The sequence below is a fragment of the Lagopus leucura genome, unplaced genomic scaffold, assembly GCF_019238085.1.
Source record: "Lagopus leucura isolate 7727_CA_CO unplaced genomic scaffold, USGS_WTPT01 Super-Scaffold_73, whole genome shotgun sequence".
Lineage (NCBI taxonomy): Eukaryota > Metazoa > Chordata > Aves > Galliformes > Phasianidae > Lagopus > Lagopus leucura.
The window spans coordinates 61,401,858-61,473,051 of NW_024962252.1; the positions used below are offsets into that span (position 1 = coordinate 61,401,858).

Sequence of the window (71,194 nt, forward strand, 5' to 3'; positions counted from 1 at the left end):
TGTACAGTGAAGATTTTTGTGTTAAAAAAAGCATCACTTTGATTTGTTTTAAATTTAAAACTTGTTTTCTTTACATAAGAAAAAAAAATAAATTGAAGAACTGTGCCTTCTGTTTTGTACAGAAGCATGAGGGGAGCCCCCTGTTGTTTGTACTGGCTTTCCCATGTTTAAGTTGAGTCTTGTAACATTTCTATCTCCTGTCATAGTGTGGGTTACAACTTCTTGACATCAGGTGTTGTTATTTCAGTGGCTATTATTCTGCACTGTCATCCCTGAGCTGGGAAGTAGTTCTTTTTTCTTGTAAACTGTTGTGACTTTTGGCTTTGAGGTGCTTTGGTGATACCTAGTTGGGTGTGTAACAAACTAAGTCTGTATAATCACACTGGACAGATACACAAATGAAGGGAAAGTCAAAAAGAAGGAATGTACATGGCAGTTGGTTACAAAGCAAACTGCATTTCTGTCTAAACTCTACTGATGTTCCAGCTGCAGTATCCAGCATGAATGCTTCCAAAGGAAGAGGACTCAGTGTTGGAAACACCACGGATGATGGATTGAGAAGGGAACAGGAGAAAAAATGGAGATGTATAGCAAGAGGTCCTCATAAAAATGTAACAAATGCCATTAATTCACTTCCTTTAACTCAGATAAAAATGTCTTTGCAATCCCCTGGTGTCTGTAAGGACCATCTAGCTAATCACACTACATGAAGTTCCAATGAACTACCACTTTTTGCCATTAAAACATACCGTGTGTCCTTTTAATGGTGGTTTTTTTTTTTTTGTGGTTTTTTTTGTTTGTTTGTTTGCTTGTTTTGTTTTTTACATTATTAGTTTGCATCTCCTGATCTTCCTTTACAAGAATGTCTCGCCTCTTGGTAAGATTATAGGTGTTTGCAATATTTTTAATATTACTTCAAATGTGTTGTCTCTATATTGCAGGAATTCAAGCATGACAAAGGGCTCCATAGTTCGTTCCTTCTGTGAGTGTAAAGTTGGCATGCCTAGTCCAGAGCAGGCAATGACATGATGCTTATTTTTTTTTTCTTCTGATAGATATTAAAGCAACAGATTACAGGACTGCAGGAGGAGTTCAGGAGAAATGAGTCCTGCTGGCATGCTGCCTATGGCAAGCTAAGAGACCAGGTTGAGATGCTGACTAGGCAGAACATGGAGCTTCGTGATGAGCTCAGAGGTTCAGAACAGAAGAGGCTGAAAGCAGAAAGAAAAACAGGAACTGTGAATCTCACTGACAGAAAATCAGAGACACCGGTACTGTAAGACTTTGTGTTTAATGCTGCCTGAATAATTTAGGCTTACTTTTTCTTTTTCCTGAATACTATCACTCCATTCCTGCCCTGCTCAGACTGAAGGGGAGAAATATCAGGTCTACAATAAGCCATGTTTAAATATATTCCTTGAGTGGTCCTCTTCCATTTAACATTAGTTATCCAAGAGATGAGTAGCTCTACAAGGGGCTTTAACCAACCTGTCTCTGACAGTTACACAGGGGCAGATGGTGTCTGTCTCCCTCCATTAACTAGGGAGTCAGTCCAGGTAACAGATTTGCACTGGCCTAATTAAGCTAATTAAAGTCTCCTGAAATTAACTCTGGTCTTTATGTATGTCATTGACCTTTTTAATAAAACAGCTCTTTAGCCAGATGCAGGCTGTTTTCTGGCAATTAATATGGTGAGACCTTTAACTAAACCTCATTTCAGTTCTTGTTTAGTACAGTAAAATTTCAGGGAAGAAAACAGTGGCCTCCCTTACAAAAGCACAGATTGAACCCCTGAATAGGAGTTACACTGGGATGGAGCAGGAGAGACTATCAGGTTGGAAAATGTAACTGATTAGTGTAGATATGTCTGATGAACTCCTGAAATCAAAAAGGTTTAATCATAGTTGAACAGGTTCTATTGTTCTTTGTTATTAATATCCAATTTGTTTAATTTACTTGCAGGGTTACTTGTTACTTTACTATGTGATTGTGTACCTTCATTAAAGGGAGATAAATGAAGGGAGAATTCCATTACTCCCTTCTTACACAGGAGACATCAAGTTCAGGTGAAATTAAATGATTCAGACCAGAAATCAAAAGACAGAGATCTGGTGTGAGTGGGTCATTTCATCTTTCTATGTATTCAAGGGAGAAAAATATGTGCCTTTAAAGAGGAATTCATTTCATTATATGTGAACTGAGGTGACTGGAACAGATAATTATCTTCCAGATGGAGCAGTCTGGTGAGATGAATTTTATTTATCCACAGAGAGCCTACCCCTAGGAGAAAAACAAATCAAGCCTTTTATTCCTAGGTATTTCTCTAATGTGCAGATATAATTTCTAGTAATGCCTCTCTAAAATAAGTTAGATACACCAATTAACCAGTCCCTTGCTTCCCGGAGTGAAGAAGTTTTGGTCTCTCTTTTTATTTGATTTCAATGTATTTCAATGTAATTAATGAGATTTTTCATCTAATACTGATATTTCCCATTTGAAAATGTCTTTTCATGTTATATTTCAGTTTGTTTTTTAATTTTCCCAAACATACACATTAGTATAATTCATTCTTTTATAAACTATGAAGTTCAGGAAGAAGAAATTAGTCACATGCAGGATGATTAAAAAATGTGAAAAAAGCAAAAGTAACAAGAAGCCAATTGGCTTCTATTGCAGGTGATGTTATTTCTGTTTCTCTGGAACATGCGATGCTGTGGAATTTCTGCTCAAACCTGTGAAAATTTTTGTTGTGTGATAATACAGTTTGTTGTATGATGCTGATAAAGATATTAGGATGCTATGGGCAAGGATTGTCATAGCTGATGCTGCTGAGTCTCAGTCCCTAGGAGAACAAGGTGTGGAATTTCGTTCATTGTGTTTATATATGTAGGTTTTAAATATCAATCCTGAGCTATGCTAGTCCTGATGTTTTCATAGCGAGAGACTAACACCCTGTGTCGGCATTTCTTCATGAAGATAAACCTGAAGTTACCTACTGCTGAAGTGTTGCATGGTAGTGGCTATCACTGTGCTTAGATTACTTCATTTTTGTTACAAACAGAAAACCTCATGGCTTAGAGAATTGCTTGATTCTTCTAGCTGTGACTTGAACTAATTATGTATGTATAACATATTCTTTGTTAGGTTGCAGAAGCTATCCTGCGAGAGACAGCACCTTCGTCCACCCAGGAGAGATCATGGAGAGAGAAGCACAAGAGCTGTATCACCTCTCATGTGGGGCCAAAGGCAGCTTTGCAGAAACACTGCTGCAGAGATATTAATAGCAAAGTATGGGTTCCTACTGCCTTTTGCTTGATTAATGGTAAAATCACTTAGTTTTTTTTACAAGCTGTGGCAAGTTAACTCTGTATGTCAAGTGAAAGTCTTTTTTCTCTCTTATATCTCAGACAGCTCTTCCACAGCCAGTTTACGTTGTCAAACAAATCTCATCATTTAGAATATATAGATACCTAAATATTTCACTGCTATGCTTTTTTTTCTTTTTTCATTGTTTTGCTTTTTTTCTTGCTTTGTATTTCTTGTTCCCTATTGTGAGTATGCTGCTTATTACAACCCTCCTTATTCTTTTTGTTAGTGTTTAGCTGAAATCTATGCTTTGTTCAAATGTAGTCTCTCTGGAAATACTTGTATCTATTGGAAATTAATCTTGTTGCAAGTGCTCTTGCCAAATAAGGTAAAACCAGAAATCTTTATTTTATACAGGGACTCCTTGTGATTTATTGAGTTTGTTTTTCCCCTGTGGCATGCAGCCAAGCACAAAAACAAACAAACAAACAAAAAAAAAAAAAAAAACAAAAAACCAAAACCCCCAAAAAACAACAAAAAAACAGGACTTCAGCAACACTTCTGAGAAGGGGGATGTCAGACTTCTGAGCTTATTGTTATCTGGGCTTTCATCATCCAGACAGTGTTGGATCCAATCCAACTGGAATCCGGCACAAGCGTGAGCTAGACTGGTGGGCATACTGCCCAGATGTCCTGGGTGAACTCTAAAATGTCAGACACAAACACGTGTTCTTTATCTGATCTCATGGCAGAGGAAGGGCGTGTAGTGAACAGAGTGGATGCTGATGATTTGAATCTAGAACTGAAGGGTTGGGGAAAAGGAACGTAAAACAGAAGCACAAAATCAGTGTTGTAGTGATTGATGTGAACATGGTGACTCACTTGTACTTCTTTGAGCTGTTTTATTACTAGATGAAAGCTTCAAACGATTTTGTGACTCTGGACATCTCTAAATTTTGGATGTAAAGCAAAATCTCATGCTGTTTTTCTGTCCAGAATTAAGATACTGTGCATGGGAGAAATCAAAGTGAAGGGATCATCTTGTGTAACAGAAGCAGAAATACATGTCACAGAGACATGTGGTAAGCTTTTTAAGATATTTCACATAAAGCCAGCTAGGAATGGTGATTTTCCTCAGCTGTAACCAAGGAGGCATAACAATAGCTAATATACGATTTATTTCTGTCAAAGCTAATAGACTTTGAGGATATGTACAAAAATGACTGGGGAGCAAATTGAGTAATGACTGGTACAGGTTAAAGAATCAGGAGGACATGACTTTATGGAAAAAAAAAAAAAAGATATTGAGAGATATGCCACTTGCTCTACATCTATGAAAAAGGTGTATTCTGCTGGCCTATCATTCTTTTATTAATGATGAATCCTATTTTACTGTAATGTGGTCTAGTTAGTGAAGAAATGGCCGCTTCAAGCTGTGAGACAAGATAAGCATCTATTTTAACTTCGTATTATTAAAGATTCTTTCAGAATGTGTCATGTGCCCCAAATAGTTAATAATTTGTATTATCTCCAAACAAGCTGATTTCTGAATGCATTAGAAATTGGGAAGAAACAAGTTGCCAGTTTCCTGCCAGACATGCAGTTACAGATAAATTTTACTTACTAAGAAAGATATCATTCATTTATACAAGGGAGAGTTCTACAGGAAGGCATACTGATACAGCTTTTAAAAAGTTACTGTTGGAAAAGTTTCAACCAAGGTCTAAAGTGTATACTTCCTCTCTTACTACATGGACTTTGCTGTGTAATTTTGCAGTGGATTTTGCTGAGCTCTAAACATGTTATTTCCTTGTCCATGAATATTCTTCCTAAGAACTGACTAATTATGAAGCAGGGAATTATGACTTATGAAAATATGTAGACAGTATTTTGTAGCATTTGAATTTTCACTGCTTTATTCATGAAGATTTGTTGTTTTTTCCCGTTTTTTGATCTGTTAGTATGGGAAAGTAAGCCATAAAAGACCCTAAAAGTAGGGTCTGTAGGACTGAAAGAAACCTCAGGAGACCACCTGGTTCCTCCTTTAGCCAACAGCAGGGTCACTGTCACTGATGGTGGTTTAATCTCTCACCAGCTCCCACAAGATCCAAAATGAGCTGGCATCTTCTGCTACCTACTGGTGACCTATGTGTTCCCAACGAAGAGAAGTAAAACTATTTGTTCGGATAACTTGCTGGCTTTTCTTATGAAAGTGTTTGAATTGAGGGAATCTTTATCAAGAAATTAATCATTCATTATCATCTCAAATACTGAGTGATTGGATCTCTTGAAATGTTTAGACCTAAATTGCAGCAGCTGCTTGGTCTAGGGCGTTTGCTATGATTTATGAAATGATCTTAGAATGACATACATTTTTATGATAACGGGCCACTTAGTAAGCCTATAATGATTTCCCTGACATTTTTTCTTTAAAAATGGCTATGTAAGTGTATAAGTTAAAAATTGTAATCTATGCTATATATTAAAAAAAAAAAAAAAAAAAAAAAGGAAACCAGAAGTTTTTATAGTGACACATGTAGCAACCTAACAGTGCTCTATTTGGTGGCACCCTCAACAGAATTGATTTTTGTTTAGATATGTAGTCAATATATCCTACCATATTCATGGAAATATATCTTCTTTCTCTCTGGCTTAATCTCTCTCCTTCGCTTCTGCAGTCCAGCACATTCTATTTCATGAGGTTGTTAGAGCCTTAAGTTAGAAAGTTCGGTGCCTCCTCTCATCCCATTTTAGGTCTCATACAGATCTTTGCCCCCTGGCTAAGACAGCATGCATTGCATCAGGATATGCTGATTTCTGAACGTCCTTTTCAAATAATGCGTTTTGATGATGAAGATTTTTTCTAAAATAGGCTTCTTATGGCAGCCCTATGTATAAATATTTGCCACACAGTATTTTCTATTTGCAAGTCTTATATAGTTAGTTCTTTAAAGGCTTGACTTTCGATGGTCTCTATATAATATACTCAGCAAAACAAAACAAAAACCTGCCACAAATCAGTGTCTGGCTGAAGCTGATGATAGCTTGCATCTGTGACCCTCTTGGCTCTTCTGATGATGGTGAGTTCAAAACTAACTGGGCAGAATAAATAGTTCATTTTTGCCTGACTGCACTTGCTGAACCAGCCCCTTCCCATTCTGTGGTTCCTGGTGCTGTACAGGGAAGGAGCTGGAAACATGTATCTGGAGACAGAGAGGAAGTACAGTAATTTGGGTTGAGACTGGCTTGAGTTGTTGTGAAACTGAACCCCTGTTGCGTTTTTGGTGGTTTGGTTTGTTTTTTTTTTTGAGTTCTGCTCAGTCATTTAGTAGTTTCAGTCTTAATATTTTTAGCAATATAACGATGGCTTAGGAGCACTTTCCTTCTCTCAGTCTGCAATTTCTGATTTGTGTCACTTCATCAAAAATAATTTCAAAGGTCTTTACTACTAAATCATTTTTCTTGAACCGAGGTCCAGTATTTTGTCACTGCATACTCATCTACAGTTAAAATGTATAGTTAAAATCTTGTGTTCAAGAAATAGTTAGACGTTGTATTAAAGGGCATGGTTTATGGGGAAATACTGGTGGATGGTTGGACTGGATGATCTTGGAGGTCTTTTCTAAACTCGGTGATTCTATGATTCTATGAAAATGACTGTATTTGGATAATTTTGGCATATTCGCAGAATTTGCCTTCCAAAAAAAAAAAAAAATCTGAATTTAAAATGAAAATCATATTCCTTTAGCACTGATTTTTATTCATTTCTGCATCTTTTAGCATACTTGTCTGAAAGAGCTAATCAATAGCCTATCTCTTGCTCAAAGCTGTTTTGTGCTGAGGAAAAGATTTGGCTTTTGAAAATTCTACCATCTTCTGGTGTTCAGATAATTTTTCTTCACTGACTCTGTTTTGTATTGTAAGCATGACCATTAAATTTTAATGTGATTTATTAATATAAAGATGATGATATCATCACCTATGACAAAAATCCCTTAAACCATGAGTTCAATACAGAAAATTTTATAGTCATTATGGAAAATTGACCCTAGTGACTGCCTTTGGAGAAGGAATTGGTTGGTCTTGTATGTTTGCAATTTGTTAGTGCTCCATTCCTTGAGCAAGAAACCATGGGCTTGGGCAAATGAAGCTGATGGCACATGTGTTTTTCCATGGACTGCCTACTCTTGCGCTCCCAAGCCGTCATTGTCCAGTGGATGAGACACTTCAAATGTAAAAAAAGGTGGACATCTGGCAAAACAAACAAACAAAAAAACTCCCACTCAACGTACTTTTCTGGATCAGCTCAGTTGTGGTTTCCCAGGGAGGAATACTTCGCTTATGGTTGGAAAGGTGGCTAGACTGAAGGATAAGAGCCTAAGAGCAGCAACAGCTGCTTTGCACTGTGTACTGTGAATTACCCTTCTCCTTGTTCCACAGAGGACTTGGGGAAGTGGACTGAGTCCAAAGAGGGAATAACATGTAAAATATGCATATATACATCCATACAAAGATATACATCTTCCAAAAGTTTTAAAAATTTAATGAGCCACCTGCTGTAGATTTTAATGCTATGTTTATATCAACTTCATGCAAATGTATTTAAATCTTTTAGGCAATAAAAAGTTCCATACAAAAGGCTGATCCATTGAGACTGGTAACAAAGGAACATCAAGAAAAGAAACCATTTCACTGCTCCCTTGGCAGAAGCACAACACCAACTGGCAGGACAACACCTCACCAGGGAAGAGTGACACCTTTTGAATCAGAAGAAGTAAGACAATGGAGAGGTCTATTTAAACTACTTCTATTTTTTTTTTCTTGACAGTATTGTTCAGAATTTAGATTGGGATCATGTTTCTCACAGAGTTGTTGCTTGGTTTTCTTGCCTTGATACTGTACTGTTTTGTTTTTTGTTTTTTTTTTTTTTGCCAGAAATCTTCTTAGGGACTGCTCATACATTGAAATATTTCACAGAATCACAGAACCATAGGGGCTGAAATGGACCTCTGGAGATCACCTAGTCCAACACCTGCTAAAGCAGGTTCCCTAGGGCAGGCTGCATGGGAAGGTGTTCAGGTTCATTCTGAATATCAGCCTCTCTGGGCATCCTGTTCCAGTGCTTTGTCACTCTTCAAGTAAAAAATTTTTGCCCTCAGAAGAAGTTCATGACTGTGATATGCCATGTCTCATTGCCTTGGCAACCCAATGAGGATCAAGAGAAAGAGCCACAGCTAAAATACAGCTCTTGAGAGAAGGAGAGACAGAGCCCTATCTGGGGCTTCTTCCAGCTCTTTCTCTATAGTCTCTTTCTTCAAAACAGTCTTAATTAAGATTAAACACTTGCACTGTGTCAGTGTATAGGTCTTGTGCACAGACATTCCCAGGAAGGGGGAGCACACTCCATCCATATCACTGATTTCTCCCACGTTACAGCAAGGCACAACTGTATGTCACAACTTCTCCATGTTGCTTCAGGTTGTACAACAACCCTCACCTACTGGGAGAAGAACAGATGAGAGGAAGTCACCTGGAGCTGGCTCACATCTGAGTGTTTCTAAGGGCCATAAGTTATCTTCTTATGACAAAGGTAAGATTTATGGGAATTTTCTGCCTTAGAGTCATCTGAATGATTGATCTCCAACCCTTGGTTAACAGGAAATATGTTGTCACTAAAACTCTCCTACGATTCTCAGAAGTACAAAACTTGCATTTGACAAGAAAAGGAAGATAGAATGTGCTGAATTTATTGCTGTGGAAGCCCAGAAGGTGGAACATGGTGGTGGTCTGCAGTTCTCTTTGGTCCAGGATAAAGCTCCTTCAGAAATGAGCAAGCCAGTGTTGCAAGCAAGCATCTGAGAGCTAGCATCTTTAAAAATGATCTTCTGCACTAAGTGAAGAAACATGACTGTATCCTCTTTTATTTTGCTTTTTCTTACAGGCACACCTTCACCCATTTCAATTATCTCAGAAGACACGTTCCTCTCAAATAAGCACAGCAATAACACGTGCAACTTTGCGCTCTGCAGTTACAGGGAGGAAACACAGGTATTTCACTAAGAAAATCTATGAAATAATTCACTGGTCTATGACTTCAGTTTTCACATACAGCATGCTAGCTCCCATTTGGCTAGCAACAGCACTCTCTTGGATTTATCTCTTATGATGTGTACACTCTCTAAAACAATATTTTAATGGCTTAGAAGTAACAAAGTACATTTCTTTACCAACATATTCCTGCATTGGACATTAATAGATCTATGTTGCGAGTTAGTATTTTAATTTTGATTCAGGAAGAAGAGATTCCTAATCTTAAAAAGACAGAAAGAATGTTAAAACCTCAGAATAAAGTGGCTTTTGCAACGACCCAAAGGAGAAGTGGCATAACTGCATATGAGAACAAAGTACTTACAAGCAGTTCTCCTACTCTTCTGGATGCTGAAGCAAAGGTTGGAGCAATTTATGGTTCTGGGCCTTATATGATGAGTCTTCTTTTCATCTTTTTCATCTTCATCTTTTCCATGGGTGAATTGAAGTGAAACACACTAAGAAAACCTTCCATTCCCACTTCCTTCCTGCCCACTATAAAACTCAGAACTTTTAATCTGAGACTGATACTGAGTTATAATCTCCCGAAAGGATGCAACTTCTTTTTCCTTAATGAAATTGCAAATGTTTTGATCCGGGGCCAGGAGGGAGGGGGAATATTGTATCTGGAAGATTTGTGCCTTTCTCCAGAACAAAGATGAATTATGCATGATTTTTTTTTTTTTGGCTAGTGTTCAGGTTCCACTGCTTGCTTCAGAGCCCCCCAGTACATGGACTTTCCATCTGTTACTGGGCATTCCTTGCGTGCTCTTGAAGCAGCACTACTCTAAAAGTATGCTCAGTCCTTTGAACATAGCTTGACATATAAAGGCAAACAGCAGTTACCTCAAACTGTGTTGGCCTGTGTGTATGAAATCCATATTAGTAAGAAGAATGAGAACTGAAGGATGTTCTGTTTAGAGGGAAGAGAGATCACTGTGGAAAACACTTTGCAAATGCTATGCAGTGGACAGAGGCTTGGGGATCAATCTATCAACTTCAAGCACAGTGTTGGCAGCTTTTCACTGGAGCACATCATTGCCCTGTGGGAAGCAGTACTCCCAGTTCCTTTGGATCCCACAGGCTGACATGTACTACCACTGTAATGAGAATTAGATAGTAATTGCTCTGGATGCCAAGTGCCAGTCACCAGTTAACTTAAGGCTCCTTTATGCTACCAGACAGTGCAAAGACAAGCTGTAACAGTAAATTGAATGCATAGCTACATAGTCAGCATTACCTACAGCTAAGAGCAATGTGGTTTGTTTTGAAAGGTGGATCTTGCTAGCATAGGTGCCTTTCTTTGCAAATCAGCAATCCTGCATTCATTCAGAGATAATCCTGTTCTTTGCAGTTCTTTTTTTTCTCTCCATTTCCTATAGTACAGTTTCACCACAATGCATTCCCTGATATTGCTTTGATAGCTGACATTAATTGGAACTAATGCACAGCAATTGCAGTTACGACTAAAACATCAAAACTCACTATGAATTCAGGACAATACCAAAAAGAAGTGCAACTTTCCTCTTTCTGTGTAAAAGTAAACATTTTTTTTAAGAGTTGATTAAAATTTGTGAAAATATTTTTACAGCCTTTCTGTCTGTATAATTCTGACTGTGATATTTTCATAGGTACAGCCTCCAAAATCAATATTATCTAGAAGGTCAATGTTACATCAAGAAAGAAGGAAAAATGAGGATGTGGTGCAGGAAAAAATAGAGCATCGTGATGGAAAGGTGAGATAAATCAGGGTACTTGAGATCACCAACAGGGCTGCAACAGATAGGAATTGTCACTTCAAGTAGTCATAGAGAATTATCTCTCAAAGAGTCCTTAATGAAGAGCTTAAGTGTAAAGTTCATGTTATGAGTAGCAGGAAATTATATATAGCTGATGGGATGGAAATTTCAGTGGAAATCTTATCTCCTACTGCTCTGACTGAGAGTAATCTATGCCCAATCACAGTTGTCAATTCTTGATAAGCCTTAGGATATGCAAAGTTCAGACAGTAAAGTAAAACACAGGTTCCTGTGTTTATTCAGTTCAGAACTTCTCCTGTTAGTACTTCTCCTGTTAACACGTGTTGATTAATGATACTTTCCAATAAGCACATGTGGAAAAGGCCTTTGCAATATAACATTGTTCAGGGGAAGCTGGTTTGATGTACCTATTTTATTATTTATTATATTATTTTATAGCCAACATTATATTATTTTATAGCTACTGCTGAGATAGACTGTGTGAAAATTTCTACCAGTCATGTTTCCTTCTCATAGAAATAGAAAATACACGATTCATTGTTTTGATCCTTGATAGAAAAATAATTGTGAAAATATCCTCTTTACCACTGTATTTGATTCATAAAACTTAGTGTTGGAAAAGGCTTGCTCAATATGAGAGTGGCCAAAAGGTTGATTGAGTCATTTCTTCTTATTTAAACTAACTGGAACTTTTCCTAACAAGGCCTTTTGTAGTAAGTATCTATAACAATACTAAAACTAAAATCTTGCACTCAGTATTCATTCATTCCCTTTCCCTGAGGATATTTATTGCTTCTTGTCTTGCTGGGATGTGTGCTTTTTTTTTTTTTTTGTAGAGAGCCTGTGACAACACTGGAAATACAAGGAAGAACTATAGTGCACCATATGGTTGTCTTCTTTTTCTGGACTTTGCTAAATGAATTAAATTATGGGATTTATTTATGCTGAACAGAACTAGCTCCCATAGTCATTCTGGAAAACTCATTAACTAGAGGCTGTATTAGGAAAGAAGTCTTCTTAGACCAACATATTGTTTGTAGAACAACACACTGATAATATTATTGCCACCTGTTAAGAAGTCTTGATCAATTTTGTAAGGAATCTCTGCATACAGCCACATTTAACTCTGTAGTATTGACTGTCCATTCAGGCTTATGGTACTTGGAAAAAATGGTTGTTAACGTGTCAGCTGTCTCTGTTAATATATCATTTTGATTTGCATAATCCAGTACAACCTACACAGAATGAGTACCTGCATATATGAAAATAGTACAAACCATTACTAACTGAAGTCGGCCAGTGAACAGCCTGTATTTCTTCATTATTGCCCCAGGGCAATCTGTCTTGTCTTCCTTAACAGAAGAGAAGGTGGTGTGGTGGGAATTTGAGTCAGGTGCTTGAAAAGGGATGATTTTGCTAAAAGATAATGTGAGACTTTTTTTCTCTCTTATGCAAAAATGAGGTAAAAAAAAAAAAAAAAAAAAAAAAGCACATGTGCTGCTGAGGCAGCTTTGAAATGCAAAAGTATTGAGTGAGTACACTGAGTTACTTCAAGTTCCAATTTCATTGGAAGGCAGTGTAGTGTAACTCGCATCCTTTGACTTCAGCAACATTAGGTGCTCTATGTTTTCGAAGGTTGAAGAGGTGCTTACTGACGGTCGTCGAATCATCACTTTCTGCAATGGTACTAAAAAAGAGATCAGTGCTGATAAAAGGATGACAACAATTAGCTTTTTCAATGGAGATGTAAAGAAGATCATGCCAGATCAGAGAGTGGTATGTCGCATTTGTTTTCTTTAAGTAAAATTGTATGGCTAAGTGATCTGTCAAACAAGTTTCTACCATTCATCTTTGTAGCAGAAATGCTAAGTCACAGCTTGAAGCAGTGATTGAGCACCTGGTGGGAAAGTAGGGCCAACCCAGGGCAGCTCAGGTGTATGCAATGTACCTGAGTGACTGGAAGAGGTGGAGCTAAGATCCAGCCCTTCCCAGATCTCATTTAAAGGTTTTCAGTAGAGGCAAGGGTGTCTTGCTGGAGATCCCTGCCTACCTGAGATCTTCTGAAGGTAAGCAGATTTTTTCCTTTGTTTTGATGTCTACAGCTGCTGCTTTTGAGCACACCCTCACTTGCTGTATGTAACCTAGAACTTTGCTACTACACTGGCATTGCTGCACTTTCCATGGTGTTACAGCATTAATGTTACATTACAGTGTATCTTTAAATAGCATTTCTGGGATAAATTGATGAGGAAGGGTGTTGGCTTCCACAGCCCTGATTAGGGAGGACAAGAATGGAAAGAAGTGAAGGTAACAGTTGAAGAAGGGGCAAGCAGGGATTGAGCTAAGCAGATCAAAGGAAACCGGAAGAAGGCAAAATGTAGGGGAAGCCATCTGAAGAAAGGACTACTTTTCATATATTTTAGAGTGGGTTGCACAGGAGATTGTTCTTCTTGGCATTAGGTAAATATGTTTAATAAGAACATGAGCTGAAGTGGGGATGAGTAAGATCTCGGCAAGAATGTGAACGCTTTAAATTATTAGTGCATAGGTTGGAGCTAGAAATCCTATCCATGGGGAGTTGAGAAGATCACTCTCATTGTTCTGCTCTACTCTACAGAAAGTAGAAGTATCTAGATAAAGCCAGGAGGAGAGGTGTGAATGAAAAAAAGGAATTAAAATGGAAGCGTATCAACTTTTAGGAATGGCAGATACCTGAAGGAAATGGCCTTGAAATGACTTCTTAAAGTTCGCTTATTTTTTAAACAAGTTGCTATGGTTTAATCTTCTTATGCAAATATGACCATGCTGCAAACAGTTCACTGTCCTTCCAGATTTATTATTATGCAGATGCACAGACAACTCACACTGCTTATCCAGAGGGCCTAGAGGTGCTGCAGTTCCCTAATAATCAGATAGGTATGCAAGAATTTGTGGGTGTGAACTATATGTGTGGGAATGTCGTAATTGCATACGTGTTGTCTGAGCCTAACTCCAGCAGATTTGCTTTATTTCTTCCAATTTGCTTTGTCTTTGCCTTTTGATTTTTGGTATGATCCATGATTTTACTGCTCAATTTTCTTCTACAAAAAAAAAAAAAAAAAAAAAAAAAAAAGATAATAAAGGGGCATAAATGCATCATTTCTGTAGTTTTACTATCTTATTTGATTCTTTAGTTTATCTAGCAGTACACTGGATAGAATTTCTACCCTCACTACAAAGTCTAAAGTAAATCTCATCTAGTTCTGTGTAAAGTTATGAGAAAAAAAAATGTCTTTGGAATTCTAAATCTTGTTTTCCACAGAAAAGCATTATCCTGATGGCACACAAGAAATTGTGTTCCCTGATCACACAGTGAAATGCCTCTACAGTGATGGATTCGAGGAAACTTTTTTCCCAGATGGTACAATAGTAAAAGTAGAAAAGTAAGTCTCCTTTTAGAGATGGGAATTGGCACTGGGCACAAGTTTAATGTTACTAGCATATACAACTGTGGTTTGATTCTGCATGACTGGAAAACTTCCATATGAAAGAGGAGATTTGGATGAGAACTAGTGCTTTGCCACAGTGAGGAACTGAGAATTGTTTACTTCCACTTTGAATCACAGGTGACCTGATATCACTGGCAAAGTGACTGTGAAATACTTCTTTTTGTTCTATGTAACTTTGCAGTCACTCTCAACGTCTGGCCAGGGCAACAGTATAACTTGCAAGCAAAAGGGAAGCCAGTTGTTTGTATTAACAATATAGGAGTGGAGAAGAGAACTCTTAGGTTGTATTCTTTGGTATTTTACTCGCTTTCTGTTTTTGCCAAGATGTTTTAAATTCTTTGCTTCTATTCCATCATATAAAATGAGGACAAATAACAACAGGAATTCATTACACGTGCCTATTCCATGCTTCTGTTGTAAAAGATTTTTCTATTAGCAAAATGCCTCAAGATCCCTGCATGCAGTATACGTACAAAATACGGGTCCTGCCATCCATTATTATGTATAGAAGCACCTTTGTATTGAAAGTTGATTGTGATAATTGATCTCTGATATGACCGCATGTAAATTCTGAAGTGAATTATATAACCTATGAAAGTTTCTACTTTCATTGTGCCGTCTTAGGCAGCTAGGTATGTTAGGTTAATAACATACAGTGCTTTATGGCCCATTCACTCATGGCTATTGCTTTCAGGAACGGTGATAAACTAGTGGTATTCAGTAATGGCCAGAAGGAGTTTCACACTGCACAGTTCAAGAGGAGGGAATACCCAGATGGAACCATAAAGACTGTGTACTGCAATGGCAGGCAAGAAACCAAGTATTTGTCTGGACGGGTTCGAATCAAAGATGAAGAGGGTAATATCATTCTAGATAAGAAGTGATTCCTCCTCTCAGTGGCTGCACTGAGTAAGTGGCTCAACAAATTTTGTCTGTATGATTTAGTCTCTCCTCTGGACACGTGTGCCGGTTTAAAAGATTCTTTACTGATGCCTCTAATGCTTTTCTGTTGCTGTTAATTATTAAGATTAGAACATGTGAAGCAGTGAAAACCACTACTTCTAATGAAATAAATTAAGGATAATACTCTCAATCTGCTGTGTTCTATACAACTACAAATTGCCATCATACCACAAAGAAAAAAAAGCGTAAAAATCTTAATGGGTGGAGACTAGTCTACATATGTGTCCTGGAGTTATGGAAAAAAAAAAGTAATTAGAAGATGCTAAAGTACACTTTGTATCAGAAGAGGCTGAAAGTGGGGGGCTCTTGAACCTGGAGAAGGCTCAGTCATACCAATGTACATAAATACCTGATAGGAGGGAATGTGGACTCTTCAGAGCAGTGCCCACTGACAAGACAGGAGGCAAAAGGCTTGCACTGAGACGCATGAAATGATACAATTATAGTCTGAGAATACTGTCTAGTGTATTTGAAGACAAAATATAACATTTATTCCTTTTTGGTCATTATTCCAGATAAAAGTGACACTTCTTGTATCTTTCTCAGAACTCTTTTGTGTTGCTTTGTTTTTGAATTAACCTCTCCCATTACTGCCTTTATTCTTCCAGTAGTATAAAAACATTTCTGGTCAGTGAATCTCAACAGATTTAAGGCTCTTTAAGTTGCACTTAATACCTAGGGGGATGAATCATTTACCAGATACTACTTTCAGCTCCCTTCCTGGTAGACTGGCTGTCCATCATCTGTCTTGAATTCTTCTAAAGCACTGAAGCATTTCCCCTGTAGAACTCATCTCACTGCTCAGTGACTGAAGAGACTGAAAATTATTTCCTTGTGCCCTTCAGATTCCTGTAGCAACAAACACGCGTTCATAGAATGCTGCCTTGGCCTTTTCTCACACCTACGTGCAAAGTAATTGCAAGATTATGGAACTTCTCTCTCTTCTCTTTACCTTCCAGTGGGCCAGACTGCCAATGCATCAGCGTTCATATTGCAGATCATCTTTGCAAGAAACAGATTGAGCAGAGTAGAAAATGTTGTTAGTATCGATCATACACCATTACTCATGAATTTAATTGAGATGTTCTAAATATCCAAGAAGTTTGGTGTCAGATGGTGTGGTAATAACATTGTACTGTTTTGCTTATGTTTCATTACAACAAAGGAACACTTTTAAATCTGTGCTCCTCACTATTGAAACACTTGATACATTTTATATGTTTTGTAGAAGGAAACTCTAATCCAAAGAAATCCAAGAGATCATTCTTTTCCACGTGTTTCACTAAGAATTTCTGCTCAGTGTAGCTTCTGATTAAAACCAGTGTGTGTTTTGTGTTTGTTTTTTTTTTTTTTTTTTTTTTTTTTCCAATTGACCATTGTAAAAACAGTCAACATGATTAATTCTCTTTCAGTTTTGTTAGGAAAATTGATGTTTCTAAGGCACAAGTGCTTTTATTCTCAGGGTTTTTTTTAACAAGGAGTGCATATTCTCCAGTTGTTATGCTTACATCCTTTTTGTTTCTACAGTAAAAATACAAACTTGCCTTAAATTATAGGTTGCCATTCATTTATCTGCGCATATAATCCTCTATAATTTTAAGTTCAATAATTTTGTTTGTGATCTGCTTGCTCCTCGGTAAATTAATCTGACTCTACTTCTAGGATGCGTTCTCCTGGAATAGAAGGCATGTAGTCCTGCACAGATGTAACGCTGAAGTGATAATGTGTAACCTCCTAGGTCTCTGCACATGTTTTTCAAGCAATACTTTATAGCACGGAAGCAAAGGGATTCTTGAAGTAAGGGTTGCCATTTAATTTTCTTAGAAAAAGAGACAGAAAAATACGTAACTAATGAGACTTGGCAGGTAAGGAGCCCTTCACAGACCGATTATGGCAAGTTGTACTATTTTTCACAGGCTAATTCTCACACCTTGTCTCCTTTACCTTCCATTTGCTTTAGGTGATCAGGAGCTGCTTGCTCTAGTAGGTATGGTGCAGGAATACTAATAATCCAAATTTTGTGGTGCATGTTTACCTTAATTGTAGCAATACACTTGCCTACTTTGGAAAAGCCAGCTTATTATAACTTTTCCTCTGTGGTATGCAGTGAACATGTTTTTTATGAAATCTTTGGGGACATGGGACACAGCTGGAAAACCCTATTTCTCTCCACAGGTCTTCTAGCACTACAGGAAGTATGTTTCAGCCAGTATCTGGCCTCAATTTTGAGACAAATCTGGAATACACTGTGGGTGACTTGTGAACAATAACTTCAGGCAGCTGGGGGCAGCAAAGGTGTACAAGAGAAGAGTACTAATTTTAGAGTCTCAGATGTCTCAGTTCAGTGTTTTTTTTAATCTTTCATGCTTAATTAATCAGTGAAGAAGTTCTACTGAAAGCAAAACAAAACTGCCTAATTGCTACATCCTTTGGGTGGCTAACACAGTCTGTGAGACAGAGGTTTGATTTGCTCTTCTTGAACATAGTATTTGCAGTTTGTCCTGCCCTCCAATATCAAATTTCTTTCTCACCTTAGGAAGCCTTCTTTATCAAGGGCTTATCTGGGAGGGGGGGGGGGGGAGAGAAACATCACTGTAACAGTGTATGTCAGTACATTTTTTTTTTTTTTTTATAACTCATTTTCCATAAGAATTTCTGCAGAATCCTACAGGTCATAAAATGAAAGTTGTTTCATATTGTTGTTTCATACAGTGCAAAATTAACCTGCGGAAAGTGATGCCAGGCAGCTCACTGGATTGTTCAAAATGTTGTTTTGTGTGATTCATATAAATTGAGAGCATGTTGAATATTTCCCTTGTATAAACTGACCAGCTTTTTCAAATCATAAAGCTGGGAAAAGAAGCAAAGATTTCGGAGATAAATAATAAGACAGGTATTTCTGAGGATGTTCTGAGAAATGCAATTCTCCATTTTTATTTTGAGATTACTTGTAAGAGTTATTCAGCACTTTCATTTTCAAAAATAATCTCTCGTGGTAATTGCTAAATCACAATTTTTACATTGTGTATGCTTTGAAATATTTCCTTCTAATACAGCTTCAGTACATAGCCCACATACCTTCAAGCTAACGGTGTCATTCATGATGTCTGCATGACTTTTAAATTATGAAGTTATACATATCATGTCTTTTTTTGTCTTGTGCTATTTTGTTTGCTCACTAACTTGTTTATTTCCTTTATGATGCTCTTTACATCTGTGCTGTCCTTGGAAGCTTGAAGTGCAGCTTCATTGAAAGGAAAAATAAGCACAAAACCTCCTACCTGGCGGGTAGGCATCTGATCTTTATCAGAGAGGAAATAGGGGCGTGTGCTTAACTTGTAGTTGCAGATTTCAGGTGAAGGTGACCACCGGCTGAGTTGTGCAGAAATGAATGGCGGATGTACAGCTGGGAGTTGTTTGTTTTTAGCTTCAATTTTTACTTGAGAGGATGTTTTTGGCTTATTCATCTTTTCCCGCAGCTGAGAAGTCAGTGTTTCCCTTGGATGTGCTCTGGCAGTTTTCCTGGTCAGGGAAGACGCCTTATGAATTGATCCTCTTGCAAATTGCAGGGCAGGTTGTGTTTGAGGAGCAGAAATACAAGTAGATACTTTTTGACCAGAAAGTAAGCCAGAAGCCTCTTCCGGGGTGCTTTGACCGGCTCTTCTCCAGTGCACCTGCCTTCTAACAGCTTTTGACCCAGGCCTTTCATTCTGCCTGTGAGTGTCAACCTGCTTGTAGTTAAGCAGTTCAACAATATCATGAAGAAGTTTTCTTTTCACAGTGTCATCAATGGAGCAGTCTAAACACAAAGCTGGATTGTAGTTCACTTCTAAAAGCCATGGCTTGAACTTGTCATCAATCAGGATGTCAAAGCCAAAGAGTTCAAAGCAATTGGAAGCCTCTGGTAAGGGAGTGACAGCAAGCAGGGTGAGAATCACAATGTTATTCATCTTTTGCCACAGTAGCGTGTCATCAACCCCAAAAATTCGAAGGTAAGAACGGAATTTGCTGAACGTCCACTTGCAACCACAGCCAATCCCTTCTTTAAATGCTTTATATGAAGCTCCGTATTTGTTGATGCTGGTGTTTGTTAGGTGGGCGTAGACATTGTCTAGAGAACTGAGGTCAAACTTCTCAGTGGCAAACCTCACCAGTCCCTCTTCATAAGTGTAAATGGTGAGTGGGCAAAAACTGGTGACACACACATAAAGGCGAAGATCCAATTTATATCCTGAAATGAGCAAGGGGTTGCTAATGTACTTCTGCACAATGACTGTACAGTGATATACTAAGTCTTTAATGTCTTGGAAAATGAGTATGCCCCTTCCACGGGAGAGATGCACAGGTTTGCAAATCCAGTAGCTAGGTCTGCCTACTGTCTGTCTCTCTTTGCTGTATTCTGCTATAAATTTGACGTAGTCATTGGGCATGATGAATGCCACTGGACTAAATTCATACAGTGTTGATCCATATGCTCCTTTCATACGTTTCAGATGCCTTGCCAAATAGTCTTTTCTGGTGATCCTGACAGCTTCTGGATAGTGGTTGAGTCTCTGCCATGGTTTAATACTGTGGTGGTCTGCCATAGGAAAAGGTGAGTTCCGCCAGTACAAGTTCCAGTCTGTGTCGTCTTGCTCCTTTCGGTCAAATTCAGTCCAACCACGTTCCAGTAAAACCTCACGGATTATTGCAGGGGCATTTTCATGGAGACGGAACACCAAAGGCTTCAAGGTTTCACTTGCATTATCATCTGCCAACATTTCCATCTTACTAGCTGAAAGAAAACAGAATTGTCAGGAAAGAAACAATGCTACAAGTTGTGCTAACAGTCATCAGCCTTGCTGTATTCTTAATGTTTGTCGCTCTCAACACATTCTCTAAGCATATTACTCTTGTTTCCATTGCCCATGAAAGAGAAGACAAAGGCTTGTTTAAGCTGAAAGGTATGTTAGAAGGGCATAAACACCAGATAGCTGTCAAGATAGTACAAAGCATTGACTGCTGAACATCTTCAGTCTTGCATTTACTCTTTCTTTGAGGTAGCCTACTATAATAGCAGTTGTCCTAAAACTTCTGTAATTCATGAATATTTACTGAATATTTCAATTTCCTGATATGGGAAGTTTTTTCCACAGAAGAAAAATAATCTGCCAGGTATTCTTGAAACTCAGAATTTTGTTTTGAAACTGTCAGAATATCTCACTTATGTTTTTTGAAAAGCCAGATTCAACAGTTCTTGTTCAGAAAGACTTCTTAATGTCTTACCATTAATAAAATGTAAGTTAAGTTAACTTAAAAGTTTTGTCAGCTGCAGAACAGATTAAGGCTTATTTCATCTGCATGTGGAAAACAACTCAGAATTTCTTGTATGATATAAAACATGCTTCACTTTCCACATCTGACATCTGGTAATCCTCTTCTATGATGTATTTGATGTGGCTGTCCAATACATTTTGCTGCTGCTATCAGGCTCAATTATGGACTGTAGCTGAATTGTCCTTAGTGAGAGCTTTCCTTGGGTAAGGGTTTGTAGGAAACAGGAAAGAAACATGGTAGGTACTGCAGCATAATAATGATGTAATGTGACTTAGGAACTAACACCACAAAGGTGAAAGAAAGACTTCTTTCTACATCTCTTGCAGGCAGTGCTTCCCAGGAAGCTGAGGGTTTGCTGTTGAGCCTGCACACAAGCCTAACCTGGTGGCATAGTGAACCCGGGCAATTTTTGTTGTCTTTTGCTTCTGCTTTCTTTCCTGGGAGTTTTTTCCTGCCTGATATTAAACGGCAGTATGTCACATGCCGTGTGTGTGCAAAACAGCAAGTTTTACAGTAGCTGGTTCACAATCTCAGGCAGTGATTATTACATTGAGAAAAAATGTATATACCTGAAAATAGCCATACTAAGCATTTGGATGAGTCATCTTAGGACTGCAGTTTTGTTGTTTTTGTACTGCTAAGCATTCCTACTAGCAGTGTTTCAGTGAAAAGCACTGTTGCACAAGAATCTAGAGCAGCTATGATTACTCTGGTAGGTAATCATAAAATCAGGCTGCTAGTAGTATCTGAAGAATGAAGCTGCCTTTAATGGTTTTCTATGTCAGGGTGTATTAATGGTGCATCTTTCATACCTCTGGCACTCAGGGAACAGCATAGAGGAAATTGACTTACCAAGCTTCGATATAACAACATGAGTTTCAAACTTCCAGGTAATTAAATACAAAGAAAACAATGAGAGAGCAGTTACCTGCTTTTTTTTTTTTTTTTTAAAAAAAAAAAGCCCTATCACAAATAAGCAGAAGCTCTTAAAGTAATACTACAAAAGTTAACTCTAGAAGATACAGTGATTTTAATGAGTGAATTTTACTCATCTATACAGACACATGCCTGGATGAATGCTCACCTCATCATCTAGAAGAGTTTTGCCTGCATTCTCTGAGCTCTCCGTTTTTGGCCCATTCTTTAATAACCTGAAAATCCACCCATGTGTTTGCAAACATTCATTCATCCACAGAGTGGAAATGGCTGCAGCTGCCTGTGAGTGTGCTGGAATCCAAAACCCACAGACTATTGCTGCAGATGTTCCCCTCAGAATAAGGGCTGCAGCTGTGACCTCACTGTTCCCATGGAGCTGTGTGGTGACCCTGGGGCCACCAGGCAGTCCCAACCTCTTCCAGGGCTCTAGGTCTGCCTTGGCTGTTAACATCTATTTCTGCATCACAGTTGCTTGTCTTTATACCTACTGGAAGCAGATCTTGTGAAAATTTGATTCTTAATGGTTAGGCATTGAAACTGTTTGCTTGCAGTGTTAAAGTGGACTGCCTCTGCATAGCTAAACTAAGCAGACTGACTGGTAAGTGTTTTGCACTAAAGTCCTCAAACCCTCAGGGCCGCAGACCATAACATGGGTCTGCAAGCTGCCTGCACTGGGATTCTGTCTCACAACCGACCATTCTAATCATTCCTTTAGGCCTCATTTCTGTCCAGTAAGCAGCCTCATACTACAAGGTCAGGAAGGATGCCTGCCAATCCAGCTTCATCCCATCTGGCTACACCACGTGGCCCCTCACGTGCATTGGGTGTGGGCTACCTGCAACAAAAGCACGTTCCCTGCCTCGCAGCACAGGGGTAAGGCTGAGAAGGTGCACGCTGTGTCTGAGCAGAAGTGCTATGAGTTTAAAGGCTGGGCGTATCCCCCTGCACTGCACTCCTTCCTAGGTCAGCCTCGCCCCTCGGGCCTGCCGCCCCACACGTACCTCTGCCAGCTTCAGCCCCTTCCAGGGCCGTTCCGGCCGCAGCTGCATGCGCTCGAGCGAGCGGGAAGCGGCGGGGCCGGCTGCTGGGGCCGGAGGAAGGAAGGGACGGCGGCCGTTGCTTGGCAATGAGGAAGGGCGGGCGGAGGCTTCAGAGCCTTGTCTAGCTGCCTGCGGAGGGACGTCCTGCTGCCTTTTCCCCCTTCCCCCCGGGCTTTCCTGCTGTTACGGTGGAAACTGTTAATGCATGAGCATTAATTACTTGAAGTTGACTGTCTTAAGCTCCAGATGGTGCTATGATGCATGGTATGCCCGCCACCTGCCTCCTCAGCAACGGACATTGCGTGACCCAGCTCAGTCTGTGAGCTCTCAGGGAGAACTCATCGCACACTGGCTGAGGGGAGCTGCTGCTTCCTTGCAGGATGAACGCAGCTGTGGCTGTGGGAGAGATCAGAACCTGCGTGGTAGTGCAGCATGGGCTGAAGGTGAGCCTGTCTGTGCCCTGCTGCTGGACCTCAGAGCAGACAGACCTGGGCTGCTTGCTGCCTGACAGTCATGTTCTGGTACAAAGTGTAGACGCAGCCAGACTGTAACAGAATGCTATTCACAGCGAGTGCTTAAAAAAGGCAGGATGAGAAGAATATAAATCTTTATCAGTGGTGACTCCACGATCATAGATCACTGGAACTGTTATATGCATTCCCTGTAATCAGGTAAGCAATTCCAGTGGCTGCCATCTTCTGATGTTGCATGTGGTTTTTTCAGCTTTGATTGTAAACCTGTACCAGGTCTGATCCACAAATACCAAATTGTTAGGACTTTAAGAGTCTTGTATACATTTATCCAAACTTTATTAATTAAAAAAAGAGAGATGTTTAGTTGTATGAAAGGATGAAGTCAGGTAATCTTCCTTCATAAGGCTGAAATGTCAAGAGAAATTTTTACTCCTAAGACATTTGTATTTTGTTGGCCCCAAAATCTGTTTGAAACTGTTGAACTTGGAACACCTGTGGAAACCTGCCTGTAGGAGATGACCTTGATTACTCTGACCCAAATGGGTTAGATATGTGTTTCCTGGGTGTGAGGTCCCTTATTTTCTTTTTCTGTAGTAGCAGGTGTCCCAGAGGATCTCTTAGCTTCCAGGTACTCAACCATTCCATATGTCACCATAGACAACATAAGCACAGCCAGTAAAATGTACAGCTTGATGTAGACTCGCAGTGTGGTGCTGTAACCAAAGGCAATGACGAATCCACATGATTCCCAGAGACGGTAATTTGCAAAGGCAGCCTCTGTGTGTTTCTCAAATAAAACACCATAAAGTCCTGAATGAAAACAAGGAGACAAGGTTTGTGAAGGTTAAGTTTGAAACTACGCATTTTCTGCAACAGGGATAAATAGGCCACGTCAGGGAAAATAAACCTTCCCTCTTAAGGAGAGAAGAAAGTGCAAACTTTGTTGTAGAATATTTTTGCACTCATACGAATTGCGATAAGTTTAAAAAACAGCAAAAACAACAAAAAAGCAAATAACAGGGAAAAAGTGAAAGAAAATGAGAGGAAGGAAGAAAAGATGTGTGGTCTCAAAGTGAAGTGATAGGAAGCTTGTTCTTCAAATTATCAGCCGGAAAAGGGGAAGGTTTGTAGGCAAGTCCTTACATACTGTCGTGTTGTCTTGAAAGCTCCCTCTGAGTTTGGTCAGCTGCATCCCCATGCCTGGGATTCAGGCAGGGATTCCCACCTCTGGGTCCTACTGGTGAAGCACCAAGGGAAGGGCGGAGAGCTCGCTTTCCTCTGGGTGCTGAGCTAGCATCGGTGGTGATAACAAAGCCAGTGTTTCCACTGACTCAGCTGTGGTGAGTAGGAAGGAATGTGATGAACCTTGACTTTGCTCATTTGTATCTGTATCTAACAACTTGTATATTTGAAATATGCATATTCAGCCAAAAGACAAAGAGAACAAAGTTCTCTAGAATGCTGGATCTTAATTACCAACCTTGCCAAGTGCAGTATGGCACCAGTATGGCTGACTGGAGCTGTGGAAGGGTCCACTAGGCTGGCTGAGTGCATGGGCTTGCTGCTAGGTCTGAATTCTTGTTGGTAGCTATAGAGCCTCACTTTCATGGAAATTCTGTCCTAATTCTGTCCTGCCTGCTTTCCCATTCCTACAGCCTCTTCACCTTGCTCTGTTGGTAGGCATGGATGTGGAAAAGGACTGCTGAAAATAATTTTTGTCCAGGTTTATAAACTTTCCAGTCTGGTTCACATCCTTTTTAAATGCACGTATAATGCTCAAGAGAGCTTTATTTTACTGCAGTCTACCTGTGCTGCACAATTGTCCTTGAAGTGTGTTTATTGCCAGGAAGGTGATAACAGCAACTGTGCTCAGCTTAGATAAGAGAGGGAAGTACACACTCTGAAATGAAGTAGGTTTCAACTGGTAATGGAGTGCACATATGTACACAAACATATCAGGAAACTTTGTAACATGAAATGACTCATCTATTGTTTGCCTGCATACCTCTAGGGGGAACTCTAGCATTAACTATCCACAACAGGCCAAAGTAAACCATCTCTGATTACCGTAAAATGCCTGGAGTATGCAGCACAATGATGTTGTATTTATTCAGCGATTAGTCTGCTGAAATGGAAAGGGCATTTGTGGGAGCTTGCCTAAGGAAGCACCACAGACCTTAGTCCCTAATGCTATTTTACAGGTCTTAGTCTCACCTCATAGCCTTTGGAGTCAGGAATTTCTCTTATTATTTTAGTACTGCTTTATCTCTATAAAACTGATGATGAGGAGAAGAGACTGTCCTAAACAGGCATTTCAAACTGCTGAGTTTGTTCTGGGATGCAGCATTATAATGTCACTGCACAATCTCCTGCCATCATTGTGACAATGCAAATTCTGTGCATTTTGTTACTAGAAGCTGCAGAATAACTGTAAAAGATGGCAAAAAAGGATACTGTGCAAGCATAAGGAACATTAGTCTTTTGCCTAGTTAGCAACAAATCTGAAGGTTTTAATGAATATCCAGCAGGAGACTGAACATGTGGGTGACCAACAACAGTACTGTAATAGAGGTTGGAGTTCTCGCAACACTGCAGAGCTCACTAGTACAATGATTTGTACACGCAACATGCAAGTTGTGCCTTGTGAGGGCATTAGGAGCTGCACTATCTTCCAGCCTCCATCTCTCACACTGAAGCCCTCTTCACATTGAAGCCTACTCCTTTCTCTTAATGAGGGCACTGGGTGCCCCTTCCTCAGGTATGCTGGAACCACACCGAGATGTTTTCAGGAAAGTCAAGTATCAGGACAAGGACTGCTGGAAAGATCCCTCATCTTAGTGAGAGACATAAGATTCTGGAGAATGATTCTTAAGAGTGTTGGGAAGGAGAGAGGTGGACAGCCAGGGAGATGGCTGGCAGGAGGAGCAGGAAATGAATTACCAACTTTACTTCAAAGGGTGCAAATCATCACTGATGCTCCCCCTTTATAAACCTGAACAATGAGAGCACTGACTTACAATTGTATCAAAGGCACAAGGCTGTGGGTTGAGATGAGAGAAGCTGAGAGGGTGTTGCTTGACATGTGTAACAGCTCCACTCTAAGTGATATGACCTGAAACTGCTGGAAGGACAGAGCCATCTGACTGGTCGCTTCCTTATTTGTGTAGGGTACTGTAGGAGTGCTGGAAAGGAGTTCTGTAAGCACCAGGAAAAGGACTGTGGTGATTTCCTTTTGTCTCTCTAGGAGAAATGTACTGATTTATCCAGTGAGCAAAATCATCAAATCACTTACTGGGCTAACCAGAGAGATGCGAGAGAGGACACCTACACACACTGGCAAATAAGGGCAGATATGGGAGCTAGCAAGTGAGCTAGTTCTGTCACCTGTGTATTCCTACAGTCTCTTGCCAAACATGAATTTGAGATAGAGAAATAAGAAGCAAAGTACAAGAGCAAGTGGGAGAGCATTTAACAGTACCTTGTGGACACAGACTATGGCACTGGTTTAAAAAGACTGCAAGTGATGGTCTTTAGCAGCCTGTATGTATTTCAATACATACAATAGAGACTGTAGCTTTTTCTTGCCCTCTACAGCATTTTGTAATCTGTCTTCAGTCTGCAGAAGATCACTTCCTCTAGTTCCCATTAACGGTAAGTATAAGTGAACCCTTACAGAAGTGAATGTGTATCACCTCGTTATCTGTACTATGCTGGGGATTAATAATTACACTGTATCACAGAGCAGAAGATCATAAAAGATTTTAAAGATGTGTAGTGTATCAGACAAGAAGTCCAAGCATAGCCTTGCAGCAACAAATTCATAGGATGAGTGTAAGAAATAAGGCAAGTACAAAATGCCTTATTTGCCAAAGAATGGTCTTTCTCCTACTGAGTCTGGCAGTCAAAGACACAGGGACTTCCTGAGTTTTACGTTTCCTCTGTACCACCAGGCTTAGTAACCCCCAAGAACATTTCTCTCTGAAATGATGTAATGCCAACTTAAAACCATTTATATTTTTGGGCTCTTGTTAATCCTTTGGTAATGAACACCACAATTTGATTATGTATTTTCTGGGAAAAACATTTCCTTCATTTTCTATGAAGCCTGCTGTAGGACAGTGCTGTTTGGTACCACTTGTTCTGTTATGAAGAGAAATAGCAAATCATTTTCTAATCACCTTTCCTATATTATTCACGATCTCACATTCTGCCTTCCTTATTTATCACTTGTCCAGGCTGAAGCATTCTAGTTCGTTATTCTTCCTTCACGTGGAAATCTCTCATGACTCTGCTTCTTTTTATTGCTTTTTGTACCTTATCACATTTGATTATGATTTTTAAATGGAACAAATCAGAAATGCATGAATCGTAGATTTGTGTGGTTGCATAATGTTGTTCTCTGTGGTTTTTTCCCTCATTTTTTTTTCTAATAACTACTGAAAGCCAATTTACTGCTGCTTTTGTAGCTGAGATTTGAGTTGATTTTTTTTTGAATGCTCTATTTTTTATTTTTATTTTTTACAAAAGACAGACTAAATGTAACATTCTTCTGAATCTTGTAATTTTCTGAGAAATATGCTCCTCCAGAATATTTATTCTGAATATCTGTTATCATCTTTCACAGTGTTCTCCTCTCTTCATCATGGAAAAAATATTTAATAAGTATTCTACTTTCTCATTCTCAACTTCTGATTTATTCTAGTCTCTAAAGAGCTAATATATGTCTTTCAGTTGCGGTCTTAAACCTATTCTAATTATTATGCATGTCCTAAACCAGATTGCTTATAAATGTAAAATTCTGCATGTTTATATCTCAGGAGAATTCATTTCATTGTCACCAAGACTTACCATTAGTTTGTGTCTGCCAAATGGCATCCGATAAGCCCCAAAGAGCAGGGATTATGAAGAACACGACAAGCTGGTTAGAATGAGGTTTCCACAGCAGTAGTGCTATTATACAGGCAGTGTTCGTAGCTGTGGCTGTCAGTTTAGAAAGAAAGCAGAGCAATATAAATGCTATTATATGCAGGAGAGGTAGTGGTATATGCTCTTTAAAATTCTTCCCCCAACTAAAGCACAAGGCAATCCAGAAATCTTTCTGGTTCATTGAGATTTGCACTGACTGAGTTGATATTGCATGAAATACAATACGATACAATGCAATCATTTAACAGTCTTCTGTTAATAATTCTGGGCGTCCTGAACTGAGGGATCCTGGGAGCTGATGTGGCTGTTATCATAGGGGACCAGAACTGCCACTCAGCAGGAGAAGGGGCTGCTGAAAGCCTCACAATCCAAATGCGAGGTGTGTGGCGGGGAGAGAAAGCGCTGTTCTGCTCTGATTAAGTAGTGCTAGATTTCCTTTCAGGGCTAAGGAAGACAATTAAGAATGTCCTGAGGGTTTGCTGCCTTCTTAACAGTAGTATGTAAATGGATAACTGATTAGTCCCTGTCACTGGTGCACCTTTCTAGTCTGAGTACAAAGACACACCTGAGAGCTTCTGAGGCTTTGCATTACTAATGCTATTTTTTTTATTGCTATTAAGTTATTGTTGGGTGGTGGTGTGATTTGGTTTTTTTTTGTTTGTTTGTTTTACATCTAAAAGGAGTTTCACACAGACACATATAGAAGAATCACAGATGATTTAGTGATGAAAGTGTAATGAACTCTAAATTTCTTCTTTCTTGCTCAGGTTTAAAAACTCCTGTAGAGGAAATTCCTCTAGTGGTGCACGTTAACTCAGCCAGTGAAGTTTCTAATAATGCAGGTTTTTAACAATATAGGCCTGTGTGATGGAAGCAAGGTATCAATACTTTGGGGTGATACTTCAGTGGATACTGGGACAGAAATGAAGCATTTCTTGGTGTTTTTCTGCCTCCATTGCGTCATTGCTCCCTGAACTTTGTTCTCTGGAGAGAGGGAACTAGATTCTCAGTTGCTGGTTTTCAGTTGGTTTTGCTTCATAAAAGGTGTGGCAATGGAGAAATCCTTTTCAGGTTCATTGTAGAACCTCAACATCTGTAATCTGTATTGTAGGATTGTTTATTGCCATTGCATTGTAGCTTCAAAGCTATAGGACGTTTTCTGAGTAGACAGTGCCCTCAAAAGCAGGGTGAACTCACCACAAGCAAAGTGACATAAGACAGTGACTCGAGCACAGCTGTGTGCTGCGCTGCCTCTCATGAGTTAGTTTTGCCTCCACATCAATTTTAATCGCTAGCTGACAGGGAGCCTCACTTTGTCCTGCATGCAAAGGGTGGAGAACTGGATTTGAGGTATTATGCGAGGTGATCAGTCCTTTGAGTGGACTTTACATACCTAATGCAAATAGAAATTTTCTACCAGTGAACTGAGAGATCTTTCCAAAGAGCAGAGAACAAAGGGAATTCACAGCTGAAAAGCAGATCATCACGTAACCAACATAATGAATCCCCAGGGCGCAGGTCACATAAGTCTGCAAGAGAGGAGACAGTGGTGACATATTGACTTTAGTGAATATATGCAGCTATGGTTCAAGGGTCTTACCATGAGTCTTTAGTAAACAGCCAACACAGACAAGGTCAAAGGAGCATAGCTACAGAGCTTGCTCACAAGTTTCTGAGTATGAGTACTGACATAGTTGGACTTCAGCAGTGATATTCCTAATCCAGTTCCCAGTCACCCACGCAAACAGCAGTAACAAGGAGGGGAAGAAACTGGAGCACTGCTAACTATGCAAATAAAGCTCCTGGCAGTGACACTAGGAGTTTTCTGTCCTTGCCTTTGTAGATCATGATCTGACAATGTCTGATCATGAAATGTCTGAAATCTGACAATTGGTGCAATGGCCATTACTGAGCAGTTCCCAGGAAGCAAAGAGGGCCTCACTTATAAGAGCATTCAGCAAGCCAGTGGATGTGGCCATGGAGTGCCCCTCTCAATCCATTCAAACACAGCAGCAGGTGCACTCTTCCATCTGCCTATATGCTAGGTTTGAAAACTTGAGTATCAAATAATTAGCTCGGGAACTTTGCTCCCTTTCTTTGGAGGGTTTCTCAACAAATGTGGAGAACACACCTGAAGTGTGTCTAGGTTTGTAGAGTGAGGGAGGAGGAGCAACAGTGATCATTTTAATGCAAAGGCTTCCAGCCATCAGTGTAGAGGGTTTGCCCTCTTTCTGTAGAGGTTCTCACAGTAAAATAATGTGGTATGTGTGCTGACTTGCAGTTATAAAAACTCAAGGGAAACCAGAAGGAAGGAAGATGGAAAAGCTTTGCGGACTTCTGGCTTGTCTCCTGCTTTGTTATTTACAACAAACTGAAGAGTTTGAACCTGTAGCTCTCTGCTGATGAGTTAAGCTTACAATGTGAGTTGTTGTTGTTGTTTTTTTTTTTTTTTTTTAGGCTGTTCCAAGGGACATATTTACCACTGGCTTATCCCATCTGAAGATGTCAGTCAGAGTTCATTCAAGTAGAGGTAAGCAGTTATTTAGCTAACCACAAATCACCATTAAAAACATCTTCATTTAACAAGTAAATATAGATCAGATGCAATTAGTAGGACACAAAGGCACAAAGAACAATTAGACAGAAATGGATTTTCATTGTCATCCACACCTTTGTGTAGTCACCAGCAAGAAATCCCTGTTCAAGCCCACTGTACATTGTCAAAGGGATTAGAAGACACTGCCTTTTATCTTTAAGCTGCTGGAAAGTTGCTAGGAACGTAGACCAAAAGGATGGTGTCTTTTGTATTTCTTTCTCAGTCTCTGCTTGCTCAGATTTGATCTGGTCCAGAAATATAATAATCAGCAACACAGCTAGCACACCACTAGCTGCAAAAACAAAACAAAAAGTTCATGAAAAAAAATAAGGAATGCTGGAAAAAGGATGGGAAATTGCTTGTTACTGTTATTGTTCTGACTTATTGCTTAGCTCTGCATGGGATGTTTTGGCAGATGAATCTGATTCTGCTTCAGAGTAAAGGCCAATTCTGTGTAAACAAGGAAGCCTGATCTACGCTCACATCTTCTTCATACAGCTGTACACCTTGCAAATCCCCTCCGCTTAGCTGTGACTTGGCTGTTGTGACAGCCGCCAGGCCAGCTGCATGGCCACTGAGGGTGATTGCTCACCCTTCCAGGGCAAGGCAGGGGTCATGGGGACTGGGAGCTGGCCAGAGAGTGCTCCCTCTGGGTCTATGAAAAGGCTTTAAATCAACACAAGAGAGGAATATACACTTTCAGTGCCAAGGCACTCATGGCCGGGGGTGGATCTTCCTTCATATACATGGAAGGAAAAATACAGTGCTAGAAGTAGAACTGCTGTCTTGGATCCCAGTACGTGTAGCCATTTTTTGTTGGCTTTTTTTTTTTTTTAATCATCTCTGAACTGTGCTTTAAGTACAGAATAAGTGCTATTTTTAAGATGATAGTAAACAATTGTGCTCTTGAAAAAGATGTATTACAGCTTTGAACCTATAATTTCTTATCAGAAGCAGCATATAAAAGAGTACACACAGTAGTTAAAAAGTGATCATGTATGCATCAGTCTACATACACTGCTCATGGAGTGAATCATGAAGATTTTGTTCATGTAATCAAGAAGGTATTTGTGGCTCATAATACCCATGAAGACAAAAATTGGCAACCGGTTTCTGACAGGTAAAAGGCATGACTGTATTTCCTCTCTTGCTGATGGACACTAGAAAACTATCTATGGAACCAAGTGGAATTACAGAGCAAGAGGAGAACTGAGCACCTCTTCTCATCCAGGTGGCCTGTTTGGTGTGCTCTTATGTGTTCATCCTCTTTTCTGTGAACTTTTAATGCACAAATATGTTAGCAGATTTACAGAAAATTACTGCATTTTTGTGATCATGTATTATTTCTCACCCATGTTTCCTAGAAGGAAATTATATTCTCCATTGTACTGATTCTACGTGGTAGCTGGACTGTAGAACAATAGTGGTGTATATTCTGCCAGTGTATTCATTGGTGCATTTGGGCTGATGGCAAGACATATGAGAACAGGATATTTGCATTTATAGGTCAAATAGTCTAACAAATATGTTAAATGGATCAAGAATGATTACAGGAGATGAATAACTGCATGGCTTAATAGCAATTGGTATGAACATAAAAAGAAACATCCACAAAATGAACAAGAGGCTTATCTAATATTAGGTTCCACCTAAGCAGGCAAACTGTGTACTCAGCAACCAAACAGGAAAGACATTTTAAAAATGTCTGTAAATGAAATATTTAGTTATTTGGTTTCCCTCGAGGTAGGAAAAGACATATCTTTTATTAAATGCTTAAAAGAAAAATGAAACCCTACTGACACAAGGTCAGTAGACAGCAAGGTTGCATTCGTTTTGCATGAGGAAAGCCTAAGGGACTGCTGTATATGTTAGTCATCACATTTAAATTTAAACCTGAGAGCCAAAACTGCCTTTAACAAAAACTCATCAGCTCCCGCACTCTCTGGAAGGGAAGTGGGGGGGATACTCTTTGCGTTTTCTCACTTCAGAGGAGTGCAGGTTTGCACAGGAGAGAGGGTTTGCTGTGGTGGACTTGCCTGGTGAGTGCTGTCTCTGGCTGGATTGCACACTCTCTGCTTTAGTGTATGTCAAGTTATGTGCATCTGTCTCAGCATTGAGAGTATATTGATGTGCAGAGGCTAAGATATTTTAACAAAGGTAAGGCCACATTCTGCCTTACTAAAATACTTCTCATTTAGTTAGAGATGAGCCTGTTTTGAGACAGATGCATTTTGAACTTTCTTCATTACTACAAAATGTTGCTGAGTTTTTACCTATCTGGTTTCATCTTTGGAGTTTTTGATGGCATCAGTCTTCTCTGATTTCTTTCTAGCTCTATGCAAGGAGGGTCGTAGCAGCTATAGTTACTAAATGAGAGATGTGCCAATTCACCTACTGCTGCTTTTTATCTCTGATTTTCTCACAAAAGCATTATAATTTAAGCATCACAGCTGAGAATTGACTAAAGTTGTAAAATCTCAGCAGGGATCCAAAAACCTCCCGCTGAATGACTGCATGTTCTAGGAGCTGTGGTTCACATCCACCTCTAATTACAGTGCAGTTCTCATGCTGAACTGTAGCACACAGGTTAGAACACTCCTGCCTGTTCTGATCGGCATCCACAGATGGCTGGCAGCTGGTGAGTTCAGGTCGAATCATAGAATCATTAAGGTTGGAAGTGACCACTAAGATCATCTAGTCCAACCATCAGCAGTACCTCTAGAGAGCTGCTCTTAGCACTGTGGACTTCTGCTGGTCTATGTGAATCAACCTGATGCCATTAGTAACTGGTTTGCTATTACTGATACAGAAAATGGTGGATTTAAAACTCTCTCTTGCATAATTGGATGAGCTTGTGTAATCCTCAAATTGCAGCGTAAGCGTACTTTCAATTCTAGTCTGAATCAGCTTTCTTCCAGGTGAGAAGTCTTGCTCCTTTAGACAAAAATCATGTGACGCTGGCACACAGCATTTGAAACTATTTAGAATGGAGTAGTTTACAGCTCTCATTATCTTATTTCCTTCTAGCAAACTGGGTTGAAATAGGAAGTTGGAAACTTAATCTGCAAAATTATGCTTGATTTCACAAATACTAAGTTCCCTATCAGTGCTATTCATTGATGACTGTGGATTACTTACCAGTGTAGACCCCTAGCAGAGTGTAGACCAAGGACTTAGAGGGTTCAGCCAAGGCAGTGGTGTTGGTGGTATTGCTCTCACAATCATACGCCCCACAGCATGCCAGGTGGTCTTCTGAGATTTCCACTAACTCAGTAAGTACCGAAAAAAAAAGAAAGAAAGGCAAGACGGAGACGAGATCAGATGAATGCATACTATATATAAGGATGTAGTGAAAAGGGAATCTAGCACTCAGTGCTTAATTGTGGTTTCAAATCCTTCCAATTACAGATGTTAACTTCAGTATCCAAGCTTAACATGCACAAAAAATTGGTTTAATGGAAACAGTTGCTCAAGACAGAACATGGAATTGATAGTTACATGAAGGCACAGACTAAAGCCAGAGGCTTACATCTGACTACAATCTCTATTTGCATTATTTGAAGTTCAAGTATTTATCTGTAACTTCTAATTTATATTACACTGCAAGAAAGGGCTTTCAGTTTACAGCAGAACTTAACTGCTCTTGTAGAAGAGCACACTGTCCCTATTCAGAAAATTTCTGTGTATGATATAGAAATGGAAACCACCTTGAGACATCTTCTGTTTTATTAATTCAACTTATGATTACCCCTTAATGCAGTCTTCTAAGAAACTGGCTTCTCCTTGCTTTATTAACTTATTACTAGCTTTATTACAATTTGAGAGCATATTTGAAACCAGAACAGAATGGCAGGGTTTGGAGTAAGACCTTTGCTTTGTTTGATTGCTTCTGCCCTGTGCTGGGCTTGTGCCAAAGCTGCACACACACACACATGCTTACACATCCTGTGTGTCTTCATGACACTGCCCATTTCCTTTAGGACCCCATTTGTAAAGGCAAAATACTGACCCAAAGTGTGTGCATGAATAGGCTTTGCAGTGAGAAAAGATGATTAAAAAAAACAAAATTATTTCAATATTTTTGTTGCAAAATTTTCCATTGGTCCACGCATAGTAAAGAGCAATACAGTGTACCTTGACTGATTCCTTAAACAGAACTTGATCTGTAATTTTGCAGTTGAGTTACTGAGTAACAGCAGTTAGTGTGCTTTTCCTCATTGCTTCCAAACAGTGCTGCTGCAGTGAGAAGTAGCTGTTCACTTCATAAACAACTTTAGGTTCAATATAGATCGAAACATAAAGAAAATAATTACCTTACTCAGTGGCCGTAGCTACATGGCTTTGGATGAGTAAGCCTTCAGTCAAGTTACCATATGCTAACTGTGACTCACACTAGTAAAGTGCAGAATTGTGCAAAACAAGTTTGTTTGGGTTTTTTTATCTGTTCATGGATAATCTGATGCTGAATGCACAATTAGTGGTATGAAAACTGCAAGGCAGGGTTTGTTTTGTTCTTTTGACAGTAAGGCTGCAAAGTTGGTGAACGAGAAAGGATGATTCTCTTAATTTACATTGATTTCTGTCCCTTGTTGTAGCATTCCATCATGGAGCAACTTGCCTTGCTGGATTCAGTGATGCAGGCAATACGTTAATGCTGTCTACTAATACTGTATCTTTCTTACTGCTCCATGAAACTTTAAGCATGTTTGAAGTGAGTAATATGGGTAGTAGCTACCTTTGCTGTACTGTCAGAGGAGAGGCAAGGAACTGAGTGCCTGGAGGCCCTAACCCTTGAGGCAGTTCTTTTCTGCTGACAAAGCATAGCTGGGAAGTATGGCTTGTAGCATGGCTGCTCATCACTGAGACATACATGTCCTTGAGCTTTGAGAGTTGATCACTGCACACCTCCCAGGAGGGCAGCCTTTCCTGAAATCCCATGTAACTGATAAAAATAAGTAAAAGTTAGAGTTTCTTTGGAGTTCAAGGAACATCCTCCAATGTAAAAGTATAGGGGATTTACAAGATGGCCAATATTTTAATCTTCTTATTATCATCACTTAACATGATGTGTACTGTGAGCCAAAGGAGAGTAAAATGTTTTTGCAGACTCCACCACTGCACCAAATCTTCTACCCTGCACATGAAATCAGAGCAGCTGGTCCCTCCTGTGACGTCATGTGACTCAGTAATCAGGTCAGCAGGGCTCTGCTGCAAGTGATAAAGTCCTTTAGCATTCTGCTTTGACGGTGTTTGGGTTTAGAAGATGCCTGATTCTCCACAATTATCACAACCATCTTGTTATAAACCCAAGGATTCAAAGATTAAAACCTGGTACCAACTCTCTGATGCTTGGGTTTCACATAATACCTATTTGAATATCCCCCAGAGAACATACAATTTAACTGAGCCCAGGAAGAGAGGTAGCTCCTTGCTCTTCATAGTAGCAGTGCACGTGGAAAACCCCTTCCATGTCCATCCTGCTCTGATTTTGACAGTACAGGGAATGGCCGGGGGACTGCAATAAAGATAATACACAGTAGTTCTGTGCATCTCTAAGGTGGTGTCCAGGTATTAATTTATCTTCACAATTGCCTGTTTAAGGCTTATGCCAATTACAAGCATGGGAAATGAGGGCAGTGCTGTTGAGAGATTTCTTCAAACTACATAAACATCTGCTGTCTGAACCTGAAATGTGCTGGAGAAGTCCTGGCATGCAGATTCCTGCCAACAGCTATTTCTATTTCTTCTTGACAATTCTGAAAGCACTAATTTTTGGTGAGCACCAACACCAGCCTGACTAACCATGAATGCTTAATAGCAAACTAATTCAGTACTACAGGCTTTGTGAAAAGGTTGCACCAGTGTTTTGCCTTTTGTTTTAACCTACTTTAAGTCAGATCTAGAAGACTGTCACTGCCAGCAGCCTATCTGTGCTTTGGAGACATGAGGGGAATTCAATAGACATCTATTTTTGAGCTAGATGTCTGAACTGTCTTTATAGTTGATGAAGTGTTGATAGAAAATAGACATTTCCTGAGCAATCTAGCAGATCTGCTGTAGATGAGCTAACTCACATCTGAAGTGCTTGTTTTTACTGATTATGATGGGAATTGAGGGTCACTAGCTCAACTACAGAAATCTTCAATCATCTAAAGCTAGCTCATGTATATAGTAGAAGTGCCAAGTTTTAAAATATATTTTACCTTTGTTAGAAGATTGGCTAAGTATCAGGGATGAAATAAGATTTCCCCAGATTCCAGAGGACTGAAATATCAGAAAGAAGACCCCAAAGTATTGGTTGATAATGTCTTTCCCAATTTTTCCTGCTTTCTCAGCATATGAATTGCCAGCAATGGTGAGGTAAGTGCATTTGGCAGACCAGAGTGGTGCTCCTCCTAAGCCCAGGATCACAGAGGTAGGGATTAGTGAGTACCTGCCAAAGAACACTTTATTTAGCAGAATTATCATCCTTTAGCATAATAATCATTTACCCAAAGATCCAGAGGCAACAAATAGACATCAAAGAAATAGATTTATCCTGTGTATGATTCAGCAAATCTACTGTGTGAAATCAAGAAAGGGCCAACCTTACAAATCTTAGGATCTGAAAACACTCCCAGCTGTATCTAGGGGCTAAGTCTAGGCTAGCTGGCTTTTTGCCCAAGTGCTCAATCCCTTTGTAATTGAGGATTACATTGCATCTGCTCCTCAGAAGATGGGTCACAACACCTTTACTCTGTAGAGTTGCATCCACTGTTACTAGACAGCAGGAGTATACTGTTCATCCATTTCTAAAGCGACCTGGTAGGAACACATCTCCTCTACTCACAGAGCCAGATTTCTTTTCAATCCTTCCAAAAACAGACCAAATAGTCACTTGGATTTTATAAGAAACCTCTGATTTTGTTTTGACATTTTTCTTCTCAAAGGGAAATCTCTGCAGTACATAAGAGCTAGAGAAGCAGCTTCAGGTGGGTGGATGGATGTATTCATTCTGGCTTTTTGCATCTTTTTACTTCTGCTCTATCCGTTACTGAATTTATTTATCCCTCTTCATTTAGGTAATGCCTTTTGCACCTAATATTCAAACCCACAGCAAGGGTGGTAGCGTAGGGGTTGAAACAAAAGAGAACTCTACCCTCACTGTTATCTAGCCCGTACACAATAGAGAGGATTCGAGTAGTTAAATTGGATAGTAGTACCAGCTAGCATAGAAGTTCCCCAGGGAGAAGGCAATGTAGCAGCACATGGAGCCTGCAATGGTCCACTTGCAGCCCAGCTTCTTGATGAGAATTGGAGGGAGAAACATGGATGAGACGATAAGAGCAGCATAGAGAACGCTTAGGGAAGCAACGCCCAGGCCTTCCTCAGAGTTGAGACTGCTCTGCATAGACAAAAACAATGATTGAGACAGATTTTACCACAGGTATATGCCACTGTGATGTACAGAGGGTGGCTTTGAGCAGAAATAGGGAGATGGAAGCTGGGCCTGAGTGTTAGCAAGTCCTTTCCCCAATGGACTCTGTGAATTTGTCATTTTCTCAGTGATAACCCCTTTTAGAAGGCATAGTACCGAACCGGGTTACTCACATGCAAAACTTTGGTGAGTCCAATTTTAGATTACTTAATGTAATTTGAGTTTCTTGTTGAAAGGAGGATCTTGTTTGGCTTTTGTCCTTCCTTCTTTCTCCCAAACAAGAATATCCTTGATGCTGTATTGCAAAGGCTGACTTGGCAATAGTGAAAAATTCTTTAGTTTAAATTGCAGGTCTGCAGGTCTAAATTTATCACCCACCAGGACATAGAGGTGAGGAGAGAATTTTCTGTGTTGAATGGTGTCAGTGTATTTGGAGACTGGAATAATTGTTTTGTCAACAGGCAGAGAGACTTCCTGATCACAGAAGTTGAGTGTCTGATTTTGTCAGCTACAGCTTCCAAGAATGTGGAGCCAGGCTTTCAAAATCATATGATTTCTTAACTGTTAGGAGTTTCTCTGGGGATGGATGGGAGAAACATTGAAATAAACATTGCCTGTTTTCAGTTCTTCACCTACAGACTACAATGCAATAAAATAACCTTTTGATTGTGTCACAGGAAGTCCTCTTTAGCCACCAAAATGAAGTGGAGAGAGAAGGGATTTACTTTGTAAGTCAGCACCGCTCCCTCTTGCAGAATAGGGGACATGGATATTGCAGTGTTTAACCTGAACATGTGGTTTCAGATGCTAGGGCTGACTTGCAACTTCTGAGGTTTATCACTGCCCCTCTTCTTAGTCTTCCCAATTTGTAACACCTCCATCCATTTGTAGAACTTTCCTGAGCTTGGAATTTGGCAGTGTTAGCAAAAAGAAAGTGATCTGAGAAAGAAGAGGTGAATGTATGGAGATAGGAGGGATCTTCAATGCAGTGCTCAGGACATGATTTAGCAGAGGGTTGTTAGAGTTAGGGTAAGTTTGTTTAGGTTGTGGTTGGACTTGATGATCTTTAAGGTCTTTTCCAGCCTGAGCATTTCTATGATTCTCTGACATGAGTTTAGCCCTCTCTTGTTACTGCAGATAACTATCATATTATATTAAATAATAATAATTTAAAAAAAAAAGCCTTACTAATAATGTTTAATTTAATCTTCAAAGCATTCTTATTCCTGCACTGGTTGGAAAATCCTTCCAGAACCCACTTGCTCAGGGGCATCTTCTGGTATCCTGCCTAACCCTGCTTATAGATAGCTGAGATACACGTGTTTGTCATTAGACCAACATTCTAGTCTGAAACCCTTCTCCTTGAGTTTATCTGTCCTGAAGTATTTGTAGAAAGCAACAGTTTCCCCTCACTCTTTTTTAGCTATACTAAGAAAGCCAGCTCTGGTGTATGGTATGTTGTGTTCAAATCTCTCTTAAAATCTATCTCATTTCTGTGTTTCTGGATGTTAATTTCAATATTAGCTGTGGCTAATGCTGTGGCCTGCTTTTTGTATGAAATAGTTTTTTTTAAATTACTATGTTATATCATGAAGTCAAGAGTTATAGTATTGCTTCATGCTTACATTATTTAATGAGTTAGGAATATATTTTTATTATTTAATATTGCTGTGTTTTAATAATATTGAAAATACAGCAATTAAAAAGTATTCCAAAACCAAAAACTTCCCCAGAAAAGAAATTTGTTTGCAATTTTACAGTATATTTGTCTGAGAAATATCTCAGAGAAACTTACTTTCCATTCAAACAGCTTTTGTGGATCTAAAACAGTACACTGATGCAAGTATTCCAACTGATGAAGAAGTACTAGGAAGTACTAAGTACTACTTAGTAGATGCTATGGACCTGGGTGAAGGATAGCAACCCATGCTATGTTGATGTCTTAACCTATGTCATGAATATGTCTATACTTATGTGATATGTAAAAATATATTATAAATCTGCGAGGGAGGCATTTTATATATATATATAATATATATATAATAAATTATAAATATAATAATCCCTTATATATAATATAATATATATATAATATAATATATATAATATATATAAAATATATATATATAAGGGATTTCACACAACCACTTGGGCAGATGCATTTCCGGCCCGACTGTCTGCCAGCTATTTGAAGATGCTCCACTTACCTGTAGACTCTGGAGCCCTCCATAAGCAGTGAAGAGAAGTAAAAATCCAAAAGAAATGACCAAAACATTCTTAAGATTCCTTTCCATGTTGATTCAAATAAGACAAAGGTCTCCCAGTGCACAGAATTGATCCAACTATTCCAGGGGATGCTTTGAATGGGAGAAAAACAGCTTATGTTTCGTTGGGAAACACTTCTCACTGTGTTTGTAGAGGAAAGAGTTGTTAATTATTTGAGGATTGTCCAATGAACTTTACTTTTTTCTGATACTTAAACTCCTTATGGAGTTGTTACTCATTCACCTGTTTTGACTGAGGCAATAAAGCATGCTCCCAAGAGAAATATATCAAGTTTTATTAGATTTGCCTTTGATACTTGGGCATATAAGTCATTCTGCAGTACTTTGAGTTTAGTATTGCAGTCTTACGTGATAGGGATTTCCCCTATCACTGGCATAGAAGAAGAAACTGCACTGAAATGCCTGTCTAGCATGAAGATAACACTAATCCATAAAGGGCAAAGATTAAAAGGCCATATTGAAATCTATATTAGGCCTGTTGTTTAACTAAGGTCACAAAAGATTTCAAGGAAATGGAATTGTTTTTAATCAAGTCTCATCTGCATACAGCAGCTCTCTATATGCATGCAGCATGTCAAAACAGAGTTGCTGGCTGCCAGGCAAATGGGAGCTTCTTCATCCACAGGGGAAACCCTGTGGCTTTGACATTCCAAATTTACCAAGTCACCCTCATGGAAATCATTTTTCTCTATCGTATCAGAAGTCAAGAAGGAATCTAGCTAATAAATGAAAGAGCAACTTCCTTTCCCTTTCTCTGGCCCCTGAAAAATAGCAGACTTTGTGGGATGTATTTAATCTTTCTAAGGGATGAAAAGTTCCCCCCCTGTTTTATCCTATTCTCTCTGTTTTCTGTTTGTCGGTGACACACTGACCACCCTGTATGACACTTCCTGGATATTTCACTTCTAAGCACCAGGTTTTCCTGCTCTTAAGCCAGGCAGGGTGTGCAGATCCCCTTCAAATGATCTTCCTGCAGCTTTGATAGGGAATGGATTTTAACTCGGGAGCAAAATGGGATCCAAGACCCATGCTGTACAATGAGCCTGTTCATATGATGGTGATCTGTAGGATGTCCATGGGGTTTGGCAAGAATGCACGGTTAAGGCTTAGTATAAATCCCACTAGATGGCACAGTTTTGCTTCCCACAGGGAAGCAAGAGGGTGAGGGGTGAAAGTTGTAGATCATTAATTCATTTAATACGTTAAAGAGGTCACAGCTTGTTTCTCCTTTGGAGAAAATTCCAGTATATGCTTTTTCATTTTCTTCTTTTGTCTTATAATCTCTTGGAATGAATTAATGCAGGAAACATAATCTTTTAATTCTCTTTTGTCAATGGTACTTCCACATTTCAAGTCTAGATAGTGAAATACTGGCTTTTTATTTTGGACTACTGTGCTCAGCATGGAAAATACGACTCCTGTTTTGCAGTGTTTGTAATCCTCTACAAGGCTTATGAACCAAACTGGTGCTGCTTCGGCCTCCTGATTTCACATTTTTTAGATTTATAGACCCTTAACTATCTACCAATCCAGAGCTTTGCATTTTATATTTGTACTTAATGACAAATGTTGTTCCTTTTTTGACCTCTTAGACTTAGTCTGCAAAATTCTAGGGAACTGAAGTCACAGGTTGAAAAATGCTGAATAAGTAAATGAGAAACCAGAAGAAGAATACTTTTCCTAAGCTGAAGCATAGTTTTGGCCTGTTCTTGCAGATGCAGGAACCAAGGATAGCACAAAGCACATTCAGTTCTAAAAGCCTTTATTTTCAGTGCTCTATTTTGGCACTAGCAATAATGACAACTCAGCTTTAACAAAAAAAAAAAAAAAAAAAAAGGTAGAAAAACAAACATTAAGTTGACACTACTTTTAAAATGCAGTATTTAATAGGATATCTGATCAGCACTTCTGTTCTGGAGGAATTCTGAACTCTGAGTTCTGTCACGTCCTCTTAGCAGCACCTTGTTGGAGAGCATATGGGGGATGGTGAGTTTGAGGGGTTTTCTTTTCTCCTCTCAGTGATCAAAGACAGTTACGCCTGTTCCACCATTCCTGCCTTGAGCTTTGGGTTATCCAGCCTGCTGCTGAGCCTCTCCCTAGGAATGCACAAAGTTTCTACTGAGGAATCTGATAAGGCTGAGGAGCTCTTCCTTTGGTACCAGGCAGCAGTGTCTCCAGCAGGCCTGCTGTGCATCACCTTTGACACCTCTTTCATTCTTTCAGTTCATCTAACAGAGATTAATTAAGTGAGCCTCAGGAGTGCGCACTATACTTCGGGCTTAGTTTTTGCACTGGAGGCTGCAGTCACCAAACTGAAATTCTCATGGACTGTGATCATAAACGTAGGAAATAGAGCAGGGTAGTTAAATTCAGGACTCCATCCTTCAACTATCGTGTTTATTCTCCTGACTTCGTTTTTTGAATGTAAATGAGGGCATGCTTTGTTTAAAAGATGTAGCATTGGAGGCTAATCTCTCATGTTTTTTAATTTCATAATTATCTATCATTTCCCTATTTAGTCTTTGCTGGTTAGATATATTGTTTAAGCAATTATTTTAATGACAGCAACCCAAAGCCCAGAATACTCACTGTGGTATTCTTTGTCTTGGGAGGCTGTTAATTGATTAGCTGCTTGTCCCTTGAGTCTACCTGTAGAAAGGATAAGTCTTTTTTAATGCTGCTTGGACGATGGCTTGGCCACCCACACAGCATGGGCAAGTGTTGCAAGAGCAGCTTGCAGCTGCTGTAAGTGACGCTGGTCTCCAAGGAGCTTACAGGGAGCATGAGCTGCAGAGGACAAGTGCTTGCCCTTGGATACCTCCAAACACAAGGGTGATGAGAGAGGAGACAGTCTGCATATTCCCACCTGGAGAAATGAATCCAGTTTCTGCCCCTTTTTCCATGGTGAAGGCATTGCAGGTGTCCTAGAGGGAAGCACCAGGACAGAGCCTATTGTCCTGAGCTGTAGCATTACTGAAAAGCCCTTGGTATATTGGCTTGTGCTGGAGCTCTTAAAGGTGACAAAGCCAGCAAATTGCATAGGACCTACTGGGCAAGTTACAGAAAACTACCTGGTTAACACTCCCAGCTGGTCAATCCCATGCTGCTGTTATTTAATCCAGTCTGTGAGACACAAGAGCTGTGAGCTTTCTTACTCAACAGACTCTAAGGGGCAGTCAGGACCCTCCTTTGACTAAGCTACCGTCATCCCAAGCACTCACCTTATGAACACATCAAAGAAGCTCTTCACGGGCTGCAGCGGTGCAAGTGTCCTGAGGACAGAAATTACTCCTCCGAAGAGTAGGGTACCTGTAAACCATAATGTTGAAGCATGGCACAAAGTTGAGTGATTCAAATAGGAAAAATCATTCACAGCGTGCAGCAGGTATAAGAGAGCATGGCTAATTAGTCTAACTCTACAACAGCCTTTTCTTTCCAAAGTTCTGTTCTCCCAGGGAAAGAGCCTGTCCTGAAATGTCTGCTGTGTTCCCACCCACCAGGACAAGGTCTGAGTTCTCCATTCAGAAGAAAAGGGGCTAATTAAAATTCAGGGCTGCTTGGTCCAGGCTGCCGGCACAGCATTTCCTTTCTTGCTGTGGAAGTTTGGCTGTATATCTCTATTCTTCCCCTCCTCCTTCACCTGCTTTGGTGTCCTGCTGATTTTGGAGCTGAGGTTCATGACTTGTGAAGCCAAGCCACTCCTGACAAGGGGCCTTGATTTTAGCTGTTTACTTTGACAAAGGTTAGGTTTGCTCTTGATATTTGTGAGGCTGTGACAATACCATGAGGGTAAGTGCTGGCTGGGAGATGAAAGACCTGAGGTATAATAACCCATGGTTGGTGGCCTTGGAAAAAAAAATGTTAAATGCTGGGAGAATATGAGCTCAGGGGTGAGAATTGTAAAGCTCAGCTGGGCAAATTAAGAAGCAAAAACTGGAGGTTGTTCTGAAGAGGGTTGACAGTCAGTGAATTAATTTTGCCCACAGAATGAGAAAAAAAATAATGATTTTTGTGGTGCCAAAAGTCTTAGCATGTGAGTTGCTCCTGCACTCCTCTAAATGTCCAGTCATCCCCTCCTCCTCCATCTCACATGTCCAAATTTACTGCATTTTCCTTCCTTCCTTCCTTTCAGATACTGCTCCTTTTCCCTCATGCAATGCATTGTCCTTTTATCTGTATGAAGATCCTCCTATATATGTGGCCGCATAGGCATTAGGATGCTTCTTCTGTCTGCATCCTATCTGATGACATCTTTCATCTTTCTCTGGAGGCACCGAATTGTCTATCTTGGTCTTTCCTTCTGTCCTTGATGTATCCTGTCTTCCTCTACTGCTTTGCTGATCCCTGGCTTTAATCTCTGCTTTTCCCTCTCTACCTCACCTCCTTTCTGCTGCTTCTGCATCTCCAGAAAGTCAGCTGAAAACTGTTGGTTGTGTCCTATCTCACTAATTTTGGATCTGTGGGCTTTCAGGTCCATCTCCCTCAATGCTGTTCTTAATATCTCACTAGAACCTTTTCCAGCTCTACTACCTATCTCTCAAAGAAGAGGAGGAGAGATGCCTTATCTCATGCACTGCAAGTCAGTTTATGATAGAAGAGGGGGGGAAGGGGGGAGCCAAATGAAAAAACTGCAGACAGTGCAGGCCACAGACTTAAATGCAGTTGCAACATTTCTATCTGGAGGACTTTGTTGGATGCTTTTCTCATAGGACACTTGTCTGTTCTGTTGAATCCAGCTACCAAAATAACCAGTATTGTCTCTGTAGTAAAGGTAGGAGTCAGTCTGGGTTAGGATGAGATGATGCCAGCCTAGGATCACCCATATATATTGGATTGGAGAAACAGTTTCTTTAATGTTGTTTGACTTATAGATGTTACTAGCCTCCTGGGATTTTCATCTCTCTTGGCTGGGGTTTTCAACGCATGAAGCATTGTCTATGAAGGTGTTCATAGACCCTGATTCTAGCCCAGAGAGAGACTCAAGCATTCTGAAGCTGAGCTCCTTCCCTGCACAGCAACCCCATTTCTCCACTGCAATTGTCCTGCTCTCATTCTCATACATGAAGGTGTTCTCATCTTGGTTCATTTCACTTTCTTAAATCTGTTTCCCAAGCGCTGTTGACATACGTGTGCATAATCCTGCATTTTGGATGTTTCAGAATAGCTGGGATAAACTTGTTTCTAATCCTAAACCAGCGGCTGTCTCGGTAAGGTTTAACACCCTGCTAAGATAAACATGCCACTGTTGAGATCTGTGCTTTTCTAATGAAAGGGTAGGGAGGCGGATCCTGCATATGAACAATAGACTTTTGTATCGCAACGGCTCTGGAGTCTTAAGAGCCATTTACTGGAAACTGCTAGACTGCACATTAGCTGTTCACAAGAGCATGCATCAGAAATTCCTTGCACACACCCATGAGCTGGCATGGGAGGATGGGACTCTAGTCAGCAGCCCAGACCTTTTGCCAGGTGTAAACTTTTGGCTTTCCTTTTTGGCTCATGTGGCTGCTCATGTTGTTAGTAACTATCACATTAGTAAAGTCCATTAGTGGGCAGCAAAATAAAGGGTTCTGTAATGCTGAGCCAGGAAGATTCTGCTTTTGAAAAGCTACCACAAAGACTTGTGACCAGTTTATCTCCTTGCAGAAATAAAAGGTGAAGGGGAGTGGGGCTTGATCCTAGAGAGCTGGTTTAGCTGGTTTGCCTCAAGGCATGTCTGTGTAAATGCCTTGGGATGTAGAGGCTCTGACTCTCCAGCCCCTTCTGCTTTTCATGTAGCATGGTCTGCATCCTTGGCTGGAGGTCCCGTAAGAAGAATACTTGCCATCTGTTTACCATCTGCTTGCCATCAATGTAAATAGTTTCGGCAGATGAAAGCAAAGGTATTTGTGGCTCTTTTCATTTGCAAGCTTGGTTGCCACTCACCTTGTGCTCTCTCCCACTGGTTACAGTATAACAACGTATAGGGCAAGAGTTACTAAGTTGCAGAAGTGCAGGTATGGTGCTTGAAAGCAAAGCATAAAAAAAGGGCAGTTCTGCACAGACTGATGTTTAGTTTGGCATCAGAGAAAGGAGTTGTTATAGACAAAAGATCAAATCTGTTAAAATTAATCAGAATCGCTGATTCTGTTGTTGTTTTCTTTCATGCAGTAAATTATAATGATCAAACCTCTTCCTTATCCGCATAGATATTACCGAGTACATGGGGCAGGTGACTACTTGGTGTTTTCTGTGGCACAAAAGAGAAGGAAAGCTCCATAATCTTCCCCTGGTGTTACAGAGAGTCTCCCCCAGGCCTCAGCCAGAGAGCCCTTCTCTTGTCCCATCATTGGTAAATTATGCAGCAATCCAGGACAGCTGTTTACCAGCTGTCCCTGACCCTTTTCTTCCCATCTGCTTTCTTCCACACATTCCTCTAATTGCAGTCTTACTGGTCTGCAGCTACTTTTGTTCAATCAAATCAAATTACCTTTTCAAATGGCTTCCTGTTCATTCAAATTAAGATGCTATGATAGACCTCTCTGGAAACAGGTACTGGAATCCAGCTGGAAACGTCTTGATAGTCATTCTTCTGAACAAGCTCCATGCCTCCCGTGTCCTTATGGAAATCAGCAAGCCTTCTGTGTCTGTCCAGTCTTGCTTCTTTCTTCCTAGAAACAGCCCCAGTGGGCCTATGAAGGCTCTAAAACTCCTATGCTATGCTTGCTTGGAAACTCCTCTTCATTTTGTCAGCTACTAATGTAATCCTCAAACTAAGAAGCAAACAATTTATTTAGGAAGACAAGGCACGTAGAGCTCCACCTCCTGCTTATCCTCTGAAATGAGTAGTTACAATTTCACTTGCATTCTTGCTTGCATGTTCACTGAAGTTCTCCCACCTCCAGAGAATTGCAGAGTGTTCATCTGGGTCACTCTGCCCAAATCTCAGAAGCTGTTCTGCAGGATGATGGGAACGAGCAGTTGCTCCCTACATGATATGGTGGGTGCTTAACAGAGGCCTAAAGGTGAAAAGTGTCAGTCTGTTACCACTAGTTCCTTAATCAATATCATTCAAACACTTACTGTATACAGACAGTTTCAGCCTGGATTGTATCTCTGGAAAACCTCCTTGTTTTTTTTATTTCTGAATTAAGAGTCACTTGGTCTGTTCCAGGACCCACAGTAGCTGGTTGGAAGTCTTTTGTGACAACACCTTCAGTATTCTGTATGCCTGTGGCTGGATGCCATTGGCTTTCCCATGTGATAAAGGTTAGAGCTTAATGATGTCAGTCTAAGGAGAAGGTTAAGGACTTCCGAGCATTGTAGGACAACTCAGGAGAAAAGTGTAGGAAAAACTGTCAGAGCACCAGGCAGGAAATCTAGAAGCAATACCTAATTTCTAACAGGCTACTTGTTTCAGTAAACTCTGTGAGAAAAGGTATCTCTATTCTGTTTGCTAGACTAAGGCCAACAAGCAGACCAGAGTGGACTAAGTATGTCTGTGGCTACTTTCAGAAGGTTTTTCAATACAGTTAAGATGTCAGAAATTATGAAAATGATGCTAAATGTTTATCCCTTCCTTCTATACCTCTCCGGAGGTATGGCAGCTTGAATTATTTATCATTAAACACTGAATTAATTTAGTTCTATCTGAAACATCCTCTTAAGAGATAGCTATTTAAGTGTTCTTCTTAGTCCATTAGAGAGAAATACAGAGTATACTACAGAAAACCTCTGTGCATTTTCATTGAGAGATCTTTTCTCTGCAAGACAGGAGAAGAAAATTAGCAAGTAAAGCTACATCATGTGGAGGAGTGCCAGGGAGGCATTTAAGTCAGCTGGGAACTAGCAGACAAACTGGTGACCTGTTTTTTTTGTGTGCGTTTCTGATTACCAGACCCCTAAACAATCAAACTCTTCACATCTTCCTTTAATGATCAGAGGTAGAAGACAGACATGCACAGCTCTGTCTCTTAAAGGAACAGAACATGCATGAAGAGGCTTTCAATGAACATATAAAATCCATGCTTAAAAAAATCTACAAGTAAAGTTAATTAATTTTGAATTTCAGTGCAAATGATTCTAGCTTTGTGCTTATATATGCCCAGTTCCCTCTGACCTGTCTTTTCTTTTTCACTGAATCCAAACATAGCTAAATCTCAAGGCTGTAGTCCCCTGGGGTACCTACTGCAAAATACAAGGTGGGGCTGAAGCTGTCTTGGAGACTGTAGCTGTTTCCTATATGTCTGACTGAAAGCCATTGGCTTTTATCTCCCCCAGCACTGTTTAAACTGATTAAATACTGTTGTTAATGCAAGCTGAGCCCTGCTGGTAGATAGGAGCCTGCAGAAAGCACCAAATAAAGCAGCACCAATTTTCCTCCTTCCCCCAGGAAGGTTAGACATCCCAGCTGGACTATCTCTGGCTATTCTGGCCTATTAAGGGTGTTGGAACAACCTGCCACCAACAAGGTGAGGCCAGTTTAGGTAAATACTTTACATGAAAGCTCCTTAAGCCTTGTAAAGGGCTCTGTTATATACCTGATGTATCTCAAAGGAAGGGCAAAGGGTTGAAGCTCTGCTCTTGCAGGCCATTTACGCTAATTGCATGGGACAGCACTGGAAGGGCCAGGAAACTCCTGTGTTTATTGTGTAAGTGTTGCAATAAATTGTTGAGCAAGCTGCCAGAGGGAACACTGTGGAGCTGGGATCTCACTGGTGAATATCTGTGTGGCTGTACATGGTGTAGCTAGCAGTTTCGTGCTTTTGGAGAGTAGGGAACTGGTGGCACTGGGTTTGTCACGTAGCAGTATTTGCATTTCCCTAGAACGGTTTAGAGATGAGATTTCTCAAGTACTGTTTAAACTTGTGTATAACTTAAAGGTATGTAAACTGCAAAGTATCCACTGCTTCAGTGGAAGCAGACACAGAGAATCGCTGTTTACCACAGAAATCTCAGGGTTGTGTAAGTGCTTAGAACCGTGGCTAGATGGGTAAATGGGGGGAAAAGGAAAGAACCACAGAAGACATGGATGCAGCAGTCTTGAGCTGAACCTGTGTTGAGCTTGTGGCTCTCTTATACTATGGCCAAGCTTTTCCTCCAGTAAGCACTCCAATCATGAAGAGGAATGGTCAAAAGCACCAGGACTTCAGTATGAATTTGGTTTGTTGTAGCTACAGAGTAGAACCAGGGCTGTAATGAAACAATCAGGTATGTAATGGTGCAGGCTGTAACCTAGCTGTCTGCTACACAATAATCCCTCCGCAGAGATGAAAACTGAACTAGGAAAAGTCATCTATTTTTGTCCTTTGTATTACTGGAGAGCCAGTAGAGAGTCTTAACCTTAGAGGATGAAAGCATCCAGGGCTTGGTTTTGTAATGAGTGGAGCTTAATCCTGTGTTTTGGGTTGCAAACATTCTTCTATGCTTTACATGTCAAAGTCTTGATATGTACTTTCAATTAATCATACTTCTAAATCTTCCCCTATTTGCTTAAATTTAGAATGTATATGCTGAATTCCAATGGGGATCAGCTTTTGCTAAAAGTGTGTTTGTTGGCAGCATGCACAGTAACTTAAACCTCAGAGGAACAAATAAAATACCGTACCCCAAATAGTTGGCTGAAATTGCAGTTCAAAATGGGTAAAAGTCTTTTTATTTCAGCATTTAAAGAAAAGCACATCTCTCCTAAAAATGTAATCTGTGAAGCATATCAAAGGTTTTTGGCATTTGTAATTATAGCACCAGTACTGAAGAGAGGCTGTTGATTTGTAACTTTGTGGGTTTTTCCTCCATAAATGTAATTTTTTTTAAGCCTTCAGTGTATCAGCAGAATATTGTTGTTTGTGGAACTACCTGGATTTGGTAGATGAGAATCAATAAATGAACAATTTACTGTCTGCAAAATTGAGTTTCATAATTGAGAGACTGCTGAAAATGCATGTATATCTGAGGGAAGCAAGAATTGAACTGCATCATATGGTATGTTTTCTGAAAGAACTTGATCTTTCTGGATAAAAGTCCCAGAATCACATACAATTGGGTTGGAAGGGACTGCTGGATGTCACCTGCTCCAATATCATACTCTAAGCACTGCTGCCATCAGAAAGAGGTTGGATCAGCTATGAATTTGTTCAGATTGGGTCTTGAAAAGCTTCCAAACTTAAACACTACACAGCCTTCCTAGTAACTTATTCCTGTGCTGTTTAAGATTTTAAAACATAATTAATTAAAAGCCCATATCAGGACCTTGACTTAGAAAAGAATGCTTGCAACATTACTCTCCCAGAAGAGAAATATTTTCTTCTGTTTAATGCAAAAGTAACCATTTGTGGTTTCTACTTTCCAGTATTTAGCTTTCAGTTTTATGTTATTGTTCTTCTCTTAGGAGAAAAATAGTCCCACCTGTACAAACTTCAAATGAATGGGGGAAATGTCAAACATTGGGCACCTCAACTATTCAGCTCAGTTAATCATCTAGGCTCTTTAACTGCCCTCTCTTAATGGAGAAACTGGCATTTTCAGATGGAGATTGAGTGACCACAGCTATTTCATCATGGTAAATTTGTCTGTGAAATCAGATGGACTTAAAGATGTTTTCTGCTCATTGTGTGCAACAGCTTGGAGCGGTGATGAAACATGAGCTAAAAGCCTGATAAGAGGCCTTGAAAAATGTAACCTAGGTTGAAGGTAAGGTTCCCATACCAAGCACCACTGCAACATTTAGCTCCAGTGAAATAATGCTGTGCAGTGGGAGTTTCCTTTGGATGGTTCTACAGATGAATCTTTTCCAGCAACAAACAGATGTGTAACATGTTTAGCTGCTAGATATTTATGGAAAGGGCTTGTTATTTTGTAGACTTCTCAGGTGCCTTACATAGCTTTACGCAGTATAAAGTACAGTGGCTTCACAGAGAAAGGAATAGCTGGTCTACTGGATCCATTTTGAAATTAATGACAAGTAGATGGTAATATAATCACTTGTCAGTAGTGCAAATTTGGGCCTATAGTCATGAATCTTGTCTTGGTCTTCATTTTTAGTTTATGCCTTGAATCTTCTTGCATGTTGGGCATGGGCTGATGTAAAGCATTGGGCTTGAATAGCTTGTTGTTTGGAGGACTGAGAATTTGGATCTAGATATAGAAGTAGGGTATTTGTTACAGTGAAAACCTATTGTCAGTTTTTTTCCAGTATGGTAGCCAGTAGGCCTTTTTCTTTAGTGGAGCATTCTGGTACTCCAAACATTGTTGGATCTTAAGAACTTCCTTTAAGAATTCAGAAGCGCTTTTTGACTTACTGCTCAGGCTTGATGCACTCCTGTCTAGTTGAATGATTTCCATCAGATCATTTCTCAGGTATTGAACTTACTTGACCTTTTGCCTCTTGGACTCACTCAGCATACTAATCTTCCCCACTGATTCTTCCATTCTTCCACATCTATTCAAAAGCTGAGATTTTCACCTATGCCACGGCCAAAATTTATTTTATTCTGCTTATCATATCAGCCTGTGAGCCATGAGTTGATAAAAACGAATCTAAACAGAGCAGATGCAGGTGACCTGTAAACTTGAACTTGGAAACCTGTTCGTTCAGCATCGAGTTCTGTTTAGCTAAACCTAAGCATGGTGAATTATCAACGGGAGTTCTGCCTCTATCTACTTTTCCCTAACAACGTTTTGTGAAAACCTGCTTAGTATGATGAAGCATACAAAATGACAAACAAAGCTGCCCTCCAAAGACTCCCTCTAAGAGTGCTTCAGCAGAGGCCTCATGAAAACGGAAACCAGACATCACATTAAATGTTGCAAAATCAGCGTGAAGATCCATATGGGTCAAAGCAGCTACAAAAGGATGTGAGTGGGTTAACGTGTAGGCACTGGCATTTAGTATTTGTAGGCATTTACTGCTTTTAGCAATTAATACAGCAAAAACCTTTATAAACTGAACTGGACCAATCAAGTGGTCTAATTTTGATCTTAGATAAGCTATGAGTTTAAAAACCATGGCTGGAATCTGATGATGTGGTAACATGAAATACCTCTTGTTTGTGTGTGGCTGCTAGAATTACACTGTGTTTAGAAATGAGGCGATCAAATAGCACATTTGGATTCTGTTGCTCCTAAAGGGTGAGAATATGAGTGTCAAGGGAAAGAGCTGAAAGAGGGAAAGAAATGTGGCATATGACTTCAAGATTTCCTCTAGTTCATCCATCTATCCCATGGATCATCTGTACCTAGGTCATTTCTTAAACATTTGCCTAATCTGTTACTAAGGACATCAAAGGAAAGAGGTGGTACAGGCCTCACTTGACAATCTGTTTCAGATCTTTTATAATGTTCTGCGAATATTTAAGTCATTCTTGATCCTGGAGGAACCAATTGCTGAGGCTTCATGGGTGCCAAGCAGAACAGACAGATAGCTTTGTATATCCTCTAGTGATACCTCTGTCTATAATGCCTTGTTCAACTCTTGTAAAACCATCTTGAATTCTAATTCCATTTATTTGTGGTCTCTTTGAACATCAAATCTTCTGCAGATGTTACCAGCTTCTTCTTTATTCCAATCTTCAGAACTTGAATGAAATCAGAAGCCTGTTACCCATTACAGGAAAGAAATTATAGTGGTGTGCCACAACTTTTTTTCCTTTACAAATCCATTCTGACTGTTCCATATCTTCATTTTACCTTCAACCAGTATTTTGTAATGCATATGTTTACTTTTTCCTGATTTACAGTTTCTAAATAGCTCTTCTATGTTTGTAAGGATGGATATAGGCAAAACAGACAATGAAATGCATAGATAGAAAGAGCTGGCTTAGTAGAATAAACTGTCTGAAATACGAGTTATTAGAACATCACTCAATAGACCTATATATTAGATCATAAAAAGAAATACTAACAATACTTCTTTTTATGAGATAGCTATGCAAGAATTAGACATACAGAAGTTACTGCTCTTGATGTTGATAAACACAACTTCATACAGAAAAAATAGGATTTAATTTTTGTTTACTGAAGCATAATTTATCTCCTCAGAAAAATCAAATTTAAGAAAACTCTCACCAAATCCTCTTAGGATTGTGCACTGAGATGAGCCTTAGAAAAGCAATCTTGTCTTCACTGAAAACACACTCAGGCTCCCTGCAATCCAGCTTTTGACAGGAAAAATGTTAAAACACTTAATGCATGTTTCTTTTCCTCCTTGGCTTATGTTGGTTATCCTTATGTCCTTTGTTTTCTGCACCATGTTATCTTTCAAGTGTCACCATTGCAGGAGTTGCCTGGAAGTAGCCACCTTCCAGAAGAGCTGCTGGGAGTTGCAGCTCTGAGTTTGAGGAGTTCTGCAGCAAAAGGAGCATTTCACAACTGCATAATTCATTTCCAAGTGTTGAAGGCCCAGCCCCCATATAAAGCAAAGGGTACTTTGACTGGAGGAAATTTAACATGGTTTAAGTCCTGAAGCTGGACAATAATGGCTTGGCACATCATCACCCTGTTCTCTCTCACCCTGTTAGAAATTGAGGACACAGGACGTATTTGATATGGGAATGAAAGTAATGCTGTCTCAAATAGATTCTTATGCAAATGTTCTGTCTACAGGAAAAGATGAAGGATCTTTGTATCTAAGACTGCATTGGACAGTCTTGCCTGCCTAGGCAGCTTTGGATTTTTACTGATTCATAGGAAAGTCACCACTGGACCAAGGTGAACATACTTGTTTGTTTCCTTCAAATGGAGAACTTCAACACTCAAGGGAATGTTTAATGTCCAGTACTAAAGAGAATAATTTATTGTATGGCTTCTGTGTATCCTTGGTTACCTACAAAACAAATGGTCGCTCTATAAATAATCGTGCTCATCCATATTCAGTATCTTTTTTATCCAATCATCTAGTCAAGCAGACAACTAGGATTACTTAATTAGCAGATAAAATACAAATGATATTTTCATCCCACACATCCCATGTTTTAATATATAGATATTAACATATTTATATATTTCCCAGAGTAACTGTGGATGCCCCATCCGTGGAGGCATTCAAGGCCAGGTTGCATGGGGCCCTGGGCAGACAGATCTGGTGAGTGGCAACCCTGCTCATGGCAGGGGGTATTGGATCTAGGTGATCTGTAAGATCCTGTCCAAGATAAACTATTCTATGAAAGCATTCTGGGAATAAGTCTCTAATGCTTACTCAAATACCTGCAGCATCTGATGCATGGACTTAGTTGTGAACGATCCAAATCATTTCTCACATCAGTTATATAGCTTCACAAATTTTCTAGCTTTCCCATCCACCCGTACAACTTTCCCATCCACCTTTACATGTCAACAGAGCATTCTATAAACACTCTTCAACCATTCATGTGGGCGCTTATCCAGTCAAAGCTGTGAGACGTTCTTTCTTCTTCTACAGGTGTCCTTGGTTCTCGTGCTGTTTATCTTGTTCCACAGCTGCTTCTTTGAACTGTTCCTCTTGTATTTCCACAGATACCCCAATGTGAATTGTTACTAATTATCTAAAAAGTCCATGTGCACAGACCTGCACAACATATTAGGAATGTGGTAGGTCCAATGAATTTGAATTAAGTGGGTTGAGCATCACTGAATTTGCAATCATACATGGTGCTTCCTCCCTGTTCCTCTTAAAAGATAATTGATGGGAAGCTGTATGGCTAACTGATGATTTCCTACTGTCTAAGCACAGGCACTGTTGTTAGAGTGAAATCTTAGAGATTCCAGCAAGTTCATAATCAGAAAAGAAAAATCTAATGTTTGTCTCAAAGATCAGATCTGTACTAACATAAACCAGCGTACCTTCACTAAAGTCAATGAGCCTAGGCCTATTCTCAAAATAGCTGAGCATTACTGCTATGGAATTAATCTGTGTTTTTGTGTTTTTTTCACTGTTGTTTTTTGTCCTGCCCATTTTGGTACCTATTGGAAGCTGAAATACATTACTGGGACTGTGTGAATTGCAAATAAAGATAGGCACATCTTCCCTGTTTGCAGAAGGTGAGAGAAATAGACATGAATCCCTGAAGAAAGAAGAGGGAATCCCGTCTGTTTCTGGTAGCCGGTCCTACAGAGTTGTGTTAGGTGCATCTCAGGATACTTGGGTACAGTCCCTCTGAGGAGATAGATGCTACGGGAAGCATTCCCTAACCTCTTTTTGCTAAATATAGGTGTAATCTACTAAATGCAACCATCTGGAAAGTAACACTATTTAAAGCGATATAAGACTTTCTTGTTCTAGGGTAGAGAACAGACACTATCGTGGTTTACATAGACTGTGCTCAATTATCCATAAACCTCATTGGCCATTGTATGGCATTAAGGTTTTAAAGGTTCCTGGCATTCTTTTAAGACTGGATTATTTCCACTTAAATGAGAGCTTCTTCTCTTCTACTTTGTTTGACTACTTCAGATTTAAATGCTGAGCTATCATATATTTTATTGTTGTGAACTGGAATTACTCTTCCTAAAAAACCTAACATGCTCAATTAGAATAGTACAGATGTTGTCATGGGCAACTAATAATAAAAATAAAATAAAATAAAAACCTCTTTTGGAGACATCGCATGCAATCACAGTGAACCATACTGAAGAAAGAGGCATTAGAGGGTGGGGGAGGGGAGTCTGCCAGACAGGAAGAGACGAAGAAAGCAAAACGAAGGGTGAGAAGCTATGTGCCTGCTATCTACAAATAAACATGCTGCAGAAGGAGTTCTGTGTAGGTTAAAGGACAAAGATGGTGTAAGATCAAATAGCTGCGAAGTGGCCACAGTTAAATAGAGCTGAATGAAAGTAGGCTGTCAAACCTTGAGACGACTTACATTCTGGGGTGCTTCGACAAAGTGACTTGAGTCATTTTCTGTGACTCAGAAAGTGCCCAGATAAATTTTATGATGCTGTGACAACCACCAGACTGAACTCAGTAACTCAGGTTTTCCAGTTTAGTCCTCTGTCCTGCTTAGGCTTTCAGTAAAAGGGTTCTTTCTTGTTAACTTTCATATGCAATATGAATTCTGATGGTTGTTTCAGGTGAAAACTAAATACTTAGGTTAGGTATCTGCTATTCACAGGAAAGTGCACATTCATGCAGCAGGATTCTGTTCTAGCAATGGATGAGCTGAAGGAGAGGCTGTAATGCCTTCAGCCCTAGGCTGTTTGAAATGATTTTTCAGTGTCCTCCATTCCCTGTGTGCATGAAATCAAAAAGACAGTCCTACTATTTCTAAATATTCAGAATTATAACAAGAATAGTTGCTGTAATTGATAACATCGTCGTTTTGTCTTCAAGATTTCAAGAATCAAATTGTCATTTGCCACCTGGTTTTAGATCTACAGGCTTCTCTTTTTATGGTTAGGAGGATAACAGCTAACTGTCATTTTTAAAATAAGAGCTGAGAGCCTTGTACAAAATTCCGAAAACTGAGACTCTGTAAAAATGCCAAATAGCATGAAAGCTAGAGAGAAATGAGCCTCTGTCAGTTGAGCATTTCTTTTCCCAGATAAAAAAAAAAAAAATGGAAAAAACCAACCCTTCCAGAAAAGTGTTGTGGTGGCATGGCTGTTTTTATAATCCACCCTTCCCAGCAATGGATAAGGAGCAGCAACATGGAGGTGAAATATGAGAAGAAATTTGGCTTCCTTTGGGAGCAGAGACCTGAAAGGGCAGTAGGGCCAGAAGGCACCCAGGTCTGACTCTGCCTGGGCAGACAAAATAGAGGAGGCTGTCCTTGAAGGCACATAAGGAAAACCTGTCCCTGGAAGAAGCAGGAGGAAGCAAAGAAGTTTTAAGAACCACCTATGATATTAAGTACTTATTTTAGCAAATGAGGCACAACTACCACCAGCGCAGCCTGGAAACAAACATTTCTGCTTGAGAACAGCTAGGCCAGGCTGATGCTCTCCATCTCTAAAAGTAGCTACAACCCTCCCCCAAATTTGGACATCGTGTTCTAGTTACCAGAAATCAGCCTGACACTCCTGACCATGTCCAAGCAATTTAGGAGGTTGAACACAAAGTTATGTGGTCAATTAGTCAGACATAACATTGCAAGACTTCTCGACCTTTCAAAACTGGAATGAATTTGCCAAACAGGAAAGTATAGGAATGAAGCAGAACAAGTAATTCAGAAACCCTCTGGGTTTAATCTGCCAATTCCTTGTACCTTCAGCCTCATTTCTGATCTCTTAGCACTGCAATTTGTGAGTGTCAGCAGATTTCCAGGAGTGAGAGCAGAATCCTCCACAAGCTGCTCCTTCACTTCTGCTTTTGTGATTTAGAAGAATGGTGTTTTATCCCCTTTTTATTCTGAGAAATGTGTCCTTGTGTATCTCTGACAAGTGCCTGCTCCAGCTGGGTTATTAAATGAATGTTCACTGCACAATTGATGCACCAAATTAAGGACATAAGGACAGCTGTATCAGGTCAGGCCAAGGACCCCACTGCCCCAGTGTTCGGTTTCTGACTGTGTCATGAACAGAGACATGGGAAGGAATAAGGTTGAGGCAAGAACATGTAATGCACCTGTCATACATTTTCCTAATATCTAGTTGTTTTCACATTCATGTTAATTTCCTGAATCTGATAGAATGGTCAGGCTCTTTGGTAGCCCTCAGCTGGTCTCCTCTTCAAGCACTATTGCCTGTCCAGTGAGCTGTTTGCCTGCATATTCATAGCTGATTGAATTCTTATACATTTTTTTGCTTGTTTTGTTTTAACATACAGCAAGTGTTCCTAGCAGAATTGGTGATAGGTTTCTCTACCATCAGCATTCTCAGGGTACTAGTGCTGAAAAGCAAAATGCAGTCCAATCACTGCTACATTGTCTTTGTAAAGGGTTCTGGTATGTAGACAGCTTACGTGAATTTCACACAAAGGGCTATTTCTCCAGTTAGGCTTTTCATCTACCTACTACATTCCATGGGGAAAGGAGATAAAAATTGCTGACCTTTTGATTCCCAGAAGGATTTTGCAACCTGTTTGCAAAGGTGTAAGTGACTATACTGACAGTCTGGATGGGAAATTGAGATGCTAACCAACTCCCAAACACCACCCCAAAGAGTAAATCTTTACATTATCAGCCAAAGTAGGCGTAATCTGCTACCTCAGCTTCCTATTCAAGTAGATGGTACTGAAGCAACCAGCGCCTTTTCTACCAGTAGGGAAATCGATACAAACATCACCAGTACTGAGTTTTACAATAATATTCTGCTATTACTGTGCACACACACACCTACGCATACATATATATATAAATATCTCTGTGTAAAATGCGTAAGATATGTCTGTGTATATCCATGTGTGTGTCCTGCTGTCTGTGGTAGTACTGCTGCAGCATTATACTGGGTGCTGGGTTTCCCTGGCTTGCACCACTGCCTGCATTTTGTGGAGGGAGAGGTTTTGCTGACAGTTCCACAGCACTGGCAGGGAATGGAGGGCAGAAATCCTCAAGTCTTTTGTTCCTGCTACATAAATTGCCTGATTTGCCTTTCATGAAAAGGAAGATGAGGAGTAAAGCCGTGTTCATTTACGCCTAGTACAAATACTGCCGCCCGGTACCCTTTGAGGGCAATGGGAATCTTTCCAAGTGAACCAAAATAACGGATTTTTTCAGTACTTTTAGGGCAGCCAACAGAGGAACAAAGAAGAACAAAGGACACAGTGCATTTTTAGAATAATGTGGAAGGATCTATGCTGAGGTGCAGAGAATCCCTGTGCTTGTCTGGAAGCACACTTAGTGATATTCCTCAGGTTTGGGGATTTTCTGCAGCACAGTAATCCCCACTGTCAGACCAAGGCTGAGACTCAGCAGGGAGTGCTTGATGTGTTACCAGCAGTGATGTGAAGGATATTGGGATCAGGCACTGGGAGGAAGCTTCTTCCTTCGCAATATCAGTGTGTCAGCTCTTTGAATTCCCCAAACTCGGGAAATTTGGCTATAAGATTCACAATACTTGGAGATCATGCTTGCACTTCTCCCAGGGAAAAATAAAATATAAAATTCAGTAGTAATGCAAAAACTGGATTTATATGGCCCGGGCAATAATTTGAGAAGATCTGAGATGCTTAAATGGGCATCTGAGGCATTTGAGGCCCTCGAACGTGTTCAAAGGAGGGCAACAAAGCTAGTGAGGGGTCTGGAACACAGGCCATATGAGGAGAGGCTGAAGGAGCTGGGAATGTTCAGCCTGGAGAAGAGGAGGCTCAGGGGAGACCTCACTGCTCTCTATAACTTCCTGAAGGGAGGTTGTAGTGAGCTGGGGGTCGGCCTCTTCTCTCGTGTCATTAGTGATAGGACCAGAGGAAATGGTTTCAAGCTACGGCAGGGGAGATTCAGGCTGGACATTAGGAAGTATTACTTTTCAGAAAGGGTGGTCAGGCACTGGAATGGACTGCCCAGGGAGGTGGTGGAGTCACCGAGCCTGGGGGTGTTCAAGGAAAGACTGGATGTTGTGTTGAGGGACATGGTTTAGTAGGAGCTATTGGGAATAGGTGAACGGTTGGACTGGATGATCTTTTAGGTCTTTTCCAACCTTGGTGATTCTATGATTCTATCTACCTTAATGGAGCACAATGAACATTAGATCAGAACGCAGTGTGAAAACTTGCATTTAAACAGAGATGTGAACTTTGTGACTTGAAATTTTCTCTGTAATAGATCAATTTTATTTAAGTAATGCACTACTCAACTTAGGCACTCATTGGAAGGGACAGTGGCAGCACACCCTGGGGACAGGCCATTTTTAGTTGTCTGGAAAAAAAAAGAGTCTTGCTTACATATCCATTAAAGCAACAGCTCCACCTGAAATATGTCAAAGCACAGTGATCTGGGATCTTTTGTGTACTTGCAGACCATATTTTTGCTGCAGTGGCTCATTGGTGACCCTGCACCTTTTGGTCCGAGGAGAGGTGTGTAAATGTGGAGCATCCAAAACTGAGGTCAGTGTCATTACTGGAAAACATCCAGACTCTCTGAACCTGCTGCTGTTCACACGCTGCACTGACATTTTACAGCTCCTAATATTTTGCTGCCCTGGGCAACCACCTATTATGCTTTTTTTGTTGCAAAGCCAATCTTCCATGGAAACACTTCCAGACCAACAGCAACTGTGCTTTCATTAGGTAATCACAAACATGGATTGCAGATGAATGTATTGATACATGAAACATGAAACAAGTACTGCACTGCTCTGAAATTTGTCTGCCATCAGTCTTGTTTGTGCCAGTGAAATCTGGCATGAATTCCTCTATATCACTCGAGAGTTTGTTTATGCAACAGCAGGTAGATTCATGTACCTGAACCCAGAGTTTAATAATTGATCTCTTTTGTGTAGAACAGCACAGAACAGCACTACATGCTGCATAACACAGCACAGTGGCCACCCCAGGCATTGTCAGCATCTGCCCAGAAGCTTGGGGTGAACGTACTGCTTGAACTGGATGCCCTGGGGATGCTGGGAACGGGGAGTGAAATGCACAAACTGTCACTGCACGGCTGGCAGGGACACAGCAGCATTGTTTCATCTGACTGAAAGTCATGGTCAGGAGCGGTAATGCAAGGATGACAAAGGCTTGTCCCATTCCTTTGTCACACAGCGTGTGGCCCTTTAAAGCAATCATCTGTGACCTCAGTGACTCAACACGAGGGACAGCAGCAGAAGGGAAAGGAAATGCCAGAGCATGACACAATTGTTTTCCAAGCGAGCAGGTTTTTGGTGCAGAGCCAGGTGCTTGTACCTGGACTTACATGTACATCGGTGAAGCTGCTCAAGATTAGGAGCTGTATGTGATGCCTGTGTCATGAGCCAGCCTCTTCACATGCATATTGAGATAGTTTCTGTTCCTGCGAGAAGGGGTCTGGTGTTCTACTGATGTGCAGGATAGAATCTGGTATAATTAATCTCTCAGCCTGTTGTTGCTTTCTTGTGGATCTAAAGTTTGCTACTTCTAAGGCCTATTGACTGTATTCAATATCTCTTCCTGTTTAACTTTGTTATTCTTGCCTCCTGCCTTTTTTTTTTTTTTGGTGGGGGGGCTGTCTTTTCATTTTCCCCTTGAACTAGAGTTTGCCTGAAGTGTGGATGAGTCACAGATAACGTATTTCCTCTTTTCTGAAGCACATTTACATTTTTGAGCAATTACATCTGACAGTGATCAGCTATACATTCCAAAATATCCTTTTCAGGGAGGAAAAAGGAGGAACAGTGATGCTGAAATCAGCTTGAAAGGTAAATGACTGAAAGAGAAAGAGAGAGAAATAAGAGACAGAGAGTCTTGGAAGGGCAGCCGGACGTAGGCATTTATTGTGCAGCATTTGATGGCAGTGCTTCAACTGATAACATTCCTGTAATCAGAGCCACTCTGTCATACCTGTCAGCAGCCATCAGGCAAATCACAGGCAGCTCTAAATACAAATATCTGAAGCAAAAGGCATAAATAACCCAGAAAACCTATTCATTGCCTCTGCTTCTAGCCTGGCATTTTCTGAAAAGTGGGAAGGTTAGTTTATAATGGGATATAAAAGATGCTGCTAAACTCTGCATTGCCCCCATCAAAGCCATGGAGCTCCAGCTCCATGTTGTGACTCTCACCTTAAGGGCTAGAGTATTTATAACTAAATATTATAATCATTGAAGTAATTATAACAGTTATCAGTTATGCTAACTAATATTTTAAAGGCCTTTAATTTTTGTCCTTTTTTTTTTTTTTTGTCTTGGAGGTCAACTGAAAATGGAGCTTCCCATTTTGGCTTGTGTCCAGGCTGTGGACTCTGTTTCTCATGTTTCTGTGGGCCTTTTCTTCTTGTAGCAAGTACTCCCTTCATAAAGAAATCTGCTACTGAGGGCTGAAGCTTGTAGGGCAACTATAGCCTCTGTCTTTTCTTCCCCAAATTGTAAGGCTGTGTGGGGCTTAATAACAGAAGTCCTATGAGTATTAGAGTTAAAGTCAGGCTTGTCATATGCGGTCATCAACATGACAGGCTAATTCCAGCTGTCTCTTTCCACATATCAGAGCACCTTATATAAGAGCCATCAAGCACTCATTTGTAATAGAGAGTATTTGTGTAATGATCAGTGGTGCCACAAGACAGTCAGCTGGAGCTCCAGAAAGGGTCATCTTGACCTTCAGCTGTGACTGGAAGAAGATAATATTGCAGTTTAGCTGCACTCAACAAGTTATTCCAGTAAATCTTCTGTACCTTCAGCACAAGGCAGGCGCCATCGCTGCTCTTTTAAAGAAGTATATCTGGGAAGGAGTCTGCTCTAAGCATCTGCCTGGGGAATACTTCTCAGTACAGCTGAAGAGTGCAACTAGGAAGCTGAAATCTGCATAACCATCCTGCTTCCTGTTTATTTCCTCATCCCTCATGTATTGCATCATCTCAGCTAATAGTAAACTGTGTTGTCAATTGTTCTCTCTATTTCTAAGGAGTGGATAGAACCACAGGACTGGAGAGTACCAGCACTCAGGTAATTTATTGCAGAGGCTAGACTGCTTGGTCAGGGACTTTCTGGGAAGGATAGCACAGCAGCAGAGAGTAAGGTGCTCATTATCCATAAAAATTCCCTGTATGTTAACTGTTGAGTCACAGGCTGAACCACTGATTGAGCACCTGAGGACCCGGTTAGCACAGGTGAAGGCAATTCAGCCGTGTGACCCACAGGGGTGGAGCCTGGCTGCAGCTCTCTTATACCTCATTTAAAGGCTGGCTGCCACTCTGGGAGGATCTCTAGTTGGAGATCTGTCCTTTGTGGGGTTTTCCTGTGAGCCTAGATCTTCAGAGGCAGGTGAGCACTTTTTGTTTGTACCACCTTTCCATTGTGTTATGCCCTTTGTTGTTATGCTTCCTGTATTGCTATTCCACTGTGTTGATCTTTCTGATTGTTACAGTCCCTCCAGGTTCTTGCTCACTTGTCTGAAGATTTGTGGGTAGATCTCAGTTTTCAGAAGAAGAAGAAAAAAAAAAAAACAAAACAAAAACAAACAAACAAAAAACAACAACAAAAAAGGGTTTGTAAACTGAATTATTTACTGAGCTTGAGTACAGCTAAAGCCTCATTTCCTAAATCTGTGTTAGATGATGAAAACTTAGTTTCACTCCAATTATTGATCTGTTCCTTACTTCCTTGACTACTGTCATCCTCTATCAGATGAGGCCTAGGCAAAGTCTAATGTTATTGAGAAGCAAGACCTACAGTTGGATCAGGTGTGAGGCTGGAGGGAATTGCCTAAGCCTGATGTAAGTGGTGAAGAAAACCTATCTGCCCTTAGAGGTTTTTTTTGTGTGTTCTGAATAAATGCCATGAGATAGGCACTTGTCTGAGCCTTGGAAGCCCTAAGGATAACACTGAGTAAGAGAGATAGCCTAGAGCTGCAGGGGGTGAGTCTGCAAAGGAGTTGCCTAAGGATGGTGCAAACTGCAGAAATTTTCACTTTGAGCTGTTTTTCTGTGGAGGTCTTGAGCTAAGGCTCTGCTGAAGTCACTGTTTAGGGCTAGGGTTAGTCTTAGGTAAGAGACTAGAGCTGCCCTTGGCCTGAATCCGCAAAGTGGATGCGAAAGAATGCTGTAGCCTAGATTAAGAAAATACTAATAATAGTAAACTCTTCAGAGAGCTTTTTTCCTTCAGGCCCTAGGTAGGGTTTTTGATCCAAAGCCATGCTGCAGCATTCAGGTACTATAGCAGCTCTAATGAGGAAAAGAAAGGTCTGCAGAAAAGCTTCTTGTGCTCTTCTTCTCTTTGACTTGTTCGCTACAGACACGTCACTAGAAATATGACTTAAGTGAAGTGGGAATCAAAAACAGCATAGAGAGTAGAATGAAGGGCAAAACAAAGTGGACTGTGAGGAAAAGCTGCAAATGAGCTATTTAAAAAAAAAATCATGGGTGAATATGTTACTTTGAGTTGGTTGAATTGCTGCTGACAGTTGGACTCGGAAAGAAGCTTGATGTAGGAAGCTGAATATATGCTCATTTTAAAACTAATCTGCTCACAAATCCTACTTGGTGCAAGTAGGTGTAAATGAGATTATTTTCCATAGCAGGTAGCTGTGTGTTTCAGAGAAGAAATAGAAATGATTAAAGAACAGTGAATGAAGACCATCTTGGCATCTGAGCTTTGTGTAAGGATAAGGATGAGATACTCAAGAAGAGATGAGAGGAAGATGTCAGACTTGACAAGAAGCAGGAGGCTTGAGAGACTTGGTCCTGGAAGGACTAGTCAGTAAGAGATGTGTGGATCTTTGCTGAAACTAGGGGGAATGTCTTTTCTACCTAGACTTGCTCCAAAGTTGACAGTTGCAAGGTGGGCACAGTAAGTACCAAGCTCTGAGAAGACTAACAAAGGGAAGAATACTTTAATAGGGACACGCTTGTTGGAGTTTATATCAGTGTGCAGGGAAATAAGTAAACAGATGACTGCTAAAGACAACTGGAGTCAGTAGATAGAGCTGCATGTGTCAACCTTGTATATACATTGTTCATGCATTTTCTTAAGGCACTGCTGAGATCTTTCCATCTCCCAGTAATTTTATACCTTTATTATATACAGTCCCAGAGCTTGGACCAGGAAGAGCATCATGTGAATGTGCCTGGCCCCAGACATCTTGCATGGGCATTTGATGTGGTGTCATTGCTAACTGCAGACCAATGAAGTGTAAAAAAAAAAAAAAAAAAAAAAAAAAAAAAAAAAAGCTTTGAATTCAGCCCTAGCTGCTGCTGTTAGTATTTGTCAGAGGGCTTTAATAAATGCCTATTGATGGCTTCACTGCTGTTGTCATCATTCCCTGACGGTATTTGAAATCTTGCTTGGTTTGCTGAAAGGTAATTTACTTACACAGCTATCCAGTTTATATCTAGTTTATTGCCAGTATTTTATTTAACATGGGTGAATATGTCAGCCATGGCAGGGCTAATGAAAAATAACACAAAATACCCTAGAAACTGAGGAGAAGCTCCAGCAAGGTATGTCCTTCCCAATGGTATTCTACCCTAAATACTGTGAGGAAGGGTGGCTGTTGTTTGACTAGTGAGTCCCACTTTCTAAGTGCCATGTACAAAAGTGCTTAAGTCCAGAGCTACCTGAGGAACAAGGGAGCTCCCTTTGAGCTTATCTTGGACACTGCTGAGAGCAATCTGTCCTGTTTTTTTTTTTTTTCACTTCCCAATAGCTTGCTCATTGCAGCATAGTTACTCAGAAAATCTTAAGGTTATCTTAACAGTAGTAGCTGTGGTACAGGCACTAAAGATCAACTCAATGCTTTCAGGCTTAAGAGCCAGATGTCTGGGTGCTTCTGTGAGCACAGTTTAGCCAACTCCACCTCCCTGCCCAGACTGTTATGGCAGTTTTTCTTCAGATAAAAACTTGAAGAGTCTGACCGCTGAAGCTCACTGCTATAAAATCTATTCTAGTCAGCAATAACGAAAGCCCAAGTTCTGTCAGCTTTTCAGCCACCTCTGTCCATACTTCTGTTCAAGGTGGCTTTTGGTAATTTAATAGCAGCGACTGTCTTCTCTACCTTACTTTTTCTTCTTGTCAGTGCTGAACACACAATGGTAGAAGTTTGAAAAACATAAATTGGAAGTGGGCAAGGGCAGTAAGTTTTTTTTTTTTTTTTTTAACTCCCAGGAGTTAAACCAAGAGAATCAACTGCCTGTTACTGTTGTCATGCCAATTTAAGTTTATATAAAACACTGGGGTTACAGATAAAGCAAATCTTATGAGACAAGAAAGAGGCTTTGAACTCTCCTGTTCACAAAGTCTCTGCTATAACTGCTTGTCCATTGCCTGTGTTGTCTCACTTGCCTTGCTGTGGTGCTGTGAATACCAATTAAGTGCTGGAATTGAGAGAGACGACTCTGCTGCTCTGGGATGAGAGAAGCAGAGTTGAAGCTAACCGATGCTAAGGCTCATGCAGTGCCATACAGCAAGACTCAAGGCAGAGATGCTCATATCAGCATTTAGTAATACCAGATTTATAGAGGTATGTGACAGCGTTAACTTTCAGGTAATTAATTTTCATGAATCTGCCAGTAACTTTTAGAGCACTGATTGTACCGAGGTGTTAATTTGCAGTCCAATCAGTTCTTGCTTTTAAATAACATTTCACCTGTAGTGTAATTACATTCTTCAGTTGTTGGCCAGATATGTAATAGGATGGTTTATAAAGTAGTTGCAGGGATTGTCTGTTTGGCTTCTTTCAACTAGGCCTAAGTTTTCCCACACTGACATAAGCATGTAATCCTAAGTGAATTCCTGCTGGTAATATACACTGAAGGTGAATTTTGACACTAGTGAACAGCAGTGCACTATTGAGCTAGAAGATTTCAATTTTTTGGAATAACATTCAAATTGTTAAGTTCTATTTGCATTCTATGATGGAATAACTTCAAACTTCTTCAGTGGAAGAGAGAGATTTTTCACTTCAGGTTATCACTCAAGAAATGGCCCGTGTCCACCTTAGAGCTTCAGTTTAAAAAAATAAAATCAAAATTGGAGTGAAATACTTTGGTTTTGACTTTATTAGAGTTCCTGTGGGATGGGCTTAACTGAAAATATCCCTGTAAGTTTGGTATCTTTTAAGATGCCTGTTTACGTTGTGTGTTTCTCATTTTGAACTTAGATGTTTTGATACTCAAAAGGTTTAACACTCGAGATTAAGAGGCTTTTTGGACTTCCTGCTTTGCACAAATTCTATTCTTTCCTTCCAAGTGAAAATTTAAGGCAGTGATTAGTAAATATACATCTGAAATGGTGGGATCTCCCTACAGACTGCAGAGGTAGGTTTACACAGGAAATGGTGTTTCCAGTAATTGAATATGATGATATAATTTGTAGCTGCACAGCCATAAGTTTGTGCAGATCAGATTGTTCCTGATTAATTAGGTTTTCTGTTTATCACAACACCACAATCTTTAGGCAAAAAATCATAGTTCCTGTTTTGTTTACAGCTTTCCAGGAGGCAGAAGGCTTCTGAGAACTGCTTAGCTTCTCACATCACTGCCAGTCAGATGGGCTGCCCATCATACAAGCCATGACAAACCCCTGCAGCACTGCACAGTGTGCCCCACTGCTGAATCATCCTGCATGTGGTCCTGGGGTGCCTGCAGCTTGGGCACATAGGAGCATTTACATAGATTCCCTGCATGACAAGCACTCAGTGCTGTTCTGTTTTTGAAAAACAAAAACTTTTAAAATATGAAGTGGGAGAGCAGCTCTTGGATTATGAGAGTGGTCTTTTCTCAAGTGATTCCAGGACTGACTTATTTTTCCTAGCATTTAATGCCCCTGAGAAATAAATCCATGTGCAACATTTGTGTTGTTTGTTCTGGAACAAGTGTGGCTAGCTCCAGTGCAGCTCATTGCTCAGACAGTTCAGGGCGGGAGAATGTGATCTATTGTTTTCCTGCTGAGTAACTCCATCCTTGTGTCACTGGTCCCATGTCAAGGCCATTACTGAATTTGTCAAGCAGTCATATCAGTTCTGGAGAAGGGAAATGTGCAGTGCTGGGAGCAAATTGGCTTTCACAGGATTTTGGATCTGGCCCATCCTATTGCCTATGTTGCTGGCCCTTACCTGTTGCTTTCAGTGTATGCTGTGCTGTGCCCTGGGGCTGGCTGCACAGGAGGAGCATCAGTTTCCCCCTTAAGAACTGTAGCACCCAACATGTTGTAGCTGCACAGCTGCAGTATAAATGATAACAAGGTGAAGCGAATTGATTGCACCCGGCTGCCTAGTGTTTATGTGCATGTGCTGCTTTTGAATCTATTTCAGCAAAGGAATTTGTGCAGAGGAAGTGGCAGGGATGCTGCTCTATGGAAAACAGACCCCAGGCAGGACCAGTGCATTCTGCTGAGCAAGGCTCCTTCTGAGCCAGCTGAACCGTGGGAGCAGAGGCATGCCCTAATCATACTCCATCATGATACAGGTTCCTTCTTAGCATGCATGCAACACCCTTACTCTCTGCAGAGCAGAGGGTTGGGAGTTGAAGTTGTTAGCTTAGACATCACAGCTCTTCAGCAAAAAAGAAATCCAGTTGCTCTACAAACTTGGAGCAATGGCTCTTGCTCTCTCTCTTCTCTGGAGGACAAGGGAGGGAAAAGCAGCAGAACAGTCAACCAAGCCTTCTCATTCCCATCATACTGCCTGCTTGTAAGCCACCACAGTCAGGATGTCTTCCAGACAGACCTTTATGGTTCTAAGTATTCTGGGAACAAAACCAGTATTGGGATCATATTTTCCTTTTTCAATAAGGAAAATTAAAATAACTATGATTTTATCTTTTGATGGCTGAGGAAGAATTGAGATCAATGACTACCTGTGTTATCGCTCAGTGCTTTGAAACATTCAGACTCATAAATGAACCTTTCCTTCCTTAAAGGCAACCAAGGTGCTTGCTGCTCCAAATTCCCCAGTGTTGAAGTACTCTGTTCCAGTTTCTACAGACTGCTTGTTCTGGCTTTTCAATATTCCTAGCTTAGTTTTTCTTTTTTTTTTTTTTGTGCTGATATTACTGTGTGTCCTTTCTCAGATGCTGTCACTGGGGACTTACAGGATTCTACTTGGTTCAGGCCAGTCCAGCTGTGATCCACCTCTAAGCTCAGGAGGACTGAGAGCAGGCTGAACACAGGTCTCTTCTCTGGGATGGTGTGCACCGCTGAATGATGAATGTCAGAAGTGAAGGAAAATACCATTACAGCAGCCTCCACTTGCTCTTACAGAAAGCTTACCATGCAACAGAAATGTGTCGAATGTCCAGCAAGGGATTTCTACGGGGTGGTCACAGCTTCACTGCAGAGTGTGGTATAGGCGTGACAGATATGCATTAAGCATGGCACTTGAGTAATGCAGGTGGGTAACTGAGTTAAGGAGCAGTATTTCCATTAACACTCATAAATCACTGTGTACAGAGTGTATAGCTATTCCTCTTTAACTAGCGCTTGGCCTGTGAACCAAAAGGTTGTGGTAGAAAGGGAGAAATTTGCAGATGCCTTCTGGTGTCATCTCTATCTAGCTGCTTAAATATATTTATCTCTATTTATCTCAGTACTAACAGAGTACAGAATTTCCAGTCTGTGAATCCTTGCATCCCAGAAAGAACTGTTGTGTTTCACAATTAACCTTGCTCTGACTGGTTGAAATATGAGCGCACAGCATTTAGACCAATCATACTGTACAAGCTGTAGTGTTTTCCTTAGACTCCTGGGTATCGGTTAGCTGCAGTGCTGCCAAAGGACATTCCATAGTCAGAGGAAATTGAGTGTAGGTGGGCAGCCCAGAGCCCAAGTGCATACTTAATAAGCTCTCAGTTGTTGTACTTAGAGGAGTGAGTCACACAATAATCATCCTATCATCAAAATCACTTGGGTGTGTTGGATTTTTCTTTCTTTTTTTTTTTTTTTTTTTTAAGCTTAAATTTCAAGTAAGAGTTGCTGATATTTTCCAGAGATTTAAATTCTGAAAGTAGGAAAAAAATATGAAGCAAAGCAAGTTGGCTGACGCACATAAGTGTGTGCAAATACTGCTACTTTGGTTGTGAACTGTTTTCTATTTAAGTGCCAAAAAATATTTCAAATGTTTTTGAATAAACTGAGGCTGAGGGCCTCTGGCAAGGAAAAGGGTTTTGGATGTGGCAAGCAGACATCAGACTGACCTTCCATTCTGGAGAATGAGTGGCTTTCTAACTAGAAAGGATTAACAGCTGGATAAGAAGGCAGGCACCTACAGGATGAATACATAAATCTTGTGTTTTGCATATACAAAATATTTTGCTCCCAAGGTTTATCTCAATCTGCTATAAGACGAAAATTGTTGGGTTTTTGTTATTGTTGAGTTCTTAAAGCAGAGTGCCTTCTCCTAAAGACCTCCTAGGTTAGGGTGCTGTTTGTGAACTCATGATGCTTTTTTGTCAAGTGATTCTCCTGTGCCAGCTGCTTCCTCTGTGCTGCCCTGCATACCCACATGTTTCTGCGAGGTTTGCTAGCATGAGAAGAGCCCTTCTGAGAGTAGGGAGCAGTTTTGTGGGCCTCCAGCGTCCCCTTCTGCCCAATGCTTGTGCCAATCCTTTTCCAGTGCCAGCTATTGACACTGCACACAAGAAGGCCTCATCTCCTTCAATGAACAATTCCAAAGCAAGTTTTCTGCTGAGGGATCCTCAAGGCTTCTTCTATTTCCCTTGGGTTTCACCCTTCTGTTCAGGGGAAGGGTGGAGCAGTGCCCTGGTTAGGGCTGTCTGCCTGCTCCTTTCCTTTCTTGTGATGGAAGAATGCTAACATGGTCTCTGAGGCCACCAGGGTCTCGCCCAGCCCATTGCAGGCATGAGTCAGGGGTGAGCACAGGCTGTCACATCTCCTCCTCCAGCTGGGAGGAAATGGCTTTTAGTCAGAGACAGAAATAGAGGTACAAAAGGAGTATCATCTATGTCTGTTCTCTCTTTTCACTTGGTTTCTTCTTAGATTACCCTGTTTTAAAAGCTATTAGTATCCTGACAGCATAAATGAGGAGAAACTTGTTTCATTTAAATGATATTAGGAATTCATTCTCTACTCTGAAGCCATTCTTTCTGTTCTCTGATTTGTCCTTCAAAGGTATCCTGGAATATCAAACCTCTTTACT

General features: G+C 40.3%; 2 protein-coding genes and 2 long non-coding RNA genes across 10 annotated transcripts in view; 2 read left to right on the forward strand and 2 right to left on the reverse strand.

The window, feature by feature from the left end:
- The first annotated feature begins 13,135 nt into the window (after positions 1-13,135).
- LOC122192975 lies at positions 13,136-15,734 on the forward strand. Its single transcript, XR_006182760.1, has 4 exons — positions 13,136-13,219; positions 13,985-14,069; positions 14,455-14,575; positions 15,336-15,734. It is a non-coding gene; the product is annotated as an uncharacterized LOC122192975 (long non-coding RNA).
- A 2,839-nt stretch (positions 15,735-18,573) lies between these two features.
- TTLL2 (tubulin tyrosine ligase like 2) lies at positions 18,574-22,932 on the reverse strand. The gene is made up of 2 exons (XM_042890032.1): positions 22,858-22,932; positions 18,574-20,378 (listed from the first exon to the last, which is right to left on the reverse strand). Exon 2 carries the CDS (start codon positions 20,368-20,370, stop codon positions 18,745-18,747), a length of 1,626 nt encoding a protein of 541 aa, XP_042745966.1. The 5' UTR covers positions 20,371-20,378; positions 22,858-22,932; the 3' UTR covers positions 18,574-18,744.
- An 803-nt stretch (positions 22,933-23,735) lies between these two features.
- UNC93A (unc-93 homolog A) lies at positions 23,736-47,317 on the reverse strand. Of its 5 annotated transcripts, none has more exons than XM_042885308.1 (11): positions 47,063-47,317; positions 43,815-43,902; positions 43,183-43,242; positions 40,516-40,714; positions 38,094-38,275; positions 37,095-37,324; positions 34,030-34,155; positions 30,966-31,183; positions 29,689-29,824; positions 28,218-28,349; positions 23,736-24,179 (listed from the first exon to the last, which is right to left on the reverse strand). In XM_042885308.1, exons 4-11 carry the CDS (start codon positions 40,600-40,602, stop codon positions 23,914-23,916), a joined length of 1,377 nt encoding a protein of 458 aa, XP_042741242.1. In that variant the 5' UTR covers positions 40,603-40,714; positions 43,183-43,242; positions 43,815-43,902; positions 47,063-47,317; the 3' UTR covers positions 23,736-23,913. The 5 variants fall into 5 exon arrangements, with proteins under 5 accessions (XP_042741242.1, XP_042741232.1, XP_042741253.1 ...); XM_042885298.1 differs by lacking the exon at positions 47,063-47,317 and adding an exon at positions 44,234-44,288; XM_042885319.1 differs by lacking the exon at positions 47,063-47,317 and adding an exon at positions 44,091-44,218.
- A 15,955-nt stretch (positions 47,318-63,272) lies between these two features.
- The window catches only part of LOC122193062, a 22,852-nt gene continuing 14,930 nt past the window's right edge, over positions 63,273-71,194 (forward strand). For all 3 annotated transcript variants that reach the window (XR_006182785.1, XR_006182783.1, XR_006182784.1), the window contains exons 1-2: positions 63,273-63,369; positions 69,111-69,430. This is a non-coding gene — a long non-coding RNA (uncharacterized LOC122193062). The remainder of the gene's footprint in view (positions 63,370-69,110; positions 69,431-71,194) is intronic.

Coding starts and splice junctions, on each gene's coding strand:
- TTLL2 (XM_042890032.1), bottom strand. CDS start 20,370: ATGGAAATGTTGGCAGATGATAATGCAAGTGAAACCTTGAAGCCTTTG.
- UNC93A (XM_042885308.1), bottom strand. CDS start 40,602: ATGGAAAGGAATCTTAAGAATGTTTTGGTCATTTCTTTTGGATTTTTA. Junction 38,276..40,515: donor GAGGGCTCCAGAGTCTACAG/GTAAGTGGAGCA, acceptor TTGTCTATGCAG/AGCAGTCTCAACTCTGAGGA. Junction 34,156..37,094: donor TAGCCAATCTTCTAACAAAG/GTAAAATATATT, acceptor TTACTGAGTTAG/TGGAAATCTCAGAAGACCAC.